The sequence below is a fragment of the Triticum urartu genome, chromosome 7, assembly GCF_003073215.2.
Source record: "Triticum urartu cultivar G1812 chromosome 7, Tu2.1, whole genome shotgun sequence".
Lineage (NCBI taxonomy): Eukaryota > Viridiplantae > Streptophyta > Magnoliopsida > Poales > Poaceae > Triticum > Triticum urartu.
The window spans coordinates 191,472,803-191,544,891 of record NC_053028.1 but is presented as its reverse complement, the minus strand read 5'-3'; the positions used below and the strand labels follow the sequence as shown (position 1 = coordinate 191,544,891).

General features: G+C 46.1%; 2 protein-coding genes and 1 pseudogene across 2 annotated transcripts; 1 reads left to right on the top strand and 2 right to left on the bottom strand.

Annotated features, from left to right (window-relative positions):
• LOC125518661 overlaps nucleotides 1–645 on the bottom strand; it is a 991-nt pseudogene extending 346 nt beyond the window's left edge.
• Nucleotides 646–28,975: 28,330 nt separating this feature from the next.
• LOC125522222 (peroxidase 1-like) lies at nucleotides 28,976–30,214 on the top strand. The gene is made up of 2 exons (XM_048687308.1): nucleotides 28,976–29,242; nucleotides 29,362–30,214. Exons 1-2 carry the CDS (start codon nucleotides 29,036–29,038, stop codon nucleotides 30,127–30,129), a joined length of 975 nt encoding a protein of 324 aa, XP_048543265.1. The 5' UTR covers nucleotides 28,976–29,035; the 3' UTR covers nucleotides 30,130–30,214.
• A 2,294-nt stretch (nucleotides 30,215–32,508) lies between these two features.
• Nucleotides 32,509–34,756, bottom strand: LOC125518659 (aspartyl protease family protein At5g10770-like). Its single transcript, XM_048683483.1, has 4 exons — nucleotides 34,591–34,756; nucleotides 33,851–34,040; nucleotides 33,370–33,757; nucleotides 32,509–33,255 (listed from the first exon to the last, which is right to left on the bottom strand). Exons 1-4 carry the CDS (start codon nucleotides 34,754–34,756, stop codon nucleotides 32,509–32,511), a joined length of 1,491 nt encoding a protein of 496 aa, XP_048539440.1.
• Nucleotides 34,757–72,089: the final 37,333 nt, after the last annotated feature.

The following is a 72,089-nucleotide window of genomic DNA, read 5'->3' as shown; positions in this document are numbered from 1 at the left end:
GGCCGTTGTCGGTGGTGTTGTAGAGCCGGTCGGCGAACGACGGGGAGTGCGCCGTGCTGAGCCTGTGGGCGCCGGAGAGGACGACGAGGTCCTTGAGGCCGAGACCCTTGGATGCGAAAATCCGGGTGAGCAGAGGGACGTCGCTCGCCTCCGTGGTACTGGACACGCTGCCGTCTCTCCTGCCGAGCGCCACGGGCCAGGAGGGGCCCTTGGCCAGGACGACGGCGTCGCGGGCCATGAGTGTGAGCACGTCGGCGCAGGAGACGATGCCCGGGCATGCGGCCTCGAGCCTGGCCTTCACCCGCTCCACGGAGCCGAATTCTCGCAGGCTCTTGTTGGGCTTGGCGTCCCTCTCTGCCAGGTTGCCCTTGGTGGAATCCAGCAGCACAGACGCGTCACAGCCCTGCATTTTGCGTTGCATCCCCGTACGCACATGTCCATAAGTTTCTGTAAGTGCACAAAGCCATTATGATCAATGGAACACTGAGTGTGGAGAGATGTGCTTACCCTAACAAAGCAGTCGTGGAAATGAAGCCAGAGGAACGGTCCGGCGAGGCTGGGCGCGGCGGAGATGATCTTCACCATCTCTGAGCTAGCTGCGAGAACCAGTAGGGACGAAGGGAGCAGGAAAGACCCGCTCGCCATGGACCTTGACTAGCTATGCAAGTAAATGAAGCTTCGGTCTTTTTAACACAGTACAGACTGAGCCGGCATATCATCTTGAGATTTACGAAGTCACCGTAGGCGCCTCGTCGTCGACGGGAACATCTCCTCCCACTGAAAGCGCATCGCCAAAAATCCTGAAATGAATCCAGAAATAATGCGACCACCAAAACTTGAACCCTGATGGACTGAGGATACCACTATCCCTTTAACCATCCAACCTGTGCAACCTGTGGTTGGTTCGCGATTGTCTGCTTGTTCTTGTTCTTCCTTACGTGACGTAGGATCGGTTGAATGGGAATGTTCTCGGAGTTCCCTCTATTTATAGATGTGCCAGCTACGTAGACTTTGGTGCGACACATGCATGTGCTAACTTCCTCTCTGATACAACCGCCTCAATTAACAAATGCACAGACATATATGAACCGCCGGTGCGCGTCTACAACGGGAGAAAAATGGGCGGCGCGAGGCCAGTTCATTTTTTGTGAAACAATTGGAGGCCAGTTCATGAGCGAGTCGGTACATGCATAGTCCGAGCACAACCGTCACAATTATTGGCTTTTGTCTAAATCATACGCAAGAATGGGTTTTAGCTAAACATTGTACTTGGATGGCGGTGGATGATACCATGTATTGAGTGTATATAGTTAGCAATTAAAATCTTGAATCTTGAGCCAACATTTCATTGCTCATCCTAGCAACAGGCGCAGTCGGGACAGACGTACAAGGGCTTGTACAATACAAGGTGCTTAAAGGGTTGTTAGTAAAATAAACCATGTTTTAAAGCATGGATGCTTATCTCTATAGGCAGGGTATCTAATTAAGCGTATACCATTCACGAATAGATACGGATGCTTAAGAAAAAAATGATTTATTTTTGTAAGCACCTCTACTAACCACCCTGCATTGTACAAGGCCTAATAACCATTCCTTGGACGCCAATACATATTTCTAGCAGAGTCGCTAGGTAGCGGACTTCCGCTCGCCTAAAGAGGTTGCCACATTCTAAACATGGCAGGCATGTTGTAATATATTCCTTTCCTATATGCATTTGATTTTCAGCATTTGATATACCTGAAACCTAAATAATATGATGATATTTTTTAAAATAAAATAAACAAACATTTTTACAAAATCAAAATTAATTTTCAGCGAGTATTTCAAAATATTATTTCAGTGACTATTTTTAAAAGCCCACAAAGCAACAAATTATTTTAATAAGAAACCATATAAATTATTTTTATTCAAAAATAGAAACAAATTTAAATTATTTATTAAAATTTCAATAATTCAAAAACATAGAACAATATTTTTGCTAATTTTCAAAAAATTGAGAATCATAAATTCCAATTACTGAAAAATTTCTAGACACAAATTTCAATCACTTAAAAAAGTTAAAAATATTTCAATACTTTTAGTAATATTTAAATGTTTGCAGAACACCTATTTCAATGATTTAAAAAGTCATAAACATATTTTTCGGTATTTTAAGTCATATTTCAAAAAATCATTAACATAAAATTTGAATAACATTTCAACAAGGTTAAAACTTTTAGAGCACAAATTTAATAATTCCATAATTTTTAATAATTCACAATTTCAAAAACAGGTATTTATATAATTTTACAATTTAGTAGCAAATTTCAACAATTCCACTAATTTTGAAAAAAATTCGCAATACAAATTTCAACAATTTCACTAATTTTACAAGTTTCAACAACACAATTTTCAATAATTCCACTAATTTCAGAAAAAAAACATAACACTCCACTAATCCCACTACCAGACCACAAATTAACTAATCCATTAATTGATAACCATAACTCAAATAATTTCACAACCTTGTTTTATAAAATAATGAATAGTGTTTCTAGTATGTACGAATATAAACAAAAAATGTGGTTGACCATGGGCTCGGTAAAACGGTGAGGGGGGACGGGGCTCAAGGAGGAGCTTGTCACGACATGGAACATGTGGGAGAATAGGAAGGTGGCCAACAACGGGTAACTTGAGGAGGAGCACGCGATGCCCTAAAGCACCTTGGCATAGGGGAAGGTGGTCAGCAATGGGGAGCTTGAGAAGGAGGATGGATCGGCTTGGAGAAAGTGGGCAGGGGGTGGCTGGTGACATGGCGGTTGTTGGGAGATCAGGGAGAAGGATGATCACGTGATAGTGTTTTTTTGCACTTCTACATTGTTGTAGCGAAACATAACGAGGTGGGATATAAAACTTTGTGTCCATGTTGAATGATTCTAACTTTTGGGGAACGTAGTAATTTCAAAAAAAAAAATTCCTACGTACACGCAAGATCATGGTGATGCATAGCAACGAGAGGGGAGAGTGTGATCTACGTACCCTCGTAGACCGACAGCGGAAGCGTTATGACAACGCGGTTGATGTAGTCGTACGTCTTCACGGCCCGACCGATCAAGCACCGAAACTACGACACCTCCGAGTTCTAGCACACGTTCAGTTCGATGACGATCCCGGGACTCCGATCCAGCAAAGTGTCGGGGAAGAGTTCCGTCAGCACGACGGCGTGGTGACGATCTTGATGTTCTACTGTTGCAGGGCTTCGCCTAAGCACCACTACAATATTATCGAGGACTATGGTGGAAGGGGGCACCGCACACGGCTAAGAGAACGATCTTAGAGATCAACTTGTGTGTCTAGGGGTGCCCCCTGCCCCCGTATATAAAGGAGCCAAGGGGGGGGTGCGGCCGGCCCTAGGAGGAGGCGCGCAGGAGGAGTCCTACTCCTACCGGGAGTAGGACCCCCCTTTCCCTAGTTGGATTAGGACTTGGGGAAGAAGGAAGAGAGGGAAGAAAGGAAAGGGGGGGCGCCGCCCCCCCCTCCTTGTCCAATTCGGACTTGGTGGGAGGGGCGCGCGGCAGCCCCTAGGCCTCCTCTCCTCTTTCTCCACTAGCCCATTAAGGCCCATTAGGTTACCGGGGGGTTCCGGTAACCTCCCGGTACTCCAGTAAAATGTCGATTTCACCCGAAACACTTTCGATGTCCAAACATAGGCTTCCAGTATATCAATCTTTATGTCTCGACCATTTCAAGACTCCTCGTCATGTCCGTGATCACATCCGGGACTCCGAACTAACTTCGGTACATCAAAATATATAAACTCATAATGAAACTGTCATCGTAACGTTAAGCGTGCGGACCCTACGGGTTCGAGAACAATGTAGACATGACCGAGACATGTCTCCGGTCAATAACCAATAGCAGAACCTGGATGCTCATATTGGCTCCCACATATTCTACAAAGATCTTTTATCGGTCAGACCGCATAACAACATACTTTGTTCCCTTTGTCATCGGTATGTTACTTGCCCGAGATTCGATCGTCGGTATCTTAATACCTAGTTCAATCTCGTTACCGGCAAGTCCCTTTACTCGTTTCGTAATACATCATCTCACAACTAACTCATTAGTTGCAATGCTTGCAAGTCTTATGTGATGTGCATTACCGAGAGGCCCATAGATACCTCTCCGACAATCGGAGTGACAAATCCTAATCTCGAAATACGCCAACCCAACATGTACCTTTGGAGACACCTGTAGAGCTCCTTTATAATCACCCAGTTACGTTGTGACGTTTGGTAGCACACAAAGTGTTCCTCCGGCAAACGGGAGTTGCATAATCTCATAGTCATAGGAACATGTATAAGTCATGAAGGAAGCAATAGCAACATACTAAACGATCGGGTGCTAAGCTAATGGAATGGAATGGGTCATGTCAATCACATCATTCTCCTAATGATGTGATCCCGTTAATCTAATGACAACACATGTCTATGGTTAGGAAACATAACCATCTTTGATCAACGAGCTAGTCAAGTAGAGGCATACTAGTGACACTATGTTTGTCTATGTATTCACACATGTATTATGTTTCTGGTTAATACAATTCTAGCATGAATAATAAACATTTATCATGATATAAGGAAATAAATAATAACTTTATTATTGCCTCTAGGGCATATTTCCTTCAGTCTCCCACTTGCACTAGAGTCAATAATCTAGATCACATCGCCATGTGATTAACATCAATAGTCCACATCATTATGTGATTAACACCCATAGTTCACATCGCCATGTGACCAACACCCAAAGGGTTTACTAGATTCAGTAATCTAGTTCACATAGCTATGCGATTAACACCCAAAGAGTACTAAGGTGTGATCATGTTTTTGCTTGTAAGAGAAGTTTAGTCAACGGGTCTACCACATTCAGATCCGTATGTATTTTGCAAATTTCTATGTCAACAATGCTCTGCACGGAGCTACTCTAGCTAATTGCTCCCACTTTCAATATGTATCCAGATTGAGACTTAGAGTCATCTGGATTAGTGTCAAAACTTGCATCGACGTAACCCTTTACGACGAACCCTTTTTGTCACCTCCATAATCGAGAAACATATCCTTATTCCACTAAGGATAATTTTGATTGTTGTCCAGTGATCTACTTCCTAGATCACTATTGTATTCCCTCGCTTAACACAGTGTAGGGTATACAACAGATCTGGTACACAACATGGCATACTTTATAGAATCTATGGCTGAGGCATAGGGAATGACTTTCATTCTCTTTCTATCTTCTGCCGTGGTTGGTCTTTGAGTCTTACTCAATTTCACACCTTGCAACACAGGCAAGAACTCTTTCTTTGACTGTTCCATTTTGAACTACTTCAAAATCTTGTCAAGGTATGTACTCATTGAAAAAACTTATCAAGCGTCTTGATCTATCTCTATAGATCTTGATGCTCAATATGTAAGCAGCTTCACCGAGGTCTTTCTTTAAAAAAACTCCTTTATGCTTTGCGGAATAATTCTACATTATTTCCGATCAACAATATGTCATTCACATATACTTATCAGAAATGTTGTAGTGCTCCCACTCACTTTCTTGTAAATACAGGCTTCATCGAAGTCTGTATAAAACTATATGCTTTGATCAACTTATCAAAGCGTATATTCCAACTCCGAGATGCTTGCACCAGTCCATAGATGGATCGGTGGAGCTTGCATATTTTGTTAGCACCTTTAGGATTGACAAAACCTTCTGGTTGCATCATATACAACTCTTCTTCAATAATTCCATTAAGGAATGCAGTTTTGTTTATCCATTTGCCAGATTTCATAAAATGCGGCAATTACTAACATGATTCGGACAGACTTAAGCATAGATATGAGTTAGAAACTCTCATCGTAGTCAACACCTTGAACTTGTCGAAAACCTTTTGCGACAATTCTACCTTTGTAGATAGTAACACTACTATTAGCGTTCGTCTTCCTCTTGAAGATCCATTTATTCTCAATTGCTTGCCAATCATTGGGCAAGTCAACCAAAGTCCACACTTTGTTCTCATACATGGATCCCATCTCAGATTTCATGGCTTCAAGCCATTTTGCGGAATCTGGGCTCACCATCGCTTCTTCATAGTTCGTAGGTTCATCATGATCTAGTAGCATGACTTCCAGAACAGGATTACCGTACCACTCTGGTGCGGATCTTAGTCTGGTTAACCTACGAGATTTGGTAGTAACTTGATCTGAAGTTACATGATCATCATCATTAGCTTCCTCACTAATTGGTATAGTAGTCACAGGAACAGATTTCTGTGATGAACTACTTTCCAATAAGGGAGAAGGTACAATTACCTTATCAAGTTCTACTTTCCTCCCACTCACTTCTTTCAAGAGAAACTCCTTCTCTAGAAAGGATCCATTCTTAGCAACGAATGTCTTGCCTTCGGATCTGTGATAGAAGGTGTACCCAACAGTCTTCTTTGGGTATCCTATGAAGACATATTTCTCCGATTTGGGTTTGAGCTTATCAGGATGAAACTTTTTCATATAAGCATCACAATCCCAAACTTTAAGAAACGACAACTTTGGTTTCTTGCCAAACCACAGTTCAGATTGTGTCGTCTCAACGGACTTAGATGGTGCCCCTTTTTAGTGTGAATGCAGCTGTCTCTAATGCATGATCCCAAAACGATATTGGTAAATCGGTAAGAAACATCATAGATTGTACACTATATCCAATAAAGTACGGTTATGACGTTCAGACACACCATTATGCTGTGGTGTTCCAGGTGGCATGAGTTTATGAAACTATTCCACATTGTTTTAATTGAAGACCAAACTCGTAACTCAAATATTCGTCTCTGCGATCAGATCGTAGAAACTTTATTTTCTTGTCACGATGATTTTACACTTCACTCTGAAATACTTTGAACTTTTCAGACTTATGTTTCATCAAGTAGATATACTCATATCTGCTTAAATCATCTGTGAAGGTCAGAAAATAATGATACTTGTCGCGAGCTTTAATATTCATCGGACCACACACATCAGTATGTATGATTTCCAACAAATCTGTTGCTCGCTCCATTGTTCCGGAGAACGGAGTCTTTAGTCATCTTGCCCATAAGGCATGGTTCGCAAGCACCAAGTGATTCATAATCAGGTGATTCCAAAATCCCATCAGCATGGAGTTTCTTCATGCGCTTTACACCAATATGACCTAAACGGCAGTGCCACAAATAAGTTGCACTATCATTATTAACTTTGCATCTTTTGGTTTCAATATTATGAATATGTGTATCACTACGATCGAGATCCAATGAACCATTTTCATTGGGTGTGTAACCATATAAGGTTTTATTCATGTAAACAGAACAACAATTTATTCTCTTACTTAAATGAATAACCGTATTACAATAAACATGATCAAATCATATTCATGCTCAACGCAAACACCAAATAACACTTATTTAGGTTCAACACTAATCCCGAAAGTATAGGGAGTGTGCGATGATGATCATATCAATCTTGGAACCACTTCCAACACACATCATCACTTCACCCTTAACTAGTCTCTGTTTATTCTGCAACTCCCGTTTCGAGTTACTAATCTTAGCAACTGAACTAGTATCTAATACTGAGGGGTTGCTATAAACACTAGTAAAGTACACATCAATAACATGTATATCAAATATACTTATGTTCACTTTGCCATCCTTCTTATCCGCCAATCACTTGGGGTAGTTCCGCTTCCAGTGACCAGTCCCTTTGCAGTAGAAGCACTTAGTCTCAGGCTTAGGACCAGACTTGGGCTTCTTCACTTGAGCAGCAACTTGCTTGCTGTTTTTCTTGAAGTTCCCCTTTTTCCCTTTGCCCTTTTCTTGAAACTAGTGATCTTGTCAACCATCAACATTTTATGCTCTTTCTTGATTTCTACCTTCATCGATTTCATCATCATGAAAAGCTCGGGAGTCATTTTCGTCATCCCTTGCATACTATAGTTCATCACGAAGTTTTACTAACTTGGTGATGGTGACTAGAGAATTCTGTCAATCACTATCTTATCTGGAAGATTAACTCCCACTTGATTCAAGCGATTGTAGTACCCAGACAATCTGAGCACATGCTCACTAGTTAAGCGATTCTGCTCCATGTTTTAGCTATAGAACTTGTTGGAGACTTCATATCTCTCAACTCGGGTATTTGCTTGAAATATTAACTTCAACTCCTGGAACATCTCATATGGTCCATGACGTTAAAAACGTCTTTGAAGTCCCGATTCTAAGCCGTTAAGCATGGTGCACTAAACTATCAAGTAGTCATCATATTTAGCTAGCCAAACATTCATAACGTCTGCATCTGCTCCTGCAATAGGTCTGTCACCTAGCGGTGCATCAAGGACATAATTCTTCTGTGCAGCAATGAGGATAAACCTCAGATCACGGATCCAATCCGCATCATTTCTACTAACATCTTTCAACACAATTTTCTCTAGGAACATATCAAAATAAATACAGGGAAGCAACAATGTGAGCTATTGATCTACAACATGATTTGCAAAATACTACCAGGACTAAGTTCATGATAAATTTAAGTTCAATTAATCATATTACTAAAGAACTCCCACTTAGATAGACATCCCTCTAATCCTCTAAGTGATCACGTGATCCAAATCAACTAAACCATGTCCGATCATCGCGTGAGATGGAGTAGCTTCATTGGTGAACATCACTATGTTGATCATATCTACTATATGATTCACGCTCGACCTTTCGGTCTCCGTGTTCCGAGGCCATATCTGTATATGCTTGGCTCGTCAAGTCTAACTTGAGTATTCCGCGTGTGCAACTGTTTTGCACCTGTTGTATTTGAACGTAGAGCCTATCACACCCGATCATCACGTGGTGTCTCAGCACGAAGAACTTTTGCAACGGTGCATACTAAAGGAGAACACTTCTTGATAATTAGTGAGAGATCATCTTAAAATGCTACCGTCAAACTAAGCAAAATAAGATGTATAAAAGATAAACATCATATGCAATCAAAATATGTGACATGATATGGCCATCATCATCTTGCGCCTTTGATTTCCATCTCCAAAGTACTATCATGATCTCTATCATCACCGGCATGACACCATGATCTCCATCATCTTGATCTATATCAATGTGTCATCACGTGGTCGTCTCGCCAACAATTGCTCTTGCAACTATTTCTATCGCATAGCGATAAAGTAAAGCAATTATTGGGTGCTTGCATCTTATGCAATAGAGAGACAACCATAAGGATTTTGCCAGTTGCCGATAACTTCAACAAAACATGATCATCTCATACAACAACTTATATCTCATCACGTCTTGACCATATCACATCACAACATGCCCTGCAAAAACAAGTTAGACGTCCTCTACTTTGTTGTTGCAAGTTTTACGTGGCTGCTACGGGCTTAGCAAGAACCGTTCTTACCTACGCATCAAAAACCACAATGATAGTTTGTCAAGTTTGTGCTGTTTTAACCTTCGCAAGGACCGGGTGTAGCCACACTCGGTTCAACTAAAGTTGGAGAAACTGACACCCGCCAGCCACCTGTGTGCAAAGCACGTCGGTAGTACCAGTCTCGCGTAAGCGTACGCGTAATGTCGGTCCGGGCTGCTTCATCCAACAATACCGCCGAACCAAAGTATGACATGCTGGTAAGCAGTATGACTTATATCGCCCACAACTCACTTGTGTTCTACTCGTGCATATGACATCTACGCATAAAACCTGGGCTCGGATGCCACTTTTGGGGAATGTAGTAATTTCAAAAATATTTCCTACGTACACGCAAGATCATGGTGATGCATAGCAACGAGAGGGGAGAGTGTGATCTACGTACCCTCGTAGACCGACAGCGGAAGCGTTATGACAACGCGGTTGATGTAGTCGTACGTCTTCACGGCCCGACCGATCAAGCACCGAAACTACGGCACCTCCTAGTTCTAGCACACGTTCAGCTCGATGACGATCCCCGGACTCCGATCCAGCAAAGTGTCGGGGAAGAGTTCCGTCAGCATGATGGCGTGGTGACGATCTTGATGTTCTACTATTGCAGGGCTTCGCCTAAGCACCACTACAATATTATCGAGGACTATGGTGGAAGGGGGCACCGCACACGGCTAAGAGAACGATCTTAGAGATCAACTTGTGTGTCTAGAGGTGCCCCTGCCCCCGTATATAAAGGAGCCAAGGGGGGGTGCGGCCGGCCCTAGGAGGAGGCGCGCAGGAGGAGTCCTACTCCCGGTAGGAGTAGGACTCCCCCCTTTCCCTAGTTGGATTAGGACTTGGGGAAGAAGGAAGAGAGGGAAGAAAGGAAGGGGGGGGCGCCGCCCCCTCCTTGTCCAGTTCGGACTTGGGGGGGGAGGGGCGCGCGGCAGCCCCTAGGCCTCCTCTCCTATTTCTCCACTAGGCCCATTAGGTTACCGGGGGGTTCCGGTAACCTCCCGGTACTCCAGTAAAATGCCGATTTCACCCGGAACACTTCCGATGTCCAAACTGTTGGGGAACGTAGCAGAAATTCAAAATTTTCTACGCATCACCAAGATCAATCTATGAAGAAGTCTACCAACGAGGGAAGGAGAGTGCATCTACATACCCTTGTAGATCGCTACGCGGAAGCGTTCAAAAGAATGGGGTTGATGGAGTCGTACTCGTCGTGATCCAAATCACCGATGATCCTAGTGCCGAACGGACGGCACCTCCGTGTTCAACACACGTACAGCCCGGTGACGTCTCCTACGCCTTGATCCAGCAAGGGGAGAAGGAGAGGTTGGGGAAGACTCCATCCAGCAGCAGCACGACGGCGTGGTGGTGGTGGAGGAGCGTGGTACTCCAGCAGGGCTTCGCCAAGCACCGTAAGAGACGAGGAGGGAGAGGGGTAGGGCTGCGCCAAGAAGGAGAGGAACTCATCTGTTGGCAGCCCCAAGTCCTAAAGTATATATAGGGGAGAGGGAGGGGTGCGCCCCACCTAGGGTTCCACCATAGGGGCGGCGGCCAGCCCCAATCCCATCTAGGGTGGCGGCCAAGTGGAGGGGGAGAGGGAGGCGCACCAGGCATGGGCCTTAAGGCCCATCTGCCCCTAGGGTTTGCCCCCTCTTCCCCTTAGGCGCATGGGCCTTGGTGGGGAGGCGCCCCAGCCCACTTAGGGGCTGGTCTCTTCCCACTATTGGCCCATGTAGGCCTCCGGGGCTGGTGGCCCCACATGGTGGACCCCCGGACCCCTCCGGTGGTCCCGGTACACTACCGGTGATGCCCGGAACACTTCCGGTGGCCAAAACCATACTTCCTATATATTAATCTTTACCTCCGGACCATTCCGGAACTCCTCGTGACGTCCGGGATCTCATCCAGGACTCCGAACAACATTCGATAACCACGTATATCTATTCCCTATAACCCTAGCGTCATCGAACCTTAAGGGTGTAGACCCTACGGGTTCGGGAGTCATGCAGACATGGTCGAGATAACTCTCCGGCCAATAACCAACAGCGGGATCTGGATACCCATGTTGGCTCCCACATGTTCCACGATGATCTCATCGGATGAACCACGATGTCGAGGATTCAATCAATCCCGTATACAATTCCCTTTGTCTAGTGGTACGATACTTGCCCGAGATTCGATCGTCGGTATCCCGATACCTTGTTCAATCTCGTTACCGGCAAGTCTCTTTACTTGTTCCGTAACACATCATCCCGTGATCAACTCCTTGGTCACATTGTGCACATTATGATGATGTCCTACCGAGTGGGCCCAAAGATACCTCTCCGTTTACACGGAGTGACAAATCCCAGTCTCGATTCGTTTCGTGCCAACCCAACAGACACTTTCGGAGATACATGTAGTGTACCTTTATAGCCACCCAGTTACGTTGTGACGTTTGGCACACCCAAAGTATTCCTACGGTATTTTGGAGTTGCACAATCTCATGGTCTAAGGAAATGATACTTGACATTAGAAAAGCTTTAGCATACGAACTACACGATCTTTGTGCTAGGCTTAGGATTGGGTCTTGTCCATCACATCATTCTCCTAATGATGTGATCCCGTTATCAACGACATCCAATGTCCATGGTCAGGAAACCATAACCATCTATTGATCAACGAGCCAGTCAACTAGAGGCTTACTAGGGACATGGTGTTGTCTATGTATCCACACATGTATCTGAGTTTCCTATCAATACAATTCTAGCATGGATAATAAACGATTATCATGAACAAGGAAATACAATAATAACCAATTTATTATTGCCTCCATATTTCCAACAGTCTCCCACTTGCACTAGAGTCAATAATCCAGTTCACATCGATATGTGATTAACACTCAAGGTCACATCCCCATGTGACTAACACCCAAAGAGTTCTGGGTTTGATCATGTTATGCTTGTGAGAGAGGTTTCAGTCAACGGGTCTGCAACATTCAGATCCGTATGTACTTCGCAAATTTCTATGTCATCTTGTAGATGCAACTACTACGCTACATTTGGAGCCATTTCAAATAACTGTTCTACTTGGAGCTATTCTAAATTGTTGCTCCATTATATGTATCCGGTATCTCTACTCAGAGCTACCCGGATAGGTGTTAAGCTTGCATCGACGTAACTCTTTACGTCGAACTCTTTATCACCTCCATAACCGAGAAACATATCCTTATTCCTCTAAGGATAATTTAGACCGCTATCTGGTGATCTACTCCTAGATCACCTTTGTACCCTCTTGCCAAATATGTGGCAAGGCACACATCAGGTGTGGTACTCAGCATGGCATACCGTATGGAGCCTATGACAAAGCATAGGGGACGACCTTCGTCCTTCCTATTTCTTCTGCCGTGGTCGAGCTTTAAGTCTTAACTTCATACCTTACAACTCAGGCAAGAACTCCTTCTTTGACTGATCCATCTTGAACACCTTCAAGATCATGTCAAGGTATGTGCTCATTTGAAAGTACCATTAAGCATTTTGATCTAGCCATATAGATCTTGATGCTCAATGTTCAAGTAGCTTAATCCAGGCTTTCCATTGAAAAATACTTTCCAAATAACCCTATATGCTTTCCAGAAATTCTACGTCATTTCTGATCAACAATATGTCAACAACATATACTCATCAGAAATTCTATAGTTCTCCCACTCACTTCTTTGGAAATACAAGTTTCTCATAAACTTTGTATACACCCAGAAACTTTGATCATCTCATCAAAGCATACATTCCAACTCCGAGATGCTTACTCCAGTCCTTAGAAGGATTGCTGGAGCTTTGCATACTTGTTAGCATCTTTCAGGATTGACAAAACCTTCCGGTTGTATCACATACAACCTTTCCTCAAGAAAATCGTCGAGGAAACAATGTTTTGGCATCTTGTCTGCAAGATTTCATAAATAATGCAGTAATCGCTAATATAATTCTAACAGACTCTTAGCATCGCTACGAGTGAGAAAGTCTCATCGTAGTCAACTCCTTGAACTTGTCGGAAAACATCTTAACGACAAGTCGAGATTTCTTAATGGTGATACTTACCATCATTGTCCATCTTCCTTTTAAAATCCATATGTACCTAAAAGCCTTACGACCATCAAGTAGTTATTCCAAATTCTACACTTTGTTTTCATATATGGATCATCTCTCGGATTATATGGCCTCGAGCCATTTTGGAATCCAGGCCCACCATCGCTTCTCCATAGCTCGTAGGTTCATTGTTGTCTAGAAACATGACTTCCAAGACAGGATTACGTACCACTCTGAATTAGTACGCATCCTTGTCATCCCACGAGGTTTGGTAGTGACTTGATCTGAAGTTTCATGATCACTATCATAAGCTTCCACTTCAATTGGTGTAGGTGCCATAGGAACAACTCCCTGTGCCCTGCCACACACTAGTTGAAGAGACGGTTTAATAACCTCATCAAGTCTCCACCATCCTCCCACTCAATTCTTTCGAGAGAAACTTTTCCTCGAGAAAGGACCCGATTCTAGAAACAACCCCTTATTGCTTTCGGATCTGAGACAGGAGGTATACCCAACTGTTTTGGGTGTCCTATGAAGATGCATTTATCCGCTTTGGGTTCTAGCTTATCAGCCTGAAACTTTTTCACATAAGCGTTGCAGCCCCAAACTTTTAAGAAATGACAGCTTAGGTTTCTCTAAATCCATAGTTCATACGGTGTCATCTCATTGGAATTACGTGGTGCCCTATTTAAAGTGAATGTGGTTGTCTCTAATGCCTAAACCATAAAATATCGTGGTAATTCGATAAGAGACATCATGGTATGCATCATATCCAATAGGGTGCAGTTATGATGTTCGGACACACCATCACACTATGGTGTTCCAGGCTGTATTAGTTGTGAAACAATTTCCACAATGTCTTAATTCTGTGCCAAACTCGTAATTCAGATATTCATCTCTATGATCATATCATAGATATTTTATCCTCTTGTCACGATGATCTTTCAACTTCACCCTAAAATTACTTGAACCTTTCAATAATTCAGACTCATGATTCATCAAGTAAATATACTCAACATCTACTCAAATCATTTGTGAAGTAAGAACATAACGATATCCACTACACGCCTCAGCACTCATTGGACTGCACACATCAAAATGTATTACTTCCAACAAGTTGCTTTCTAGTTCCATTTTAGTGAAAACGAGGCTTTCAGTTATCTTGCCCATGTGGTATGATTTGCATGTCTCAAGTGATTCAAAATCAAGTGAGTCCAAACGGTCCATTTGCATGGAGTTTCTTCATGCATATACACCAATAGACATGGTTTGCATGTCTCAAACTTTTCAAAAACGAGTGAGCCCAAAGATCCATCAACATGGAGCTTCTTCATGCGTTTTATACCGATATGACTTACGTGGCAGTGCCACAAGTAGGTGGTACTATCATTACTATCTTATATCTTTTGGCATGAACATGTGTATCACTACGATCGAGATTCAATAAACCATTCATTTTAGGTGCAAGACCATTGAAGGTATTATTCAAATAAATAGAGTAACCATTATTCTCCTTAAATGAATAACCGTATTGCGATAGACATAATCCAATCATGTCTACGCTCAACGCAAACACCAATCTCGATGGTGGAGGGAGCGTGCGATGCTTGATCACATCAATCTTGGAAAAAACTTCCAACACATATTGCCAGCTCACCTTTAGCTAGTCTCCGTTTACTTCGCAGCCTTTTATTTCGAGTTTACTAACATTTAGCAACCGAACCGGTATCTAATACCATGGTGCTACTAGGAGTACTAGTAAAGTACACATTAACACAATGTATATCCAATATACTTCTATTGACCTTGCCAGCCTTCTCATCTACCAAGTATCTAGGGTAATTCTGCTCCAATGGCTGTTCCCCTTATTACAAAAGCACTTAGTCTCGGGTTTGGGTTCAACCTTGGGTTTCTTCACTAGAGCAGCAGCTGATTTGCCGTTTCATGAAGTATCCCCTTTTTGCCCTTCTTGAAACTAGTGGTTTCACCAACCATCAACAATTGATGCTCCTTCTTGATTTCTACTTTTGTGGTGTCAAACATTGCGAATATCTCAAGGATCATCATATATGTCCCTGATATATTATAGTTCATCATGAAGCTCTAGTAGCTTGGTGGTAATGACTTCGGAGAAACATCACTATCTCATCTGGAAGATCAACTCCCACTCGATTCAAATGATTGTTGTACTCAGACAATCTGAGCACAAGCTCAACAATTGAGCTTTTCTCCCTTAGTTTGCAGGCTAAGAAAATCGTCGGAGGTCTTATACCTCTTGACGTGGGCACGAGCCTGAAATCCCAATTTCAGCCCTCGAAACATCTCATATGTTTCGCGACGTTTTAAAACGTCTTCGGTGCCTCAACTCTAAACCGTTTAACTGAACTATCAGGTAGTTATCAAAATGTGTATGTCAGATGTTCGCAACATCCACAGACGACGTTCGAGGTTCAGCACACTGAGCGGTGCATTAAGGACATAAGACTTTTATGAAGCAATGAGGACAATCCTAAGTTTACGGACCTAGTCCGCATAATTGCTACTATCAACTTTCAACTAAATTTTCTCTAGGAACATATCTAAACAGTAGAACTGAAGCGCGAGCTATGACATAATTTGCGAAGACCTTTTGACTATGTTCAGGATAATTAAGTTCATCTTATGAACTCCCAATCAGATAGACATCCCTCTAGTCATCTAAGTGATTACATGATCCGAGTCAACTAGGCCGTGTCCGATCATCACGTGAGACGGACTAGTCATCATCGGTGAACATCTTCATGTTGATCGTATCTACCATACGACTCATGCTCGACCTTTTGGTCTCTTGTGTTCCGAGGCCATGTCTGTACATGCTAGGCTCGTCAAGTCAACCTAAGTGTTTTGCGTGTGTAAATCTGTCTTACACCCGTTGTATGTGAACGTTAGAATCTATCACACCCGATCATCACGTGGTGCTTCAAAACGACGAACTTTCGCAACGGTGCACAGTTAGGGGGAACACTTTCTTGAAATTATTATGAGGGATCATCTTATTTACTACCGTCGTTCTAAGTAAACAAGATGCAAAAACATGATAAACATCACATGCAATCAAATAATAGTGACATGATATGGCCAATATCATATAGCTCCTTTGATCTCCATCTTGGGGCTCCATGATCATCTTGTCACCAGCATGACACCATGATCTCCATCATCATGATCTCCATCATCGTGTCTCCATGAAGTTGCTCGCCAACTATTACTTCTACTACTATGGCTACCGGTTAGCAATAAAGTAAAGTAATTACATGGCGTTGTTCAATGACACGCAGGTCATACAATAAATAAAGACAACTCCTATGGCTCCTTCCGGTTGTCATACTCATCGACATGCAAGTCGTGATTCCTATTACAAGAACATGATCAATCTCATACATCACATATATCATTCATCACATCCTTTTGGCCATATCACATCACAAGGCATATGCTGCAAAAACAAGTTAGACGTCCTCTAATTGTTGTTGCAAGTTTTTTACGTGGCTGCTATAGGTTTCTAGCAAGAACGTTTCTTACCTACTTGAAAACACAACGTGATATGCCAATTTCTATTTACCCTTCATAAGGACCCTTTTCATCGAATCCGATCCGACTAGAGTGGGAGAGACATACACCCGCTATCCACCTTATGCAACTAGTGCATGTCAGTCGGTGGAACCAGTCTCATGTAAGAGTACGTGTAAGGTCGGTCCGGGCCGCTTCATCCCACGATGCCGCCGAATCAAGATAAGACTAGTAACGGCAAGCAAATTGACAAAATCGCCGCCCACAACAACTTGTGTTCTACTCGTGCATAGAAACTACGCATAGACCTGGCTCATGATGCCACTGTTGGGGAACGTAGCAGAAATTCAAAATTTTCTACGCATCACCAAGATCAATCTATGGAGAAGTCTACCAACGAGGGAAGGAGAGTGCATCTACATACCCTTGTAGATCGCTACGCAGAAGCATTCAAGAGAACGGGGTTGATGGAGTCGTACTCGTCGTGATCCAAATCACCGACGATCCTAGTGCCGAACGGACGGCACCTCCGTGTTCAACACACGTACAGCCCGGTGACGTCTCCTATGCCTTGATCCAGCAAGGGGAGAAGGAGAGGTTGGGGAAGACTCCATCCAGCAGCAGCACGATGTCGTGGTGGTGGTGGAGGAGCGTGGTACTCCAGTAGGGCTTCACCAAGCACTGCAAGAGACGAGGAGGGAGAGGGGTAGGGCTGCGCCAAGAAGGAGAGGAACTCATCTGTTGGCAGCCCCAAGTCCTCAAGTATATATAGGGGAGAGGGAGGGGTGTGCCCCACCAAGGGTTCCACCCTAGGGGCGGCGGCCAGCCCCAATCCCATCTAGGGTGGCGGCCAAGTGGAGGGGGAGAGGGAGGCGCACCAGGCATGGGCCTTAAGGCCCATCTGCCCCTAGGGTTTGCCCCCTCTTCCCCTTAGGCGCATGGGCCTTGGTGGGGAGGTGCCCCAGCCCACTTAGGGGCTGGTCTCTTCCCACTATTGGCCCATGTAGGCCTCCGGGGCTGGTGGCCTCACTTGGTGGACCCCCGGACCCCTCCGGTGGTCCCGGTACACTATCGGTGATGCCCGGAACACTTCCGGTGGCCAAAACCATACTTCCTATATATTAATCTTTACCTCCGGACCATTCCGGAACTCCTCGTGACGTCCGGGATCTCATCTGGGACTCCGAACAACATTCGGTAACCACGTATATCTATTCCCTATAACCCTAGCGTCATCGAACCTTAAGTGTGTAGACCCTACGGGTTCGGGAGTCATGCAGACATGGCCGAGATAACTCTCCGGCCAATAACCAACAGCGGGATCTGGATACCCATGTTGGCTCCCACATGTTCCACGATGATCTCATCGGATGAACAACGATGTCGAGGATTCAATCAATCCCATATACAATTCCCTTTGTCTAGTGGTACAATACTTGCCCGAGATTCGATCGTCGGTATCCCGATACCTTGTTCAATCTCGTTACCGGCAAGTCTCTTTACTCGTTCCGTAACACATCATCCCGTGATCAACTCCTTGGTCACATTGTGCACATTATGATGATGTCCTACCGAGTGGGCCCAGAGATACCTCTCCGTTTACACGGAGTGACAAATCCTAGTCTCGATTCGTGCCAACCCAGCAGACACTTTCAGAGATACCTGTAGTGTACCTTTATAGCCACCCAGTTACGTTGTGACGTTTGGCACACCCAAAGTATTCCTACGGTATCCAGGAGTTGCACAATCTCATGGTCTAAGGAAATGATACTTGACATTAGAAAAGCTTTAGCATACGAACTACACGATCTTGGTGCTAGGCTTAGGATTGGGTCTTGTCCATCACATCATTCTCCTAATGATGTGATCCCGTTATCAACGACATCCAATGTCCATGGTCAGGAAACCGTAACCACCTATTGATCAACGAGCCAGTCAACTAGAGGCTTACTAGGGACATGGTGTTGTCTATGTATCCACACATGTATCTGAGTTTCCTATCAATACAATTCTAGCATGGATAATAAACGATTATCATGAACAAGGAAATACAATAATAACCAATTTATTATTGCCTCTAGGGCATATTTCCAACACAAACATTGGCTTCCAATATATCAATCTTTATGTCTCGACCATTTCGAGACTCCTCGTCATGTCCGTGATCACATCCGGAACTCCGAACTAACTTCGGTACATCAAAATATATAAACTCATAATGAAACTGTCATCGTAACGTTAAGCGTGTGGACCCTACGGGTTCGAGAAAAATGTAGACATGACCGAGACATGTCTCCGGTCAATAACCAATAGCGGAACCTGGATGCTCATATTGGCTCCCACATATTCTACGAAGATCTTTTATCGGTCAGACCGCATAACAACATACTTTGTTCCCTTTGTCATCGGTATGTTACTTGCCCGAGATTCGATCGTCGGTATCTCAATACCTAGTTCAATCTCGTTACTGGCAAGTCTCTTTACTCGTTTCGTAATACATCATCTCACAACTAACTCATTAGTTGCAATGCTTGCAAGGCTTATGTGATGTGCATTACCGAGAGGGCCCAGAGATACCTCTCCGACAATCAGAGTGACAAATCCTAATCTCAAAATACACCAACCCGACATGTACCTTTGGAGACACCTGTAGAGCTCCTTTATAATCACCCAGTTACGTTGTGACATTTGGTAGCACACAAAGTGTTCCTCCGACAAACGGGAGTTGCATAATCTCATAGTCATAGGAACATGTATAAGTCATGAAGGAAGCAATAGCAACATACTAAACGATCGGGTGCTAAGCTAATGGAATGGGTCATGTCAATCACATCATTCTCCTAATGATGTGATCCCGTTAATCAAATGACAACACATGTCTATGGTTAGGAAACATAACCATCTTTGATCAACGAGCTAGTCAAGTAGAGGCATACTAGTGACACTATGTTTCTCTATGTATTCACACATGTATTATGTTTCCGGTTAATATAATTCTAGCATGAATAATAAACATTTATCGTGATATAAGGAAATAAATAATAACTTTATTATTTCCTCTAGGGCATATTTCCTTCACTAACACCATTTGGCTTGAGGACATTTCATTCTATCTAACGAATGATAGCCAAGAAATGTGAAATAGTAGTCCACAACGTTGGACATTGAGCCACATCTCATAAAGAATAAGCAAACAAGGTTGTGAAACTACATGCCCAAGCAGGATGTGGATTTGCGCTATGCTTGGATGTTCGTCTCTCTTGATGTCATGGTTAGCACCGATCCAACCAATGAAACTGTTGGGAAATGTTGCATGGAAAACAAAAACAAAATCTAAGCACACACAAGATCTATCTATGGAGATGCATAGCAACAAGAGGGGAGAGTGTGTCTACGTACCCTCGTAGACCGTAAGCGGAAGCGTTTAGTAACGCGGTTGATGTAGTCGAATTTCTTCGCGATCCAACCAATCAAGTACCGAACATACGACACCTCCATGTTTAGCACATGTTCAGCTCGGCGACGTCCTCCTTCTTGATCCAACAAGACAGGAGAAGTAGTGGATGAGTTCCGACAGCACGACAGCGTGGTGATGGTGGTGGTGATGCTATCTCCGCAGGGCTTCGCCTATGAACTCCAAAAAATGACCGAGGGACGAAACTGTGGAGAGGGGCGCCGCACACGGCTAAGAGATTGTCGTGGTGTTGTGTGGTGCCCCTCCCTCGTATATATAGGTGGGGAGATGGGAGGCAGCCAGGAGGCACCCCCAAAGAGGCTGAATCCTCCTTGGGCTCCTGCCCTAGCCGCGCCCCCTTCCTTGTTTGTGTGCGGGAGGAAGGCAGGGGGAGGTGCCCCCCTTTCCTTTCTCTCATGAGGAGGGAAGGGCATGAGGGGCCAACTGTCGGTGTCAAAACCGGCGGATCTCAGGTAGGGGGTCCCGAACTATGCGTCTAAGGCTGATGGTAACAGGAGGCGGGGGACACAATGTTTACCCAGATTCGGGCCCTCTCGATGGAGGTAATACCCTACTTCCTGCTTGATTGATCTTGATAATATGAGTATTACAAGAGTTGATCTACCACGAGATCATAGAGGCTAAACCCTAGAAGCTAGCCTATGATTATGATTGTTGTTGTCTGTAACGCCGTCGATGCGGCTATATCTCCTACGTGTCGAAGCACGACTTAGAGGCATAACCGCATTGAAAGCAATGTCGCAAGTAAGGCAATCTCCACAACATCCCATGTAAATAGACAATAAAAGGGGAAGGTACATAGTTGGCTTACACTCGCCACGTCAAACAAAGTACATAAATAGCATTACATCATCCAATCACTCATGGCCCGACTACGGCGCCAAAATAAAAGATCAACCCAACATGCGACACGGTCCCGATCGCCCCAACTGGGCACCACTACTGATCATCAGGGAAAGACACATAGTAACGACGCGAGTCCTCGTCGAACTCCCACTTGAGCTCAAGCGCGTCATCTAGAACGGAGTCATCAGGCCCTGCATCTGGTTTGGAAGTAATCTGTGAGCCACAGGGACTCAGCAACATCGCACCCTCGCGATCAAGACTATTTAAGCTTATAGGTAAGGCAAGGTAAATATGTGGAGCTGCAGCAAGCGACTAGCATATATGGTGGCTAACATGTTCGCACAAGAGAGCGAGAAGAGAAGGCAAAGCGCGAACGAATAGCTAGATAAAAACCTGCGGCAAGCATTACTCCAACACCGTGTTCACTTCCCGGACTCCGCCGAGAAGAGACCATCACGGTAACTCACACAGTTGATTCATTTTAATTAAGTTAAGGTTCAAGTTATCTACAACCGGACATTAACAAATTCCCATATGCCAATAACCGCGGGCACGGCTTTCGAAAGTTTAAATCCCTGCAGGGGAGTCCCAACTTAGCCCATGACAAGCTCTCACGGTCAACGAAGGAATATACCTTCTCCCGAGACATTCCGATCAGACTCGGTATCCCGGTTCTACAAGACACTTCGATAAGTTAAAACAAAACCAGCAACACCGCCCGAATGTGCCGACAAATCTCGATAGGAGCTGCACATATCTCGTTCTCAGGGCACACTCAGATTGTCTTAGGTACGGGTAGGCCAGCCCAGAGTTGCCCCTGGTGGCCACCGGCAGCTGATAGGTGGACCAACACTCAGAGGAGCACTGGCCCGGGGGGGTTTAAAAAGATGACCCTCGGGCTCCGGAAACCCAAGGGAAAAGAGGCTAGGTGGCAAATGGTAAAACCAAGGTTGGGCATTGCTGGAAAAGCTTTATTCAAGGCGAACTATCAAGGGGTTCTCATTATCACCCAACCGCGTAAGGAACGCAAAATCCGGGAACATAACACCGATATGACGGAAAACTAGGGCGGCAAAAGTGGAACAAAACACTAGGAAAAAGGCCGAGCCTTCCACCCTTTACCAAGTATAATAGATGCATTAAGATAACAAGGTAATATAATGATATCCCAACAAGTAAATAATGTTCTAACAAGGAACGATCTCCAATCTTCACCTGCAACTAGCAACGCTATAAGAGGGGCTGAGCAAAGCGGTAACATAGCCAATCAACGGTTTGCTAGGACATGGTGGGTTAGAGGTTTGACATGAAAATTTGGGAGGCATGATAAGCAAGTGGTAGGCATCATAGCATAGGCATAGCAAAAGAGCGAGCATCTAGCAAAGCAAAGATAGAAGTGATTTCGGGGGTATGATCATCTTGCCTGCAAAGTTGTCAGAGTTGACTGGATCCTCGAAAGCAAACTCAACGGGCTCCTCATTAGAGAACTCGTCTCCTGGCTCTACCCAAACAAGACAAGCAAGCAAAAGGAACGCAATCAACCACGTGCATACTCAAACAACATGATGCAAACATGGTATGCTATGCGGGATGCGATATGCGATGCATATGCAAGATTTGACAATGAATGAATGAACCTGGCCTCAACTTGGAAAACCAAGTGTTCCACTGGAAAGGTGAGATGATTTCGCTTGAAAACGATATAAAGATCACCGGAATCGGAGACACGGTTTGGAAATGGCAAGCAATTCAAATATGGCACCGGTCTACGATATACAGCAAGTAGCCATCTAAATGCAACAAGTTAAACATGCTACAACACTCAAACATGGCAACAAAATACATGGCAGGGATCCATTCATGATGCTTAACAAAAGATGAACACTGAGCTACGGCCAATTCATCCATTAACAGGTTTAAACAAGCATGGCAAAAGTGCATTTGGTAAACAGATCTCAGACTTAGTGAAATTAACACTTGTCTGAAATTTCAGATCAGGTAGCACACTTTGGAGCATGAAAACTATATGCTACAGGACCTGAACATGGCAAAGTAAAGCATGGCATGGAGCTACTCAAATAGCTTAACAAAAGTCCCTTAATGACCTTGACCCAAAAGGGATCAGAAAATACAATTGCAAGCATGTGAACATGGCAAAAACATAAACATATCACAGACTTAGTGAAAAACTGGAGCATGCAAAATCAGATATCAAGTAGGCATGTTTACGAGCTCGATGCACTCACTACAGAGCATGTCATGACAATCTAAGCATACAACCATCAATAATACACATTATACAAGCTAGACATGGCAAGAACAACAACATAGCATGCACGGATCAAGTACAGCATCCTCGGCAAAATTGCTAACAAGTAGACAATCTGCCCAGATTCACGAAATAGCAAAAGTATAGCTCGATTGACTCAAGCTAGGGTGCTCCATAATTGCAAACAAAGACATGGATGGATATAGCACTACAAGATTAACAAATCATCCTTGCTGATCATCCTCAAAAGAGGCACAGATCACTAGGAAACAACAAGAACATATGGCATATTGATATAAACAGATCAAGGACTTAGTGAAAATTGCTAAGTCTCTAAAATCAGCATTAACGAATGCACCACTTTGCAAGCTTGTGCTAGTCACCACACACATCACAAAAAACATGGGTTGCATCTCTGGAAAGATGGTAAAGCATATAACAAAACATATGTAGATCTCAGGGGCATATCATGCACACATTAATCATGGCAAAAATGACAAATGACTATTTGGAGCAGCAGATCTGACAATTATCTCAAATAGCACTCTTCCAACAGCATTTCGGGCATCAAGATGAACTCCAATGAAAATGATGCAATGAGAAGAAATGATCTACTCTCTGAGACGAACATTTTGATATGCTATATGCCCAAAACAGATCTACGGATGCAAAGTTACGGCACGATGAATATTGCAAAAAAAATCTGGGACTTGGAGAAAAAAATAAGTCAACCCTAGGGTTTGTCCGGATCAGATCTGGATCGCCGGCGCGCGGATCGAGGATCGCCGGGGTCGGCGCCGGAGCTCGACGGAGAGGCCGCCGGGGAAGAGGGCCGGCGAGGTTGGGGCGCCGGATCCTGCCGGATCCGAACCGGAGGGGCGGCGGGGAGGTGCGGCTGCGGCGGAGGAGAAGGCGGTGGTGGTGCGGTGCCGGCCGGAGGGAGTGCCGGAGCTCGCCGGCGATGGCGTCTGTGGCAGCCGGACGCGAGGGAGGGCCGGGCGGCTCACCGCGCGGGAGGAAGAAGGGAGGCGGCGGGCGGCGCGCCTCTTCGGGCCGGGAGGGCCGGACGCGGGCCCTGGCGGCGGCGGCGAAGTGGGCACCTGGGCGGGCGAATCAGGCGGCGACAAGTGGCGGCGGCGGGGTGGAAATGGACATGTCCGTCGGTGGCGTTTTTGTCCGGTCGCGAGGAGAGGGAGAGGGTTAGGGTTTCACCCGTGAATTTCGGAGGGGGTTCTTTATATAGGCATAGAGGGAGCTAGGAGAGTCCAAATGAGGTGCGGTTTTCGGCCACGCGATCGTGATCGAACGCTCTAGATGATGGAGAGGGTTTAGGTGTGTTTTGGGCCAAATTGGAGGGGTGTTGGGCTGCAACACACACGAGGCCTTTTAGGTCCCTCGGTTAACCGTTGGAGCATCAAACGAAGTCCAAATGGTACGAAACTTAACAGGCAGTCTACCGGTAGTAAACCAAGGCCGCTTGGTAAGTCTCGGTCCAATCCGGAAATGTTTAACTCCCACACACGAAATAAAGGTAGAAATGACCACCGGAGGAGAACAGAGCGCCGGAAAGCAAAACGGACAACGGGAAAAATGCTTGGATGCATGAGACGAACACATATGCAAATGCAATGCACATGATGACATGATATGAGATGCATGACAATGACAACAACACACGGAGACAAAAACCCGAACCCGAGAAAATAAAATAACTTAACGCCGGAAACGGCAAGAATTGGATTACATATTAGGTAAATCATATCCGGGGTGTTACATTGTCCTACAGACTAATCCCTCCGGTTTATATAGACACCGGAGGGGGCTAGGGTTACACAGAGTTGGTTACAAGGGAGGAGATCTACATATCCGAATTGCCAAACTTGCTTTCCACGCAAAGGAGAGTCCCACCCGGACACGGGACGAAGTCTTCAATCTTGTATCTTCTTAGTCCAACAGTCCGGCCAAAGTATATAGTCCGGTTGTCCGAGGACCCCCTAATCCAGGACTCCTTCACGAACCCTCTCCCTTTTCTTCCCCTAGGGCCGGCGGCCAGGGAGAGGGGCGCACCAGCCCCTTGTGGGATGGTGTGTTCCCCCTTTGGCCCATTAAGCCCATATAACTTCCCGGGGATTCCGGGAACCCCTTTCCGTAATCCGTTAACTAACCAGTACCTCACGAAACACTTCCGGTGTTCAAATATCATCGTCCTATATATCAATCTTTACCCCTAGACCATTCTGGAGCTCCTTGTCATGTCCGTGATATCATCCGGGACTCCTAACAACATTCGATCACCAAATCACATAACTCATATAACACTATATCGTCAATGAACGTTAAGCATGCGGACCCTACGGATTCGAGAACTATGTAGACATGACCGAGACACCTCTCCGGTCAATAACCAATAGTGGAACCTGGATGCCCATATTGGTTCCTACATATTCTACGAAGATCTTTATCGGTCGAACCTTATGACAACATACGTAATTCCCTTTGTCTATCGGTATGTTACTTGCCTGAGATTCGATCGTCGGTATCTTCATACCTAGTTCAATCTCGTTACCTGCAAGTCTCTTTACTCATTCCGTAATACATCATCTCGTAACTAACACCTTAGTCACTTTGCTTGCAAGCTTCTTGTGATGTGTATTACCGAGAGGGCCCAGATATACCTCTCCAATACACAGATTGACAAATTCTAATGTTGATCCATGCCAACTCAATATACACCTTCAGAGATACCTGTAGAGCATCTTTATGATCACCCAGTTACGCTATGACGTTTGATAGCACATAAGGTATTCCTCCGGTATCCATGAGTTGCATGATCTCGTAGTCAAAGGATTATGTATTTAATATTAAGAAAACAATAGCAATAAACTGAACGATCATATGCTAAGCTAACTGATGGGTCTTGTCCATCACATGATTCTCTTAATGATGTGCTCCCGTTATCAAGTGACAACACATGTCTATGGTTAGGAAACCTTAACCATCTTTGATCAACGAACTAGTCTAGTAGAGGCTCACTAGGGACACGGTATTTGTTTATGTATACACCCATGCATTTAAGTTTTGAATCAATACAATTCTAGCATGAATAATAAACCTTTATCATGAATAAGGAAATATAAAATAACAACTTTATTATTCCCTCTAGGGAATATTTCCTTTAGAAACATTTTGAAAGAGGATCGACGAATAGTATGCAACCAACGTCAAGGTTCTCTCCAACCACACGCAAAGTTCTCTCGCACACTGCTGGAGTGTAATTCAAGGTGGTTGCAACCGGTGCTCGGGATGTGTTGATCAAGTGAAGATCACACCTTCTATTGGAGCGACAATTGATGAGTATGGCATCTACAACCAAGAGCTGTGTAGGAACAATTCAATATGAATGGGAACAAGTCATTTACTTTGTTGCATTGTTACAATCCTCTTAAAGGAAATGTGAAGTGGGCGAGGAGAAATTATGAAACAATAACACCGAGCACGTCAAGATTGAGTGTATCATCTTCCATTGATCTCGAGGAGGATGACGAGGGTGAGGATGATGAGGGGAGAAGCCCCACTCCAAGCTCTCGGCTAGATGGGAGAAAAAAAGAGAAAGAGGCTAAATAGGATGGTAGAGTGGGTGGATACAAAGAAGAACTCAATTCGTGGATCAATAGGAGGAAGGGGTTGCGGTAGCCCAACGCCCAACACAAGCAATAGAAGATGGTTGGGTGGTTGGAGCTCAAACATATTTTACTGAGGCACACACGCTTGATGAAGATTTTAGGAGATGACGCCCATGACGAAGGAACATATGGTTGCTACCAAGGAGAAGTGGTTGATGATCATGGCAAAGAAGGAGATGAACAAGAGGAAGGAGCAAGAGTAGAGAGGATCATGCTCATGGACGCGAGAGGGGTTGATGACATGTCAAGATATTATTGAGGGCTCACTCGTGGAGAGAACTTGGCTTCCAAAACACCAAGATCGATATTCCATGATCAGGATAGTGGAAATGGGAGTGTGTGATTTATGTTGCATGTGGTCGCTTTTTAAGAACTGTGTTGGATGTGTTAGGTTTTGACCTTTGTTAAATATGTTGGCTTTTGGATGCTCTTAGTTATTGTTTTTGGTTGAATTCTTATGTGATTTAAATTTCAAATGTTGGGAGGAAGGTGTCCCGGTGCGTGTGTGTGCGCGCGCGCGCGTGAGGGGGGGGAGAAGAAGAGATGGAATGAGATGACATGTGGGACCCAGATCCACCTCAAGCATTTGTCCACATATGCATGCCACATCAGCTTGACAGACGGGTCCCACTCGTCCGTTGTCAAAACATGGTAAGCCCAAGACCAGTGCAATTTGTAACCAATAGGCCTATAAAATAGTGGTTTTTTGAAGAAGAAAAAAAGGTGTGGTAGCAAACTTACACCGTAGCCCAAAATATGGTGGGTTTTTTCTTGTAATTTGCTTGATCCTTCCTCATCTCTTCTCAGTTCTCGCTCGGTCACCCCTTCGTCCTTCCTCTCGTCTCCTCTAGACACTTATCCTGCCGATAGATATCCTCAACTGAAATTTGTGGTTTCATAACTGGCTTTGCGGTAAAGCTCGATGCAATGACGTTGTAACGCCTGTTTTATCAGGCAGCGAATTATAACCCTGTCTGTCAAATAACCAGTGTACATGCATATCGGTCTGCAGGTTGTTCCAAATCCTCCATGTTGGCGCGCAAAAGGCCAAACGGGCATGGTCAACCTACCTGCCAATGCTGCGGAGAACGTGCATCTTTCGTAACCTTCACGTACGTTACGGGACGTGCCATTGAAATCCGCCGCATCACCCAAGAATTCCTCCTCGTCACAGAGCTATACTACTATTCCCTTGGCGACGAACGGCCCAAATCATTGGCCAGCCACATGGAGGTTTATTCCCTTCGTCTATTACTGTACTCTGATGTTCCTTTTTTAAGTCGAAGATAATTGCCTTCCCGTCCGCTCAAGCTAGCTAGCTCGGGCAAGATGACATAGGTACATGTCATCCTGCTGTGATGGACGCGGTCACGAACTGGCCGGCGTCTCTGCGGCGTCTAATTTGTTTCGCGTCAATGCTTCGTTGCATAATTTCTTAACCACGTACATAGCTGGTGGTAGCTAATTGAGGTGGAACCGTGGAAGTTAGCACATGCGTGTATACGCAGAAACAGGGTGTCCGTCGCACAGATGCATATCCACCCAAGTACGTCTACTACGTAATCAGCGGTCCTCCTAACACATCTATAAATACTGGGAACTGCAAGGACATATCAATCCGTCCACATTTCATCGAGCTTAGATCACTTACCAATCTACTTAGTAGACATCCTTGCTTCTGAAGATTCATGGCGATGGGGTCTTTCCTGATCCCTATATCCCTGCTGGTTCTCGCCGCGAGCTCGGCCGTGGCCCAGCTGGAGATGGGATACTACCGCAAGTCATGCCCGGACGTGGAGGCGATAGTCCGCGAGGAGATGGTGAAGATCATCTCCGCCGCGCCCAGCCTCGCCGGCCCGCTCCTCCGCCTTCATTTCCACGACTGCTTTGTCAGGGTAAGCACATCTCTCCACACTTTGCGTTCCATTGATCATGATGGCTTTGCGCACTTGCACAAGCATGCATGTCCGTGTACTGATGGATGATGTACGCAAACGCGGAACGCCACATGCAGGGCTGTGACGCGTCTGTGCTGCTGGACTCCACCAAGGGCAACCTGGCAGAGAGGGACGCCAAGCCCAACAAAAGCCTGCGGGGATTCGGCTCCGTGGAGCGGGTGAAGGCCAAGCTCGAGGCCGCATGCCCGGGCGTTGTGTCCTGCGCCGACGTGCTCACGCTCATGGCCCGCGACGCCGTCGTCCTGGCCAAGGGACCCTCCTGGCCCGTGGCACTCGGCAGGAGAGACGGCAGCGTGTCCACTGCCACGGAGGCGAGCGACGAGCTGCCACCCTCCTTCGGCGACGTCCCTCTGCTCACCCGGATCTTCGCCTCCAAGGGGCTCGACCTCAAGGACCTCGTCGTCCTCTCCGGCGCGCACACGCTCGGGACGGCGCACTGCCCGTCGTTCGCCGACCGGCTCTACAACACCACCGGAAACGGCCTCGTCGACCCGTCGCTGGACAGCGAGTATGCCGACAAGCTGAGGCTCAAGTGCAAGAGCGTCGACGACAAGAGCATGCTGTCGGAGATGGATCCCGGCAGCTACAGGACCTTCGACACCAGCTACTACCGTCACGTCGCCAAGCGCAGGGGGCTCTTCCGCTCCGACGCTGCCCTGCTCACTGACGCCACCACCGAGGAATACGTCCGGCACGTCGCTACCGGCAAGTTCGACGACGCGTTCTTCAGGGATTTCAGCGAGTCCATGATCAAGATGGGCAACATCGGCGTGCTTACCGGCCGTGATGGAGACATAAGGAAGAAATGCTACGTCCTCAACTAGAGAAGCTAGTAGCGGATTAATGCCGTGGAACAAGTGTCTGTTGAAAATTGGGACCAGATGGTGTATCTTAATTTGTCTATTGTTACTGCTCGTGTTCAGAAATATACTAGTATATATGACACAAAAAAAAGAAATATACTAGTATATATGACACAATCTTAGAGAATTAAACATGGTATTTATACAAGGGAAATTATGTAGTAACAGAAATTAATTTGGAAACGGCAACATTTTTTAAAGTTTTGAACAATTAATGAAAAACTCAAAATAAAATAAAAATTCTAAACATTTTTCAAGAAATTCAAATATTTTTTAAAATCTTGAAAAAGAAAACAGAAAACCAAAAAGGAAAGAAAAGAAACAGAAAACATAAAGAGAAGAAAAGAAAAACAATAAAAAACCAAAAGTAGGACGGCCCATCTTGTTTAGCTCCTTGTGCGAATCCCCGACTATGCGGCAAATAGAATTTTCATACAAAAGAAAAAGAACCCGTGAAAAGTGAACTACGGGACAACCATGCGATCTGGACTATTGCTAAGCACGATCCAACGTCTAGCAAGATGAAATCGTTGTAAGAGGTCGTAGATAACTCCCTTTTACTTTTTTAATGAAAAATGGCAGAGCTTTTACCATTGTTTTGGAAGAAAAAAAATTAATAGTACATGCCATCAACACTTAGCTGTGAACAAAGAAAAATGTGGACTGGAATCAGCTATGACTTCCCGCAAAAAAGAAAAAGGACCATACACGTGCAGAGGAAAACAAGCGTGAGACAGTGTTGTATCATCATGAGGTATTTACGAAAAACTATCACATTTAGGGCTAGAGTAACAACCTAGCACTACTTTCTGGTCAGAGCACGAGGAATTGCGCTTAACGACTGATGGAGAGTATTGATGGTCAGATTTGCTCGTAAAAATAGGGAAACCGACAGGTTGGGCCCACCTATCAGGATGGCATGGCTTGTTTACATGTACATTTTGCTGAGGCGGAGATGGGTCCAACCTCTTATTCCGTCAATGACTCGGCCTTTATATTCTTCCTAGGTTTATTTTTTACTTTTCCTCTGTTTCTTCATGGCATTTTATCAAGCAAGTCGTGTGCGGGGGTGTCGGCAGTGTGCTGGAGCTTAAGTTTGGCAATGGTGGAGCTGAGTGGAGGAGTCGTCTGCAGAGAAATTCCACGCGTAAGCGGAAGCGGCTGGCTGAGGAGTGATGGCAGCACATGAGGGTGGGCGACCTGCTCGATCTGGAAGCCCAAGCTCCGGATCCACTCCTTGGAGCGTCGTCGCTCCGGGCTCCGATCTTGAGGAAGTAAGACAGTTAGTGGGCGTTGCGCTGAGCCATGGTAGACAGCGAAGCCTTGGAAGTCGCACCTATCTGTGATCAGGACAGGGAGGCTCTGGAGGTCCACGTCACTGGCAAACAGAAGAAGGCGCTGGCTTGCACCGCAGAGCTCGCGCACTCGGAGTTCGTGCTCGCTCTCAACCTTGCCAGATAACTCCACTAGGCCACGGTCTTCATGGCGTGGAACGACAGCCCCCCGACAATGGAGCGGCCCGAGGCGGAGAGAGGAGTTACGGGCATTCTGTTCCCAGCGGATGAACCATTGAGGTTGCTCATGGCAGGCAAGACGCGGTAGTGCGGGAGCTACTGCTGCATGACATGGTGTGGGAAGCCACGCTTACGAGAAAAACTACCCGCTAGCACTCCATGGAGAGGCAGACGAGCTGCCGCTGCACTCTTTCCACCGAGAGGAAAAGTATTAGCGCCCAAAAGTTGTTCGATGAAATGCCTCAGAGAGAGAGAGAGAGAGATGTGAAGAAGATGACCATCTAGTTCTTGATAGGTGGGGTCACGTCTCATTTGACACATCAGTTGGTCAAAAGTTTTTAATATTCTTCATGTCAGCCTGACAAGTGGGGCCTACTTGTCAGTTCCCCTCTTTCCATGAGCAAATCATACAATCATTGCTCTCCGTTAGGTGCAAAGATGGTGTGGTTCCTCATGCCTTGACGAGAAAGTGGTACTAAGTTCCTTAAATATGACGATTTTCAATAAATACCCAAATTGCGATCAGACGAAGTAGACACACGCTCATAAAAGAGCGTGAGATACGAGCAGCTCTTCAAATACGATGCATGCATGCATGCATGCATGCACGACACATGATAAGACGGGACACGTGGTCGGCTGTGTAGGTGACCGAGAATTCTGCTCAAATCAGCCGGGTGAACACGAATGTTTTCGATATGCAAAGGAAGCAGCCACCGCTTCAACCCCTTTATTCGTAGTTGGAAATCAAAAACAAAGTAAAGGATACCGACACCCGCGGGCACATTGGGTGGCGATATGCATCGCTCACTTTTCTACCACGAAATCAGCAACTCAGCGGAACAAAACCAATCTTCTCGGCTACGACATCGTAGATCACCTCAGCAGAACGCTGCTGAGTGTTGCCGATGATGGAGAACTGATCCGTGGGATCGCTCGACGCGAACGCGAAGCAACCGATGGCCGGGTGGTCCACATAAGGGTATATCATGACCCCGAAGATGTCGATATCGAACACGGCTCCATCGCTGAACTTGAAGGACATCCCTGGTTGGAAGATCACGCTCTGGCCAGAGAAGTCATAGCACGTGTCGAGGTCTTGGAAGGGTGGCGCCGGCTTGTACCCCTTCATGGTGAACTTGAACCGGTCGCGGAGCAAGTTGTAGGCCTGCGCAGGGATGTACGTGAACGTGGTGCCGGAGTCGAGCAGGGTGCCCTTGCTGGTGAACACGGATGGCGGCACCGGCAGGACGTAGCCACCAATGTCGATGGACACGAGCTCCACGAAGTAGAAGGATGGGTACTGCGGCTTCTTTATCATCGCCGTGTACTGGACCTTGCCGATGTCTGGGGCGGCGCCAATGCTGAGGAACCCGGGCCTCGTCATGTTGTGAGACGGCAGACAATAGGAGAAGGTGCCATCGAACGAGGAGGCCGTCTGCGAGGCCAGCGAGAGCTGGCCACGGCCAAGGCCAAGCAGCCCGTTGACGCTGCCAAAGTCACCCAGGTTGGTCGTGCCGCATCCGAACGGGAAGCTGGAGAACTTGCGCGACGAGGAGAACGTCAGCGTCTCCTGTGAGAGTGCGCCAGACGTGGATGAACCGTCACCATAGTTCACGTTGTAGAGGCAGGTGGTGCCATTGCACATGCCACCGGCTGCCGAGCACTCTGGCGTACCGCAACGCACGACGTCGTAGGTCGAAGACTTGGTCGGGTCGAAGAGCGGGTCGTTTTGCTGGTAACAGTGGCCCGTGCACGGCTGGCACTGGACCCACGAGAGGTCGCTGCCGGTGTCGAACAACAAGGCAGATGGCTGAGATGGCGTGCCAAAGCCAACGACGACGACAAACTCCGTTATATTGAAGCCGCTGGTCCCCGGAACATCCGGGATGGTGACCGACGGCCCCTCCGATGGTGCAGCGGCCGGCGGGAAGTATATCGGAGGGAAGGCGATGGCTGGTGATGGAGGCATCCCCTCTGATGGTGCTGGATTTGGCGGGAAGAACATAGGAGGGAAGGCGACGACTGGTAACATCGGAGGCATGCCATCTGCTGGTACTGAACCTGGCGCGGGGCTTGGCGGGAAATAGGTGCCCGGGTGGTCTGGGATGCTGATAGGAGGCAGGTCCGCTGATGCTGGAAGCGGTGTGGGGCTTGGTGGAAAAAACAGTGGAGGGAAGACGGTGGTTGGTGCGGGGGTCGGCGGGAAATACATGGGAGGCATGGCCGAAGGGTAAGACCTTTGGTGGATGGTGCTCAGCCGGGCTCTGTGGTGGCTAAGGATGCCGCGCTTGCGTCCCACTTGCTCGCCCGCGCCACAAGATGGATGGATGGTGAACTTGTTGCGAGAAGTCTCGTCTGTCAATCATTTACATATCACATGTTACAAAAACGTATACGTATTGCTCTTTCTGTAATAACGGTAAAAAATGCATTTGAAAAAGTAAATGTCTCTTATTTTTAGAACATTCTAAAACCTATATGTGCCTATATTAAAACGTTGGCATGTTCAGAAAATTATAATACATGTTGTGATCCACTGGATGGACATATATAGTTGCATAGATATGGTACACGTACTCTAGATACAACTTCTTTTCTGTGGTCAAGCAAATTTGTTTTTTTTCATAGTGTTACATAATGTTTCATTAGTTTTCTGGTTTCAAAGTGTGTATCATAATAATGCATTGTTTACCACCAATAAGAGTGCCTTGTTTCATAGCAGATTTGCTGGTACACAATAAAACACCAAAATACACTCTGAAAAAAGAAAAAAAAACTTGGAATATTTTCAAACAAGACAAATTGTATCAAAAATCAGAAAACGCAGCACACTTGTTTTTAAAACAAAGCATCGGCACTTTGTACGGTACTTTCACACCTGGACGTAGTACACCCCGAGCCATACCTGAAAACGAGGAGGGATCATAGCACTGGGCTCGTGCCTTGGAGCCGACCACCTGGTCGAGGCTGACGGAGAGGTAGCGGGTCGGCCCAGCCGCCAGAGCGCCGCCGCAGAGGAGGGCCAGCACCAGCAGACCGCCGTAGAGCGACGGCAGTCGGGGCGACGCCATTGCAAGCACAGCTCAAGGTATTTGTCTCGCGCCGGTGAATGAATGGAGCGGCAGTGATCCGAATCCTTATATAGGCGGACGCGGGGCATCGTGTCAGGTCCGACATGATCACGGAAAACAAAAACAGGCGTGGCCGTTGCCAAGGCCTGCGCCTCGAACGAGCTGAGCAGGAGCTTGGCTGCGGCCTCGGCGCGATGGATCCGATGAGGATGATGCAACCCATTCCGTCCAATAGGTCGGCTGATGCAACCGATCCCGTCGGATGGGTCGGCTGATGCTTTTTTTCGCTTGTAAAACTATTACCAGAGCAGCTTGCCGCACGGCTGGCTAGCGAAAACACACTGTGGATTAGGTTCTCGGACACCCTTTTATATATCCATCCAATTCTGCATCGCGATTCATGCAAGTAATTTTCTCTTTTTTTTCGCTCTCATGTGAAACAACATATGAGTTTCAAACTTTGCAGCACAACAAAACACTCTAACTAGAATGTGGGAAAAAGAAATTCAGGTTTTTTCCTGCATCATAAATACTAAAAATAAGATTTTTTTAATCAACATATCTCATTTTGTATATATTTATGTTGGACAAAAAACTGAAAGTTTTATAATTATAGTAAGATTTTTTTTGTTGTCGTGCAAAGTTTGATGTTCATATATTGTTTTGTTTTGAAGAAACAAAAAAAAATTTCATGTACTAAGTTAGTTGTGTAGCACGGATCTCAAAGCAACATTGAAGGGTAAGGATAAGAGGAGTTCAGAAACCCGAGCTCAAAAAATTCACGATCGGCTATGATGCGTGGTGCCCTCCTTTCCTTCCTTTCCGCTTTGCCTTTTGTTTTAGAGTGTATCATTTAGGGGAATACAAAGATGATCTGGTGGATCCATGAGCTACATATGTCGTCGAATGTCTAGGGTATTGACCATTCTAGCTAGTCTATGTGCCTCACCGTTACTTCACTACTGGAATCAGCTTCTTTGCCGTCCGCCATGGCGGACGACAAAGGCATGGATCACGGATGGCAAACTTCTTTGCCGTCCGCCAGTAGACGGCAAACTGTCCGTCTGAACACGTGCCAACAAAGGCCTTCTTTGCCGTCCGCTTCCTGGAAACGGACGGCAAAGGATTGTGCCGTCCGCTGTTGGTGGCCAGCAAACGGCAAAGATCATGGACGGCAGTGAGGTGGGGTCAGAGCCGTTAGGGGTTAACGGCGTGCTTTGCCGTCAGCCAGCAGACGGCAAAGAGCACTACCAGGAAAATGACTATAGCTAATATGAACATTAATGACGCACCATGTATGTGGTGCGCCACTGCTATATAGAAGTGGCGCACCAGATACAGGTGCGCCATTAGTGTCCTCATCACTAATGGCGCACCACACACACGGTGCGTTATTACTAACAATTTTTTTCAAAACTAGTAATGTCGCACCAGGGTACAGTGCGCCATTACTAGTTCAAACTAGTAATGGCGCACCACAGCCACGGTGCGCCACTACTAACAATTTTTCTTTTGCAAAAGTAGTAATGGCGCACCACGTAACAGGTGCGCCATTAGTAACCAGGGTGGGGGGCGCGCCCAACCCCTGGGCACGTCCCTGTGCCTTATGGTCATCCCATGGGGCCCCCCTGACCTGTTCTCGACGCCAACCTCTCCTATAAATGCCAACCTCCAGAAAATAACCTAGATCGGAAATTCCGTCGACGGAAGCCTCTGTAGCCATGAGAAATCAATCTAGGCCCTCTCTGGCACCCTGCCGGAGGGGGCCATCATCACCGGAGGGCATGGAGGAGGATCCTGGAGGGGCCATCATCGTCATGAATGCCAAGGACCAGAGGAAGAACCTCTCCCCATCCATGGAGGAGGCCATGGAGGAGGAAGCACATGGGGAGAACCTCTCCTCCTCTCTCTCGGTGGCGCCGGAGTGCCATCGGGAGGGGAATCATCGCCGCGGTGATCGTCTTCATCATCGCCATGGTGATCGTCTTCATCATCATCACCATCCTCATCTCTTTTACGCGGTCCACTCTCCCGCACCCTGCTGTAATCCCTACTTGAACATGGTGCTTTATGCCACATATTATGATCCAATGATGTGTTTCTATCCTATAATGTTTTGAGTAGATATCCTTTGTCTTTGGGTTAATTGATGATCTAGATTGGTATGGGTTGTATGTTTTATTTTGGTGCTGTCCTATTGTGCCCTCTGTGTCGCACAAGCGTGAGGGATTCCCGCTGTAGGGTGTTGCAATACGTTCATGATTCACTTATAGTGGGTTGCTTGAGTGACAGAAGCATAAACCCGAGTAAGGGGGTTGTTGTGTATGGGATAAAGGGGACTTGATGCTTTAATGCTATGGTTGGGTTTTACCTTAATGATCTTTAGTATTTGCGGATGCTTGATAGAGTTCCAATCATAAGTGCATATGATCCAAGAAGAGAAAGTATGTTAGCTTATGCCTCTCCCTCATATGAAATTGCAATGAAGACTATCGGTCTTGTTAACAATTGCCTAAGACAATTCCGCACACCGATCCACCATTATTCCACACTTGCTATTTATAATATTTAGTAATATATTCTAACTTTATGATAACAACACTTACTTTTATGTTTTAGCTCTCCGATATCATGTAAAGTTATCCTCTTCATACCCAGAACGTAGTTTTATTTTTCGTTTCTAGTTGTAAGCAAACGTTCGGTGTACGTAGAGACGTATCAGTGGTAGATAGGGCTTGAGAGAATATTGATCTTACCTTGAGATCCTTGTGGGTTCGACACTCCATACTTATCACTTCCACCTTTGGGAATTGCTACGATGATTCCCTACACTTGGGAATTATCAAGCTCTTTTCTGGCGCCGTTGCCGGGGAGCAATAGCGTGGGGTTGATATTCTCGTGTGTGCTTGTTTGCTTTCTTCACTAAGTAGATTTTGTTTTTCCTTTTTTGTTTCTATTTAGTTATGGGTGAAACATACAAAAAAATTAAAATAATGAAAATACAAAAAATTTACTTGCCTCTCATACCTAAAAAGTTTTTCAATAAGAGAAGTGATTGGAAGGTTATGCATTGGAGAAATGAGGGTCGACCTTGAACACTTGTGTTCATGATCATGGAAAAAATGTAAAAAATTTCATGGAAGCTTCTCTGAAAATAATTATCCCCTTGTATATATCCATTGTATTATAAAAATAATGTGACAAGACTTGGTTTTAGGATGATTAGATTGCTTGTTTACTTTGTGCAGTACAAAAACAGAAACTTTGGCTGTAGTGCGTGATTTTACATTTTTACTAGAAAGTCAAATGGGTATGAAACTTTTTGCACATTACTTCTGTACAAATTTTTCAAATTTTCATATTTTTTAGAATTTTTTGGAGTTACAGAAGTTTACTAAAATTCCAGATTACTCCAGTCTGTGCTGTTTCTGACATATTTTGTTTTCTATGAGTTGCTCGCTTATTTTGATGAATCTATGGGTAGTATCGGGGGGGGGGGGGTATGAACCATGGTGAAGTTGAAATACAGTAGATATAGTTCTAATATGAAATTGGAATGAGTTTGCAACAGTACCTAAAGGTAGTGATTTGCTTTATTATACTAACGTATCTCACAAAGTTTTTGTTAAAGTTTTGTGTGGATGAAGTGTTCAAAGAACGAGGAGTTACCGATGTGAGAAGAATAAAGAGAGGCAAGATCTCAAGCTTGGGGATGCTCAAGGCACCCCAAGTAAATATTCTAAGGATACTCAAGCATCTAAGCTTGAGGATGTCCCAGTTGGCATCCCATCTTTTTTCTTCAACAATTATCGGTATACCTTAGTTTTTGTTTTGTTCACATGATTTGTGTCCTTTGGCATCCCATCTCTTTATGTTTCAATTCTTATCTTTTATGTGAGCATCATTGAAATTATCATGCCTAGCTAAAAGACATTAAAGAAAAGCGCTTGTTGGGAGACAACCCAATATTTACCCTTACTGTTTTTGTGTGTTCTAAAGATTAAGCCACTGTATTAATCATGTATTATAGCTTTTGTTTCAATAAAGTGCCAAGAAAGACCTTTGGGAAGACTTGGGTGAAAGTTAATGTGATCTTGCTGTAAAAAAACAGAAACTTTGCGTTCACGAGATTAGCTGTCATTTTTTTTAAAGAAGAGTGCGATTGAGTTGATTATTTTTTCAGAAGATTAATAGACAAATTCCTCACGTCCACCAATTTATTTCATAATTTTTGGAGTAGCAGAAGTATGGTTGGTGTTCAGATCATTACAGATTGTTCTGTTTCTGATAGATTCTGTTTTCATTGCATAGTTTGCTTGTTTTCTAGTTTCTATGGCTTATATTTCTCAATATAAATTGTAGAAATGATATGTTACAGTAGGCATTGTGTGAGAACAATTATGAACCTTGTCTTTGACAGTACCAAAGTGAATGGTTTACTCTTTATCATTCTAACCTATCTCATGAAGTTCCGTTAAGTTTTGTGTGATTGGAGTTTTCAAGCTTTGGGAGAGATATCGATATGAGGAGAATAAGGAGTGGAAAGACCCAAAGCTTGGGGATGTTGGGCAACGCGGTAATTTCAAAAAATTTCCTATGCACACGCAAGATCATGGTGATGCATAGCAACGAGAGGGGAGAGTATCGTCTACGTACCTCGTAGACCGTAAGCGGAAGCGTTATGACAACGCGGTTCATGTAGTCGTACGTCTTCACGATCGACCGATCTAGCATCGAAGGTACGTCACCTTCGCGATCTGCACACGTTCGACTCGGTGACATCCCGCAAACTCGCGATCCAGTAGAGCTTCGAGGGAGAGCTTCGTCAGCACGACGGCATGATGACGATGATGATATTGCTACCAGAATAGGGCTTCGCCTAAGCACCGCTACGATATAACCGAGGTGGATTATGATGGAGGGGGGAACCGCACACGGCTAAAAGATCAATGATCAACTTGTGTGTCTATGGGGTGCCCCCTCCCCCGTATATAAAGGAGTGGAGGAGGGGGAGGGGGCCGGCCTCCTAGGCGCGCCCCAAGGGGAGTCCTACTCCCACCGGGAGTAGGATTCCCCCCTTTGCCTTGTTGGTTTTAGGAGAGAAGGAAGGAGAGGGAAGAAGGAAGGAAAGGGGGCCTGTCCCCCTTCCCAATTCGGATTGGGCTTGGGGGGGGGCGTGCCCCCTCCTTTGCTTCTTTCCCCTCTCTTCCACTAAGGCCCAATAAGGCCCATATACCTCCTGAGGTGTTCCGGTAACCTCCCGGTGCTCCGGTATAGTCCCGTTTTCACCCGGAACCATTCCAATGTCCAAAGATAGGCTTCCAATATATCGATCTTTACATCTCGACCATTTCAAGACTCCTGGTCATGTCCGTGATCAAATCCGGGACTCCGAACTACCTTCGGTACATCAAAACACATAAACTCGTAATACCGATCATCACCGAACGTTAAGCGTGAGGACCCTACGGGTTCGAGAACTATGTAGAAATGACCGAGACATGTCCCCGGTCAATAACCAATAGCGGAACCTGGATGCTCATATTGGTTCGTACATATTCTATGAAGATCTTTATCGGTCAAACCGCATAATGATATACGTTGTTCCCTTTGTCATCGGTATGTTACTTGCCCGAGATTCGATCGTCGGTATCTCAATACCTAGTTCAATCTTGTTACCGGCAAGTCTCTTTACTCGTTCCGTAATGCTACATCCCGTAACTATCTCATTATCTACATTGCTTGCAAGGCTCATAGTGATGTACATTACCGAGAGGGCCCAGAGATACCTCTTCGACAATCGGAGTGACAAATCCTAATCTTGATCCATGCCAACTCAACAAACACCATTGGAGACACCTGTAGAGCACCTTTATAATCACCCAGTTACGTTGTGACATTTGGTAGCACACAAAGTGTTCCTCCGGTATTCGGGAGTTGCATGATCTCATAATCATAGGAACATGTATAGTTATGGAGAAAGCAATAGCAACAAACTAAACGATCGTCGTGCTAAGCTAACAGATGGGTCAAGTCAATCACATCATTCTCTAATGATGTGATCCCGTTAATCAAATGACAACTCATGTCTATGGTTAGGAAACATAACCATCATTGTTTCAACGAGCTAGTAAAGTAGAGGCAAACTAGTGACACTCTGTTTGTCTATGTATTCACACATGTACTAAGTTTCTGGTTAATACAATTCTAGCATGAATAATAAAAATTTATCATGATATAAGGAAATATAAATAACAAATTTATTATTACCTCTTGGGCATATTTCCTTCAGGGGATGCCCAAGGCACCCCAAGGTAATATTCAAGGAAGACTCAAGCACGTAAGCTTGGGGATGCCCCGGAAGGCATCCCCTCTTTCGTCTTCAAAACTATCGGTATACCTTACTCGGAGCTATATTTTTATTCGTCACATGATATGTGTATTGCTTGGAGCGTATTTTCAATTTTACTTGTTGTTTGAATAAAATCATTGGATCTGAAATCTTGAATGAATAAGAACCCTCCCATGGCTATTTAATTATTCGACTACTCAATATTCTTCACTTATATCTTTTTGGAGTAGTTTGTCATATACTCACGTGCTTCACATATATCCTATGAGTAAAAGGTTGAATGAATTGAATATCATAAATCTGAATTTATATACGTTTCATATGCTTATAACATGGGGAGTAATGACTTCACACATAATAAGTATAGGTAGTAAACTTATTGAAAGTTAGCAAACACAGAATTGGTCACTTGAACAATTCATGAAAGAATATTGAAGGAAGAGAGATTTCACATATAAATATACTATCTTGGACATCTTTTGCAATTGTGAGCACTCATCAAAATATGACATGCTAAATGGTTGATCTTGGATAAGGAAGACAACTTAATGGTTTATGTTTTCCTATATCCGAAACGTTATATTGTCTTGGATCATCCAACATGTTGAGCTTGCCTTTCCCTATCATGCTAGCCAAATTCTTTGCACCAAGTAGAGATACTACTTGTGCTTCCAAACATTCCTTAAACTAGTTTTTCCATGAGAGTCCACCATACCTACCTATGGATTGTGTAAGATCCTTCAAGTAAGTTGTCATCGGTGCATGCAATAAAAATTGCTCTCTAAATATGTATGATCTATTAGTGCAAAGAAAATAAGCTTTATACGAACTTGTGATAGGGAAGAAATAAAAGCGACGGACTGCATTATAAAGGTCTTTATCACAAGAGGCAATATAAAGTGACGTTCTTTTGCATTAAGATTTTGTGCATTCAACCATAAAAGCGCATGACAACCTCTGCTTCCCTCTGTGAAGGGCCTATCTTTAACTTTTACCTTCTACCCTTATACAAGAGTCACGGTGATCATCACCTTTCCTTTTTTACACTTTTTCCTTTGGCAAGCACTTTGTGTTGGCGCGATCTGGATATATATATATATATATCCACTTGGATGTAGGTTTTCATAAATTATTATTGTTGACATTACCCTTGAGGTAAAAGGTTGGGAGGCGAAACTATAAGCCCCTATCTTTCTCTGTATCCGATTAAAACTTTGAACCCATTAATATCACATGAGTATTAGCATTTGTGAAAGATTAAATGATAGTTGAGTATGTGGAGTTTGCTGAATCAAAGCTCTTACATAGACTCTTCCTGAAAATAAGATGAATTGCCATTGTTTGATGACTAAGAGCACGGTTTGTTAGTTCTCAAGAAAGTTTATGATCTATACTTTAACATGTGAATAGCTTGTTACTTGATCATGAGAAGTTTTATGAGTTGAGCTATGGTTATGATATATAATGATGCTATAAAAAGTGATTGGAACTATCATTGATCAAATTTATGCACTTGCTAGCATTCACACTTCATAAATTATTTCTTTTATCATTTACCTACTCGAGGATGAGCATGAATTAAGCTTGGGGATGCTGATACATCTCCAACGTATCTATAATTTATGAAGTATTCATGCCATGTTTACGATAGTTTTATATGATTTTGGTATGACTTGATTAGAACTAACCCGGACTGACGCTGTTTTCAGCAGAACTACCGTGGTGTTGTTTTTGTGCAGAAATAAAAGTTCTCGGAATGCGATGAAAATCAACGGAGAATTTTTCTGGAATATATAAAAAATACTGGAACAAAAATCTACCGGAGGGGAGTCCCGTGGGCCCCACGAGGGTGGGGGCATGCCCTTGTGCCTCGTGGTCTTCCCGTGGGGCCCATGACTTGTTCTCGACGCCAACCTCTCCTATAAATGCCAAAACCTCCAGAAAATAACCTAGATCGGAAGTTCTGCCGCCGCAAGCCTCTGTAGCCACGAGAAATCAATCTAGGCCCTCTCTGGCACCCTGTCGGAGGGGGCCATCATCACCTGAGGGCATGGAGGAGGATCCTGGAGGGGCCATCATTGTCATGAAGGCCAATGACCAGAGGGAGAACCTCTCCCCATCCAGGGGGAGGCCATGGAGGAGGAAGCACAAGGGGGAGAACCTCTCCTCCTTTCTCTCGGTGGCGCCGGAGTGCCATCGGGAGGGGAATCATCGCCACGGTGATCGTCTTCATCAACATCACCATCATCATCACCATCCTCATCTCTTTTATGCGGTCCACTCTCCCGCACCCCGTTGTAATCCCTACTTGAACATGGTGCTTTATGCCACATATTATGATCCAATGTTGTGTTGCCATCCTATGATGTTTTGAGTAGATATCCTTTGCCTTTGGGTTGATTGATGATCTACATTGGTATGAGTTGTTGTTTTATTTTGGCGCTGTCCTACTGCGCCCTCCGTGTCTCGCAAGCGTGAGGGATTCCCGCTGGGTGTTGCAATACATTGATGATTCGCTGATAGTGGGTTGCTTGAGTGATAGAAGCATAAACCCGAGTAAGGGGGTTGTTGCGTATGGGATAAATGGGACTTGATGCTTTAATGCTATGGTTGTGTTTCACCTTAATGATCTTTAGTAGTTGCAGATGCTTGCTAGAGTTCCAACCATAAGTGCATATGATCCAAGAAGAGAAAGTATGTTAGCTTATTCCTCTCCCTCCTATGAAATTGCAATGAAGACTATCAGTCTTGTTAACAATTGCCTAAGACAATTCCGCACACCGATCCACCATTATTCCACACTCGCTATTTATAATATTTAGTAATTTATTCTAACTTTATGATAACAACACCTACTTTTATGTTTTAGCTCTTCGATATCATGCAAAGTTATCCTCTTCATACCCACAACGTAGTTTTATTTCTCGTTTCTAGTTGGAAGCAAACGTTCGGTGTACGTAGAGTTATATTAGTGGCAAATAGGGCTTGAGAGAATATTGATCTTACCTTTAGCTCCTTGTGGGTTCGACACTCCATACTTATCACTTCCACCTTTGGTAAAGAATTGCTACGATGATTACCTGCACTTGGGGATTATCAGACACCTCTCCGGTCAATAACCAATAGCGGAACCTGGATTCCCATATTGGCTCCTACATATTCTATGAAGATCTTTATCGGTTGAACCTTTATGACAACATACATAATTCCCTTTGTCCATCGATATGTTACTTGCCCGAGATTCGATCATCAGTATCTTCGTACCTAGTTCAATCTTGTTACCGGAAAGTATCTTTACTCGTTCCATAATACATCACCTCATGACTAACTCCTTAGTCGTTTGCTTGCAAGCTTATGATGTGTATTACTGAGAGGGCCCAGAGATACCTCTCCGATACTCGGAGTGACAAATTCTAATCTCGATCTATGCCAACTCAACAAACACCTTTGGAGATACCTGTAGAACATATTTATGATCACCTAGTTACGTTGTGACATTTGATAGCACACTAGGTATTCCTCCGGTATCTGGGACTTGCATAATCTCATAGTCGAAGGAATAAGTATTTGACATGAAGAAAGCAATAGCAATAAACTAAACGATCATTATGCTAAGCTAATGGGTCGGTCTTGTCCATCACATCATTCTCTTAATGATGTGATCCCATTATCAAATGAAAACTCATATCCATGGTTAGGAAACCTTAACCATCTTTGAACAATGAGCTTGTCTAGTAGAGGCATACTAGGGACACGGTGCTTGTTTATGTATTCACACATGTATTTAAGTTTCCGATCAATACCATTCTTGCATGAATAATAAACCTTTATCATGAATAAGGAATTTAAAATAACAACTTTATTATTGCCTCTAGGACATATTTCCTTCAGTCTCCCACTTGCACTAGAGTCAATAATCTAGTTCACATCGCCGTGCGATTAACACCAATAGTTCACATCGCCATGTGATTAACACCCAAAGAGTTTACTAGAGTCAATAATCTAGTTCACATCGCCATTTGATTAACTCCCAAAGAGTACTAAGGTGTGAACATGTTTTGCTTGTGAGAGAGGTTTAGTCAACGGGTCTGTCACATTTAGATCCATATGTATTTTGCAAATTTCTATGTCTACAATGCTCTATATGTTCGTACTCTAGCTAATTGCTCCTACTTTCAATATGTATATAGATTGAGACTCAGAGTTATCCGAATCAGTGTTAAAGCTTACATCGACGTAACCGTTTACGACGAACTCTTTATCACCTCCATAACCGAGAAATATCTCCTTAGCCTCTTAGGTAACTAAGGAAAATTTTGACCGCTGTCCAGTGATCTACTCCCGGATCACTATTGTACCCCCTTGCCAAACTCATGGCAAGGTACACAACAGGTTTGGTACACAGCATGGCATACTTGATAGAACCTAAGGTTGAGGCATAGGGAATGACTTTCATTCTCTATCTATTTTCTGTCGTGGTCGGGTTTTGAGTCTTACTCAACTTCACACCTTTCAACACAGGCAAGAACCCTTTATTTGACTGATCCATTTTGAACTTCTTCAAAATCTTGTCAAGGTATGTTCTTTGTGAAAGTCCTATTAAGCGTCTCGATGTATCCCTATAGATCTTGATGCCCAATATATAAGTATCTTCATTGAGGTCTTCCATTAAAAAATTCTTATTCAAGTATCCTTTTATGCTATCCAGAAATTCTATATCATTTCGAATCAACAATATGTCATCCACATATAATATCAGAAATGCTACAGAGTTCCCACTCACTTTCTTATAAATACAGGCTTCACCGAAAGTATGTATAAAACCATATGCTTTGATCACCTCATCAAAGCGTATACTCCAACTCCGAGATGCTTTCACTAGTCCATAGATGGATCACCGGAGCTTGCACACTTTGTTAGCACCTTTACGATCGACAAAACCTTCTGGTTGCATCATATACAACTCTTCTTTAAGAAATCCATTGAGGAATGCAGTTTTGACGTCCATTTGCCAGATTTCATAATCATAAAATGCAGCAATTGCTATAATGATTCAGACAGAGTTAAGCATCACTACGAGTGAGAAAGTCTCATCATAGTCAACTCCTTGAACTTGTCAAAAACCTTTTGCGACAAGTCGAGCTTTGTAGATGGTGACATTACGATAAACATCCGTCTTCTTCTTGAAGATCCATTTATTTTCAATGGCTTGCCGACCATCAGGCAAGTCCACTGAGGGAGTCCTGGATTAGGGGGTGTTCGGGCAGCCGGACTATACCTTCAGCCGGACTCCTGGACTATGAAGATACAAGATTGAAGACTTCGTCCCGTGTCCGGATGGGACTTTCCTTGGCGTGGAAGGCAAGCTTGGAGATGCGGATATTCAAGATCTCCTACCATTGTAACCGACTCTATGTAACCCTAACCCTATCCGGTGTCTATATAAACCAGAGGGTTGTAGTCCGTAGGCAATCAACTCCATATACAACAATCATACCATAGTCTAGCTTCTAGGGTTTAGCCTCCTTGATCTCGTGGTAGATCTACTCTTGTACTACCCATATCATCAATATTGATCAAGCAGGACGTAGGGTTTTACCTCCATCAAGAGGGCCCGAACCTGGGTAAAACATCGTGTTCCCTGCCTCCTGTTACCATCCGGCCTAGACGCACAGTTCGGGACCCCCTACCCGAGATCCACCGGTTTTGACACCGACATTGGTGCTTTCATTGAGAGTTCCTCTGTGTCGTTGCCTTTAGGCCCAATGGCTCCTTTGATCATCAACAACGATATGGTCCAGGGTGATACTTTTCTCCTCGGACAGATCTTCGTCTTCGGCGGCTTCGCTCTGCGGGCCAATTCGCTCGGCCACCTGGAGCAGATCGAAAGCTACGCCCCTGGCCATCAAGTCAGGTTTGGAAGCTTAAACTACACGGCTGACATCCGCGGAGACTTGATCTTCGACGGGTTCGAGCCACGGCCAAGCGCGCCGCACTATCTCGAGGGGCATGATCTATCTCTGCCTCCGGACAGTGTCCTGGAGGCCGCACACGCATCGGTTCCGACCCCTAACTCGGAGCCTATTGCGCCAATCGAGGATGAGCGGTTGGACGTCACCTCGGGGGCTTCGATCTCAAAGGCGATCGAGCCGAACGCTAGCCCCGCACTCTGCATGATCCGTGACTCCGAGGATCAAGACTCCTTTTCGAACTCCGAACCCCCCGCGCCCCTGCCGATCGAATCCGATTGGGCGCCGATAATAGAGTTCACCGCCGCAGACATCTTTCAGCACTCGCCTTGTGGCGATATCCTGAACTCTCTCAAGTCTCTCTCCTTATCAGGAGAGCCCTGGCCGAACTACGGTCAGCGAGGATGGGATACGGACGATGAAGAAATTCAAAGCCCACCCACCACCCACTTGGTAGCCACTGTCGACAATTTAAACGACGTGCTCAACTTCGAATCCGGAGACATCGACAGCATGGATGACGATGCAGGAGATACCGACGAACCAACGCCCATAGGGCATTGGACAGCCACCTCATCTCACGATGTGTACATGGTGGATACCCCTAAAGGAAGCGACAACGAGGAAAAAGGGGATGGGACGGGAGATCGACCCCCCGAAAAGCAATCAAAGCGTCGGCGTAAACGCCGACCCAAGCCCCGCCTCGACAAAAACCCAGCCATAGAGCAGGACGAGCCGGTAGACGACGAGCAGGCCTTAGAGCAACCGTCCGAACAGGGCAACACGGATAGAGAAACGGAACATCCCTCCTCCGGCGAAAACGGCATTCCGGACGACCTCACGCCGAATAAACCTATGGAGCAGAAGAATCTCCACGAGAGGCTCGTTGCAACTGCACGCAGCCTAAAAAAGCTGAAGCGGAAGCTAAAAACAGCGGAAGATGCACTCCGGATTAGATGGAGCAAAGTAATCAATACCACAGATAAGTACGGCGACAGTCGCCGCACTAAAAGCTATCCGAAAAGAAAGCTACTGCCTGAATTCGACAAAGAGGCCCTAGAGCCCTCGCATTCAAAAAAATGAAAAAGCCACACGGTCGGATAGATGACCCCATAAAGCGGCAAGCGGCGCCGCACCTAAATCGGCATGCGACCCACTTAAGGATTCGCATCATGGCCCAGTCAGGTCCATTTATGGGCCAAGAAAGCAAGCTCTCGTAAGCAACGCTATGAAGCCATCATCAGAATCCGACACACCCAAATACAGGGGCGCCGCACACCCCCTATGTTTCACCGATGAGGTCCTGGACTATGAATTCCCAGAGGGATTCAAACCCGTAAACATAGAGGCATATGATGGAACAACAGACCCTGGAGTTTGGATCGAGGATTATATCCTCCACATACACATGGCTAGAGGAGATGATCTCCACGCCATAAAATATCTACCCCTTAAGCTTAAAGGGCCAGCCCGGCATTGGCTTAAAAGCCTTCCCAAAAACACAATTGGAAGCTGGGAAGAGCTCGAGGATGCTTTCCGAGCAAACTTTCAAGGGACCTATGTCCGCCCTCCGGATGCAGATGATCTCAGTCACATAACTCAACAACCCGGAGAATCAGCTCGGCAGTTCTGGAATAGATTCCTCACTAAAAAGAATCAGATAGTCGACTGTCCGGACGCTGAAGCCTTAGCAGCTTTCAGGCATAACGTCCGAGACGAATGGCTCGCCAGACACCTCGGTCAAGAAAAGCCAAGAACAATGGCCGCACTAACAAGCCTCATGACCCGCTTTTGTGCAGGGGAGGACAGCTGGTTGGCAAGGTGTAGCCCCAGCGACCCAAGTACATCCGAAACTAGGGATGGAAACGGAAAACCGCGACGCAACAAGGACCATCGCTGGACTAAGGACAAAAGTCCGAAGAGCACGGCAGTCAATGCCGGATTCAAAGGCTCACGACAAAAATCAGGAAAAATCGCCCCCCCTCCCGAGGATAACAGGGACGATCCATCCAACCTAAATAAAATCCTAGACATGATATGTTAGATACACAGTACTCCAGGGAAGCCTGCTAACCATACCCACAGAGACTGTTGGGTTTTCAAACAATCCGGCAGACTCAATGCCGAACACAAGGGGCTCGACACACCAAGAGAAGACGAGGACGAACCCCAAAAGCAGAGCACCAGGAAACAAAAGAACTTCCCACAAGAAGTAAAAACAGTGAACTCACTTCACATAACAAAACGTGCGGCGCCCGTAAAGGTACGCACCACACGGCCCATCCCCAAAGGGTCCTGCCACTGGTTGTCAAAACCGATCATCTTCGATCAGCTAGATTATTCTAGGAATATCAAGAATGTAGGCTAGACTGCCTTGATACTCGATCCAATAATTGGCGGACTCCAGTTTTCAAATGTCCTTATGGACGGCGGCAGTGGACTAAACCTGATATATCAGGATACAATCCAGCACATGGGGATAAACCCAGCAAGAATCCGCCGCAGCAAAACCTCCTTTCAAGGGGTAATACCTGGTCCGGACACCCATTGTATGGGTTTTCTCCGGCTCGAAGTCATATTCGGCTCTGCCGATAACCTCCGCCGCGAAAAGCTAACCTTCCATATCGTCCCGTTCTCAAGTCGGTATCAAGCACTACTGGGACGCGAAGCTTTCGCTCGCTTTAACGCAGTACCGCATTATGCATCTCTTATGCTTAAGATGCCCGGTCCATGAGGCATCATCTCTTTGAAGGGGAAGCACTAAAGTGTGCCTCCCCAAGCGGAGGACTGTGCGGCCGCTTTGACAGCCCCACAGCAAAATGGCCTCACCGGCCAAAAAACTTCAAAATAGGTCATTCAAGACCACAAACGCGGATAGACGAGTTCGGTGCAAAATCATCATTGATGCAGGCCTAGAAGCCATATACCCCCGCACTAGGGGCTCCACGCATATACAGTAAGAGACAATAAAGCTCAATCTTATATATCTTACTTTATACTTTGCTTATTTTAAAATTTTTCGGCACGACCCGTTTTCAACTCAGTTCCTCTCTTTTACAGATGAACGTCGTGCGGCGCCCGTCCAGGATACGGCACAACGGAGACACATGCGAAGATGTGCAGTAGGGACCCGTCCTAAAGGATTCTTTTTAGATTAAGACCCTGCGTAAACCTTTTTTACTGTCTCTTGTTGCTACACATCCCCTGGTTTTTTTCTTTCCGATATAACCAAGGAGGAGGCTGGCGTCTTGGCATGTGGCCACGTCAGAATTTTTGCACGTATCTGGACACTAGGGGCTTTTTTTAATAAAGAGTGTTGTTTCGCCCGCACTCATAAAGACCGAACACCTTAGGGAGTGTTCGGCGTCGCGAGTTTTGGCATTATATGCATCAGCTCCGAATCATGTCTTTGGTCAAATGTTGGGTTGCCCGGCTCCTGAGTTCGGCTACCTTACGTTCTGCTCTATCAGCTATGGTAGCACCAGGAGAACTACTGCGATTGTGCCCCGGTTTGGCCGGGCGAGCACCTCAATAGAGAAAGTCGAAAACTGACTGTCATGATGTAGCATGAGACTGGTCAGCCACTCGATGACCTTTCGGAATCTATCGGATTCCTTCGCTTTAACGAAGGGCCGCTTCCCGGTCAGGCACATACGCGCCCCGAACTCGGACGAGCGCAGTTGCCACCAAGGGGCTACCTAAATAGTCTCACTGTCAAACTCCTATGGCTAAGGGGAAGTGTTAAAGCATTATAGTCCGGTTGCCTGGCCCGCTGCGCTATCACCTCCTTTGTAGGACCAAGACGTTGGGTTAAGTGTGAAAATGCGTCTACTGCGAGCACCCCCGCACTATGTGCATGGGGGCTGAAGCCAACGACTGCCATCTTTCAGATTCTATATATATATATATATATATATATCTTAAAACGGCCGCACAGGAGGTGTTCCCAATACTTGGAGGCACAAGTATAAAAAAGGCCACTACAGTTTATCAAAATATTACTTTATAATTACATATGCTATCATAACATAGCATCTTTCGGGCACTGCGTCTCTATTACACGAGCGCCTTCAAGAACTTCCTAAAAATAGTGCTCGGAGGGTACTCGGCTTTTGTCCGAATCTCGGGACGCAACAACGGTGGTCTCCATCTCTGCCCAGTATGTCTTAACACGGGCAAGAGCCATCCTAGCGCCCTCTATGCATGTTGACCTCTTCATTGCATTTATACGCGGCACCGCGTCAAGGAATTGCTGCACCAAGCTGAAATAACTCTTTGGCTCTGATCTCCCCGGCCACAGGTGACCCATGACGTACTTCATGGCGAGTCCAGACAACCTATTAAGTTCGGCCCATTGAGCCAAACGATCATCCACTGCCAGTGGACGCTCTGGATTGTGAAACTGTGACCAGAAAAGCTTTTCCACTTCGCGATCTTTCTGATCTCGAAAGTGTTCGGTCGCATCAGCAGCACTCGCTGCCAAGTCCAGATAGGTATCCTCCACACTCCACATCCGGTCCAACGGAACAAACTTTGGATCACAAAATTTCCTTCACAGCATAAAGGGCTTTCCAGCCGCAATCTGGTCAGCATGACGCAGCTCCTCCTCCGCAGCTCTCATCGCAGAGCGCGCGTCCTTGGCATTGGCAATGGCCTTCTCTAAGTCCGTCTGTTTCGCCTGGTCTTTTTTTCAAGAAGTCTACAACGGTCTGTAGCGCTTTTTAACTTTTTGGCCATCTTGGCCATCTCTTCCTTGCTTCGGCAATGAGCAGCCTGTTCGGCTCTCAGCTCTTCAAGGGCTTTCATGGTGGCCGCATCACTTTCGCTGGCTTGTTCTTTAGCTCGGGCAAGTTCTGCCCTTAGACTCACCACGGCGGCCACACCATCTGCGTCAAGCACACACATCGTAAGACATAGGCATAAAACTGTTCTTACCTGATGCCGCCCGAGGAATTACATACCTTGAGCCTCATCAAGCCGCTTATTGACAAGCATGATGTCAGCATCTGCCACGTCCAGTTGCCGCTTTAGTTCGGCAAAATCATCAGTTCGGCTCGATTCCGGACACCCTGCTGCCTACATTTAAAGGCGACATCTTAGACCTGGGATTATGATCCTCCGTGTGCCGTCATTTCTTGACGACGCGCAGAGTCTCAGGGGCTACTATCTACACAGGGCGCATCTTACTCATGCGCAACTGACAAAAGTATACATTATCTAATGTACCTCGAAACCCATCAGTAAACTTTTGACGGCCTCATACTGTAACACCCTCGATGCGACTATATCTCCCACGTGTCGAGGCACGACTTAGAGGCATAATCGCATTGAAGGCATATGTCGCAAGTTAGGCAATCTTCACAACATCCCATGTATTATAGATAATAAAAGGGGAGATAACATAGTTGGCTTACACTCGCCACATCAATCAAGTACATAAATAACATTACATCAACCAAACACTCATGGCCCGACTACGGCGCCAAAATAAAAGATAACCCAACATGCGACACGGTCCCAATCACCCCCAACTGGGCACCACTACTGATCATCAGGCAAGGAAACATAGTAATGTTGAGAGTCTTCATCGAACTCCCACTTGAGCTCAAGCGCGTTTCCTAGAGCAGAATCATCAGGCCCTGCATCTGGTGTAATAGTAATATGTGAGCCACAGGGACTCAGCAATCTCGCAACCTCGCGATCAAGACTATTTAAGCTTATAGGTAAGGCAAGGTAAATATATGTGGAGTTGTAGCAAGCGACTAGCAAATATGGTGGCTAAGTTATTCGCAAACGAGAGCGAGAAGAGGAGGCAAAGCGCGAGCGAGAAACTAAAGAGCAACCTGCGCAAACATTACTCCAACACCGTGTCCACTTCCTGGACTCCGCCGAGAAGAGGCCATCACGGTAACACACTCAGTTGATTCATTTTAATTAATTTGAGGTTCAAGTTATCTACAACCAGACATTAACAAATTCCCATCTGCCCATAACCGCAGGTACGGCTTTCAAAAGTTCAAATCCCTGCAGGGGAGTCCCAACTTAGCCCATGACAAGCTCTCAAGGTCAACGAAGGAATAGACCTCCTCCCAAGACGTTCCGATCAGACTCGGTATCTCGGTTCTTCAAGACACTTCGACAGGTTAAAACAAGACCAGCAACACCGCCCGAATGTGCCGACAAATCCCGATAGGAGCTGCACATATTTCGTTCTCAGGGCACACTCAGATGAGCCAGACGTCGGGTAGGCCAGCCCAGAGTTGCCCCTGGTAGCCCCGGACATCGCTCGGTGGGACCAACACTCAGAGGAGCACTGGCCCGGGGGGGGGGGGTTAAAATAAGATGACCCTCGGGCTCCGGAAACCCAAGGGAAAAAGAGGCTAGGTGGCAAATGGTAAAACCAAGGTTGGGCATTGCTAGAAAAGCTTTAATCAAGGCGAACTATCAAGGGGTTCCCATTATAACCCAACCGCGTAAGGAACGCAAAATCCGGGAACATAACACCGATATGACGGAAACTAGGGAGGCAAGAGTGGAACAAAACACTAGGCGAGAGGCCGAGCCTTCCACCCTTTACCAAGTATATAGATGCATTAAGATAACAAGATAATGTAATGATATCCCAACAAGTAAATAAATGTCCCAACAAGGAACGGCCTCCAATCTTCACCTGCAACTAGCAACTCTATAAGAGGGGCTGAGCAAAGCGATAACATAGCCAATCAATGGTTTGCTAGGACAAGGTGGGTTAGAGGTTTGAAATGGCAATTTGGGAGGAATGAAAGCAAGTGCTAGTCATCGTAGCATTGGCATAGCAAAAGAGCGAGCAAACTAGCATAACAAAGATAGTAGTGATTTCGAGGGTATGATCATCTTGCCTGCACAGTTGTCAGAGTTGACTGGATCCTTGAAAGCAAACTCAACGAGCTCCTTGTTAGCGAACTCGTCTCCCGGCTATACCCAAACAAGACAAACAAGCAACAAGGACACAATCAACCACGTGCAAGGAACAAACAAAATGATGCAAAGATGATATGCTATGCGGGATGCGATGCGGGATGCATATACAAGATAGGACAGGAAATGCAAGAACCTGGCCTCAACTTGGGAATCCAAGTGTGCCAATGGAAAGATGAGATGAAATCGCTTGAAAACGATATAAATAACTCCGGAATCGGAGTTACGGTTTGGAAATGGCAAGCGATTCAAAATTGACACCGGTCTGCGATTTACAGCAAGTAGGCATCTAAATGCAATGAGATGACCATGCTACAGCACCCAAACATGAAAACAAAATACATGGCAGGGATGCATTCAAGATGCTTAACAAAAGTCTAGCACTGAGATACGGCCAATTCATCCATTAACAGGTTCAAACAAGCATGGCAAAAATGCATATGGTAAACAGATCTCAGACTTAGTGAAATTAACACTTGTCTGGAATTTCAGATCAAGTAGCACTCCTTGGAGCAACAAAACTACATGCTACAGGACCTGAACATGGCAAAGTAAAGCATGGCATGGTGCTACTCAAAGAGCTTAACAAAAGTCCCTTAGTGACCTTGAGCCAAAAGGGATCAGAAAATACAATTGCAAGCATGTGAACATAGCAAAAACATAATCAGATCACAGACTTAGTGAAAACTGGAGCATGCTGAAAACAGATATCAAGTAGGCATGTTTACGAGCTCGATGCACTCAATACGGAGCAAGTCATGATAATCTAAGCATACATCCATCAAGAATACACAAAATTCAAGCTAGACATGGCAAGAACAATAGCATAGCATGCACGGATCAACTACAACATCATCGGCAAAATTGCAAACAAGTTGACAATCTGCCCAGATTCACAAAGTAGCAAAAGTAGAGCTCGATTGACTCAAGCTAGGGTGCTCCATAATTGCAAACAAAGACATGTATGGATAGAGCACTACAAGATTAACAAAACATCCTTACTAATCATCCTCAAAAGAGGCACGGATCACTAGGAAACAACATGAACATATGGCAACAGGAGATAAACAGATCAAGGACTTAGTGGAATTGCTAAGTCCCTGAAAACAGAATTACCAAGTGCACCAGTTTGCAAGCTTGTGCTAGTCACCACACACATCACAAAAATACATGGGTTGCACCTCTGGAAAGACGACAAAACCCTTAACAAAACATATGTAGAGCATCAGGGCATATCATGCATACAATAATCATGGAAAAAATGACAAAAAGCTAAATGGAGCAGCAGATCTGACAATTATCTCAAGTAGCCCTCTTCTAACAGCATTTCGGGCATCAAGATGAGCTCAAATGAAAATGATGCAATAGAATGAAATGATGTACTCTCTGAGATGAACATTTTGATATGCTATATGTATGAATCGGAGCTACGGATGCAAAGTTACGAGGTCATGAACATGAGCACTTGGATCTGAGAAGTTGGGGACTTAGAAGAAATTCGACCTAGGGTTCACTGTTCATCCAGATCGGGATCTGGCGCGAAATCCGAGGTTGACCGGATCCTTCGCCGGAGTTGGAGCTCGAGGAGGACGGGGAGGACGCCGGCGACAAGGGGGAGGCCGGAGCGGCGCGGCCTGGGGCCTGCGATGGCCGGGGTCGACGGGACGGGCGACGGTGGCGTGCGGCCCGCGGCGGCCGAGGTGGAGAGGCGGCGGCGTGCGGCGGCTGAGGCGGAGAGGCGGCGGCGGCGGCTCGTCGGCGTCCGGTGGCGCGGGCGCCGGCAAGAGGAGAGGCGGCGGCGGCGGGCGGGGTCCTCCCGCGGGCGGCGGCGGCGAGGAGACGGGCCGCGGGGGCCCGGATCGGGCTTCCCGGCCCGCGGCGGCGGCGAGCGGTGGGCGCCACGTGGCGGGATGCCACTGGTGCGGGGGCGGCGGCGCGGAGTGTCCGGCGCGGTGCAGACAATGTCTGGCCGCGCGGAGACGATTTTAGGGTTTCGGACGAGGGGGGATCCAAGATTTTCGAGGAGCACCTATTTATAGGCATAGAGGGAGCTAGGAGAGTCCAAATGAGGTGCGGTTTTCAGCCACGCGATCGTGATCAAACGCTCTAGATGATGGAGCAGGTTTTGGGCCAAATTGGAGGGGTGTTGGGCTGCAACACACACAAGGCCTCTTCGGTCCCTCGGTTAACCGTTGGAGTATGAAACGAAGTCCAAATGATACGAAACTTGACAGGCGGCCTACCGGTAGTGAACCAAGGCCGCTTGGCAAGTCTCGGTCCAATCCGGAAATGTTTAATACCCACACACGAAAGAAAGGTAGAAATGACCACCGGAGGAGAACGAAGCGCCGAAATGCAAAACGGACAACGGGGAAAATGCTCGAATGCATGAGATGAACATGTATGCAAATGCAATGCACATGATGACATGATATGAGATGCATGATGACGACAACAACACACGGAGACAAAGACCCGAACCCGAGAAAATAAAATAACCTAACGCCAGAAACGGCAAGAGTTGGAGTACAAATTGGGAAAGTTACATCCGGGGTGTTACACATACAATCCGCTCTCTACGGATGAAATCCTTTCAATCACCGTGCCCATCAATGCCGGTGCTCCTCTGAGATAGAAGCTCGCCCCAGCAGAATCTTTAGCTCCTCCGGCCGAGCACCAGACGATGCCGGGCTCGTCCCATGACCTCTTTTGAAGGCCGAACGCGGAGAACCTCGGGGGGCCGCATAGCCACCTTCCGCCCCTGCCGGATTTGGAGAAACCCTCCGCGACGACACCTCAGGGTCGCCCGCCTCGCTAGGCCGCACGGCAGGGTGAGGCGTCCCGCTCTCCATCATCTCCGGAAGGAGATCCCCCGAAGACGAGCTTTGCTGAGAAGGGCTGAGGTCCGAGCTACAAGATAAAGGTTTGGTTAATCTTCTCAGATATAAATCAAGGACTTCCCTCATCCCTCAAAAGGAAAATCTTTTCTCCACTTACGGCTCGCTGGAGGGCTGATCCCCTTGAGGGCGTAGTCCGGCCGAGGAACTCCCCAGCATCGGACCCTCTGACGAGGATTTTCTCCCCCGTTTCGAGGCCATGGTTTCCGGGTCGTCAGAGGCGGCTCTCTTCTTCCCCTTAGGAGAGGAATTGTCGGTTCCTCCCTTTTAAGCAGCCTCCTTCGAGGAGGCCATAGCTTCCTTGTCCTCCCCCTCCAAAGGCATTATCTCCAGCATCCTGACCAGTACGGGATCCGGCCTGGTTTCAGGAAGGGGAGCTGGACACCTGATCAGCTTTGCCTTCGCTATCCACTCCTGTTTAAAAGGACGACTCTTTTAGGGGAAAGTTTATGACAATTATACGGATAGAAGGTCCGGGCACAAGGTTGCTTACTTGAGTATCCGGGCGATTGCAGCTTAGGCCTGCGTCCTCGGTTAAATCCGGACACATCTCTTGTGATCCGAAGAACAGTCTATACATCTCCGCGGGCGTTGCACCCATAAAGTTCTGGAGAGCTCGCGGTCCCTCTGGATTAAACTCCCACAGGCGAAGGGGGCGACGTTTGCCGGGCAATATTCGGCGAATCAGCATGACCTGCGTCACCTTGACCAAGCTGAGGTCTCCTTCCAAGAGATCCTTAATTCGGCCCTGTAACAGGGGCACGTCTTTGGGCAAACCCCAATCTAACCCTCTGTTAACCCATGACGCTAGCCATGGTGGGGACCCGAGCGAAAGGCAGGAAGCTCCACCCACTTGGTGCTCCGGGAAGCGGTGATATAAAACCACTCTCGTTGCCACAAGCCTAGCTCCTCTTGAAAAGAGCCCTCGGGCCATGGAGCATCAGCATTTTTGCTTATAACAGCGCCTCCGCACTCTGCGTGCCGTCCATTGATCATCTTCGGCTCCACTTTGAAAGTCTTGAGCCATAATCCGAAGTGAGGGGTAACACGGAGGAACGCTTCGCATACAACGATAAACGAGGAGATATGGAGGATGGACTCCGGAGCTAAGTCATGGAATTCCAGCCCGTAATAAAATAGCAGTCCCCTCACAAAGGGGTCCATCGGGAAGCCTAACCCCCGAAGGAAGTGAGACACGAACACTACGCTCTCACCGGGCTGGGGACTGGGGATAGCCTGCCTTTGAGCAGGCAACCTGTGCGAAATTTCAGCGGTCAAGAACTTAGCCTCTCTCAACTTTAGCACGTCCTCCTCCGTGACGGAGGAGGGCGTCCATCGGCCTTGAAGGTCGGAACCGGACATTATCGAAGGTCTGAGGCGCCCGGAATCTGGAGCCTAGAGTGTTGGAACTCGAGGCGACGGGCGAACTTGTTTTGGGATTGGAGAAAAGGAGTAAGGCCCTGGTCTCTTTATAAGAGGTTGAATACCAGGAGCCCTCCCCGTAACCGTTTGGGACTCGCCTTTAATCAAGAAAACATTCTAACGGGCACGATTGGGTTACCCACGTCCGTATTGATGAGAATCCCGTAAAAGGGGGGCACACGATCTCTGCTTTGACAAGACGTGCCAAGGAAACCGCCTCGCAAAACACGCTAAGGTGGAAAAGTGAAAACGATTCGAGTGAAGGACTTGGCTATAGTGTGATGACGCACTGCGGAATACGTCAGCAGATTTGATTTGTGTTAATATTATTCTCTCTATGGCAATATGTGGAAGCTTATTTTGCAGAGCCGGACACTACTCTTGGTGTTTACAATCTTCTATGAAGGACTTGGAGGAGGAACCCGCCTTGCAATGCCGAAGACAATTTGTGCGCCGGACTCGTCGTCATTGAAGCCTAGTTCAGGGGCTACTGAGGGAGTCCTGGATTAGGGGGTGTTCGGGCAGCCGGACTATACCTTCAGCCAGACTCCTGGACTATGAAGATACAAGATTGAAGACTTTGTCCCGTGTCCGGATGGGACTTTCCTTGGCGTGGAAGGCAAGCTTGGCGATGCGGATATTCAAGATCTCCTACCATTGTAACCGACTCTATGTAACCCTAACCCTATCCGGTGTCTGTATAAACCGGAGGGTTGTAGTCCGTAGGCAATCAACTCCATATACAACAATCATACCATAGGCTAGCTTCTAGGGTTTAGCCTCCTTGATCTCGTGGTAGATCTATTCTTGTACTACCCATATCATCAATATTAATCAAGCAGGACGTAGGGTTTTACCTCCATCAAGAGGGCCCGAACCTGGGTAAAACATCGTGTTCCCTGCCTCCTGTTACCATCCGGCCTAGACGCATAGTTCGGGACCCCCTACCCAAGATCCGCCGGTTTTGACACCGACATCCACCAAAGTCCACAGTTTGTTCTCTGATACGTCTCCAACGTATCTATAATTTTTGATTGTTCCATGCTATTATATTATCTATCTTGGATGTTTTATATGCATTTATATGCTATTTTATATGATTTTTGGGACTAACCTATTAACCTAGAGCCAAGTGCCAGTTTCTGTTTTTTTCCTTGTTTTCGAGTTTTAAAGAAAAGGAATATCAAACGGAGTCCAAATGATCTGAAAATTTACGGTGATTTTTTATGGACCAGAAGAAGCCTCCGAAGCAAAAGAGTTGGGCCAAAAGAGTCCCGAGCCAACCACAAGGGTTGAGGGCGTGCCCTACCCCCCTTCCGTTGGCGCGTCCTCTGTCCTTGTCGTTGACTCGTGGAACCCCCCTGACTTGTTCTCGACGCCAAAAATTCCTATAAATATAGAAACCCCTAGAAATAAACCTAGATCGGGAGTTCTGCCGCCGCAAGCCTCTGTATCCATGAAAAACCAATCGGGAGCCCGTTCCGGCACCCTGCCGGAGGGGGAAACCATCACCAGTGGCCATCTTCATCATCTTGGAGCTCTTCAACACGAGGAGGGAGTAGTTCACCCTTGGGGCTGAGGGTATGTACTAGTAGCTATGTGTTTGACCTCTCTCTCTCTCTCTCTCTCGTGTTCTTGATTTGGCACGATCTTGATGTACCGCGAGCTTTGCTATTATAGTTGGATCTTATGATGTTTCTCCCCCTCTACCTTCTTGTAATGGATTGAGTTTTCCCTTATAAGTAATCTTATCAGATTAAGTCTGTAAGGATTTGAGAACACTTGATGTATCACTGGTACGCTCGGTGCTATACAAACGGTTTTTAACCCCTTTCTGCAACGACATTTGGAACCATCGCCAAGTGAGTGTGGACGATAGGGGGTCCTTCCCTCATGGCCCAGAAACCGTCGGGGATAGGGAGCCAAGATCCACGTACATTACTCCTATTCGTTTGTGCTTGCATTGCCATCGCAGTCAGTATTCTGTGGTGCTACGTTTACGATGCACAGCCCATCACAAACGGTTCACTATTATAGAACGTGTATGATAAGCATACAATCACACACATTCACTTTTCCCAAACCGTATGTCATAACTAATTAAGAAGATTAGCTAATCATCGTACGAGTGTCAGACAGGATTACGAAACGTCGGATCATTCTAACATCATCGTACACGACAACTATCGCACACGCTATTCTGTGGTGCAACATTTACGATGCGTACTTCATCAAAAACAGTTCGTGGCTGCGAATCGTGTACGATAAGGCAACTAACACAAACATTTAGTTTGCCCGCACCGTTTGTGATATTGTTTGACATCGCACACGCTTTGCAAATGGCAACTATGTGCATGCTTGCACATGTTTCCACTCTGTGAACCATGTCGGATTATGGTGTATATCGCAAACGTTTATGTTTTACCAACCTTTTGTGCCGTAACGACCTGGAGGGCGTAATTTCACCGTAATTTAATTGCTGCTATTTCAAATTGTACCGGATTTGGATCTGAATTTGAATTTGAATGTATGCTGTAGCTTTATTCATATCCTCCAGGTTCAAACAACCAACACATTATTCGATTCATAGGTACATATGTTCAAGAATTACATAAGAACCAAATAAAGAATGATGGACCACTGTTGTATACTTGTACTATTAAAGACGGTAAAGAAAGAGGCGAAATACATTCTGGTTGCTGAACAAGGTGAAGCGGAATGCCCATATTGTGCCCTCCTCCATGAAGAAGGCACGCACGACTCTAGTCCAACCCCTTGTGTTGTCCGACCACCCATCCTTCACCTTCTTTATGAAAACATCTAGATAATCATCATGTTCTGGCAGAAATACTTCAACCTTTGCATGCCCACGAATCATGTAGTTTGAGAGGTAATCTTGAGTAAACTACTTTGGAAACCACTACAAAGGAAAAAGATTCAGACATTGTGATCTAACACAACTCATTATGGGCAGAAAAAAGAAGGCTGCAGAGTTCTTACTTACCATCCTATAGTTCGCTGTTGTCTTGGATAAAGTGTAAACAAATAGTTTAATTGCCATCTTTTGACCCATTTTACTAGCAATCTTTATCAGCTTCCTCACTTGATGCTGGTTCATCGATATCTCATTGCCCCATACGCAGAAAGGGTCGATGACATATGTACCTAAAAGCACCAAGTTAATATTAGAAGCTAAACAACAATTGCACAATGATGTAGTACAACACTCTTTTATAATATCGTATAACATCCAATATACTCACATATTAGATGAATTAACACCTTATATTATGGGCGGGAAGGAGTTTATTGCATCATTACAAATTATCGGCTGATTAACTGTTATTGTATCCATGGGTTAGAGTTAGTTTGAGCTAGTTCGGGCTCAAATAGCCCTAAATATCCAAACATGAGGGCTAGTTTGAGCTAGTTGCATCTAACCAACCCAAAAAATATCCAACCCAAGAGGTGCTAATTGGAGCTAGTTCTCCTAGTGCATTTATTGTCAATCTAACCATGTTATCCAAACACCTCTTTGGATGGAGTTAGTTCAGGGTTAGTCATGAGCTAGAAACTAACTCTAACATCTAGCTACGTTGAGTATCCAAACAGGGCTGTGTTGTTGTTGTTGTTTGTTGCTGCTCTTCTACGTATATCTAGACATCATCAGAACATTAAGGTAATACTCTTCCTTGTTGCTATGTAGCCTAGGATTGCATATTTAGACATTAAGTACAGTGCATGTTGCTATGTAGCCTCAGATATATTACATATGGCCCTAGTTAACCTAATGATAAATGACTTACAGATATATTCAGTTAAAAGTCTAATTCTCCGATTAGTCCCTTATCAGCCCCCGACCTATATGGTACCATCTACCGATATCTTGAATAGTGAGTATATATAAGCCATGGGATGAAACTAACCTTGATGGAAAACAACAGTCGTTCCCAAAATTGTCCTGTGTAGGTACATCGAGAGGCATGTTAAGCACAACAGGCTAAATATCAACCAAAATTATCCATGACAGACAAAATAATCTCCAAAAGATAGCTTCAGTGTGCAGGTTTAAGCACGCTTATAAAGCAAAACAAGTGGAAATTTGTGTTAACTGCAACATGCCTAACATTTAACAACAAGCAAACATAGTTATTCAAACTAGTATTGTGCCAGTTTAAGTACAATGGTTATTGTTAAATAAAGATGGAAAGGCGTGTTAACTACAAGATGCAACAACCAAATCTAGTCATTCATAGTGGTATTGTTGAAACTGGTGCTGATGAAATTGAACTGCACAGTTCATACTTGCACATATAGAACATCACTTTGTGAATAACTGGAATAAACAAGGCATACTACGAACAACCAAAGATAGCATTTGAAACTGGACATATGCTAACTACAAACAACCGAACAATCAAAAAACTTTAAAAGAGGCATGTGCTAGCTATAACAGGCTTAACAACAAGCAAATATACATTCCTATCGGTATGTTTAAAACTAGATTGATGAAATGTACTACACAGTAAATAATTGCACATATAGAGCATCACATTGTGAACAACTAAAATAAACAAGGCATACTACAAACAACCAAATATAGCAATTAAAACTGAACATATTCTCACTACACTACAAAAGGGACTTGACAAAACAAATCATGGGTTTCCCCATGTGAAGAGGCACGGCAAAACAAATCATGGGTTTCCTCACTTGTCACAGATGGGCTCGTTCCCGTGGGAAGAGCACGGACCCTGGATGCGCTCCATGTTGTCGCAGATGGGCTCCTTCCCCTTGGAAGAGCACGACTGTAGGGTGCCCTCCTCGTGGTCGCCGTCGATGAGGTCTGACTTGGAAGCTGCAGATCCCAAGCCAGCGTCACAGAACGTGTCCTTCAGAAATGACAAAATGGGCTCGACGGTGATGTAGGATGGCAAATTGTTGACAACGAGCCAGAGGAGATCAGCGGCAGGGCCATGCATGAGATCGACAGCGGTTGAACCCAAGGGGTTGGGGGTGGGCCACTTAACCTATGACATAGCCCTCCTCAGGCCATCGCCGTCGATGACCTCGATGTCGTAGCGAGCGCCCGAGACATACCTGCATACTCGAGCCTGCTGCTTGAGTGCCTGCCGCCAGTAATGGTCGTCAGCTTCCTCGGCGACGTCGGGCGAAGAGACTGTGATACACCTCTTTTGGGCAAGTTGCTCCTCGAGCTCCAAGGGAAGCGTAGCCGGGCTTAGGCTGTGACGCTCTGGAGTGGGGGATGGGGATCTATGGGAAAGGGGGCGTTTGGCAGGAGTCATCTAAGAAACCCAGGGCGGCCTGGTTATGGAGATCAGTGGGTAGGCTGCACGGGCAAACCGGCAGATGTTGACAATGGAGGCCTTGCCACGACGGCGGCGGGGACCTTGCTAGGATTTAGAGTGAGGGAGGGTGTGTGTGTGTGCACGCACCCGAGGAGGTTTTGGTGTGTGTGTGTGTGTGGAGGGGGGGATGTGTTTGAGGAAATGACGCGGGTACTGAAAATTTTACTACGCGGGAGTGAAATGCCGAGGCTATTGAAATTTTGATGACGGTGCATCGCACACGGTCTGGAGATAACAAGTGTGTGTTATGAAACAGAAAAACCCTCGAGGTGGGAAAATATTTTCGAGGGATGCAGGCGGGATTGGGAATAAGAATCATCACACACGGTCGAAACACAATATCCGTGTGCTATCAAAAAAAAAGTTGCATGCGGGTAGATATTTTTGAGAGGGGAGGCCCCATGCCCTCGTGGAGCCCAATGTACTGTGCGGATGTGTGCATGACAGGGGCACCGGCTTGGCACACAGTTAGTTTGAGTGAACCATGTCTGTTGCATCATCCGACTTGTCTAATGTTCATAAATTTGGCGAAAAATGACGTGGGAGATGGGCAGAACACGAACACGCTTGCATGTGGACCAAATGTATGTATGAAAAGGGTGGTTTGATGTTCAAATACCAAATGCAACTTCGATGTGGCACCTATCTCGCAAAGCGCACGGTATTGCTTGCCCCCCCTCATGTCAGCATGAAGGGAATCCTAAGCTATGAATGCATGCCCCCCACCGAGGTTCACCTAGCAAAGTGCGAAGTAGCTAGCAGGCCCCCTCGTGTCGGCACGAAGGGAATACTAAGCTATGAATGCATGCCCCCTCGTGTCGGCACGAAGGGAATCCTAAGCTATGAATGCATGCCCCCTCATGTCGACACGAAGGGAATGCTAAGCTATGAATGCATGCCCCCTAACCGAGGTTCACCTAGCAAAGTGCGAAGTAGCCAGAAGCCCCCCTCGTGTCGGCATGAAGGGAATCCTAAGCTATGAATGCACTCCCCCAACTAAGGTTCACCTAGCAAAGTGCGAAGTAGCAGCCCCCCCACACACTTTCAGTCGGCGAGCTAAAGAGGCATCTCACCAAGATGGGTCGTAAAACGGACCAAGAATAATCCACCTTGGCCGTACAACCTCTCTCTTGTTGTTGGTCAAAGTGATGGCCATCCATGCGACCCCGGAGATGGGCTAGCTCGCCAATAATCATGCAAGTAGCTAGTCCCCGAAGACAACCATTGCACGCATGTGGCCCAAACATATATATGTATGGAGAGGTGTGTTTTTAAATACACAATGGAACAACTTTGATGTGGCACCATGATTTTGAACTAGAAATCCCCACACTGAGTGAGGGTTATTAGGTTGACGATGCATATGTATGTTACACCACACTTCAAGCCGATGACGGGGATTCATGCATGCGTGCATAGTATATGCGCTCAAACTTAATTAGGTCTGAATCTCACCATGACCTATACTACGATAACACGGACCAAAGGAAGAATCCGCCATGGTAACCAATCTTGTTGTCGGTCAAGGTGATCATGGATTTCCATGCGGGCCCACGAATATATAGGCTTGTCGTCGATAACCACGCGAGGGAGTGTACCATTCGAAGACAACCACTACATGCATATGTATGGAGGTGATGCGTGCATGCATGTTTGAATACCATTTCACAACATTGCAGTGGCGCGTGCATCGAAAATTGTACTGTCCCCACACAGAGCAAGATCGGTTCATGACGTGTCGTTGTACTAGCCAGTTCGACTTGATGGGAGGGATTCATGCGTACACATGCATGTGTGTGTGCTCAAACTGTATCATGTCATTGATATATCTCCATCGTAACTATAATTTTTTATTGTTCCATGCCAATATTATACAACTTTCATATACTTTTGGCAACTTTTTATATTATTTTTGGGACTAACATATTGATCCAGTGCCTAGCGCCAGTTCCTATTTGCTGCATGTTTTTTGTTTCTCAGAAAATCCATATCAAATGGAGTCCAAAACGGGATAAAAACTGACAGAGATTTTTTTGGAATATATGTGAATTTTGGGAAGTGGAATCAACGTGAGATGATGCCAGAGGGGCCCACGAGGGTGAGGGGCGCGCCCCAGGGGGTCAGGCGTGCCCTGGGACCTCGTGGCCACTCCGTAAGGCGGTTGGTTCCCTTCTTTCGCCACAAGAAAGCCAATATCCAGTTTGAAATCGTGTTAAAATTTCAACCCAATCGGAGTTACGGATCTCCGGAAATATAAGAAACGGTGAAAGGCCAGAATCTAAAACGCAGAAACAGAGAGAGACAGAGAGACAGATCCAATCTCGGAGGGGCTCTCGCCCCTCCTGTTGGGGATATTACTACTAAGTATAAACCGGCCATGAGGAGCCGGGTTATGCCCATAATGAGTTAGTCATATTTGAAGCCCATGAAGATAAGGAGTATGGCGCTTTATGGAGGAGATCTAACATGAAGGCCCAGGGCCCAAAGGCGGATTAGGGCTTGTAGACATAAATCGCCATATGATATGTAACGTATATTGTAAGGCAAGAAAAGGTAGAAACCGAGCCGGGCACGTTTATGAGCCGACCTCGGGATTCTGTAAACCGCCGGGCATTAACCTGTGTATATAAAGGGACGACCTGGCGGCGGTTTAGGGACAACAAACAACAACTCCAGAGCCAGGCATAGCGGATTCGCTCCCTGGTCATCGAAACCCTAGCAATTCCACATCAACTGGATTAGGATTTTACCTTCACCGCAAGGGGCCGAACCAGTATAAACTCCCTGTGTCCCTTTGGTTCCGCTTTAACCCCTTTAAGCTAACCCGTCGCGATGGCTCCACAACTAAGTCCTTTCACTAGGACATCTGCCGTGACAAAACCATGACAGTTGGTGCCCACCATGGGGCTATCGCACGATGGTTTCGAGTTCTTAGAGGTCAGCTTCGAAGGAATCAAGGGATATGCTGTGGGCCGTATGACCAAGAGTCGTCGTGGTAAGCTCTACATCAACGACGCAGGCTGGGGCCCCGAGGCCGGCTCAATTGAGTCCGGGTACTGGGTCCCCTTTGGCGGAATACACGTCTTCATCGGCAAGATCGGCGAACCAGGCCCTGAGCCGGACATCTGCACCGACATCATCGAGACGGCTCGGCATGCAAGACCTACCCGAGTTCAGCCTGCCGTAAAGCGTGCTTTCATGGGAGTCGTCCACGAAGCAGAGTCTGAGGATAGATCGGTATCTGGTGGCGAAACCGTCATTTACTCTGATGACGAGTCTTCAACCGGAGAGACCGAGTCACTGTATCAGCCGCATGATGGACGGATTAGTGGCGGTTCCGATGGCGACAGTATTCCGGACCTCTCTGTTCCGCCGAGCCGAGTTGCGATTTTATGGCAGGTTCGCAGTCGGTGCATCATTCTTCTACCGCAGCGTCATGATTTCCGGTTCAGTAGCTGCAACACCCGCTGGGGCAGGAGGCCCCGCGCTAGCACCACTTCAGGTTTTGTCCGATTTATTCAACACTTTGGCAGCATTGCTGGCAGCTGAGGTTAATCCAGCAGATCAGGATCAGCATAACGCAGAAATTGCAAAGGTGAAGGATCAGATAGCTCAAGCTAAGGTAGATCTGGCAGCAGAGAACACCAGGATGGCCGTAGAGCGGGCCGAGTTAGAGGCACAGGCTTATCGGCTTATGCTGGATCAAAGCGCATCAAATGATGTCATGAGGAGAAGGTACCGGTCTCACCTGCCTCCGGTTTACGAGGGAAGGAATCTATTTAACACGCTGGGAGCAGGGACCATCAACCAGCCAGTGGTAGACCGGGTGGAGGCACCTGGAATGGGGGCGCCGGTTCAGCCGCGCGCGATGGATCCGCCTTGTCAGAACAATGTCCCGTCATAGCGCGTCTCAACCCCTCCGGGTCATTACTCTAACCCGTTGGATAACATCGTTGCCGCCGCTTCACGATTGGCAGCTCCCCCAATCGATGGCGAGTCTCCAGTAGCAGTTGAAACACGACGGGCTAGGGAGATCCTTCAGACAACTTTGACCCAATAGCAGGCTTATTCGTACAGTCGCGAGATGATACATTCCACCCCCTGCCCAACTCGGAGCTACAGCAGGCACATTGATGAACCAGTCGTATCAAGCAATGCGCAAAACTGTAACCCGCCGCGAGGCCATAACCCGGCGGGCGGCGGTGCTAATGCCCAGGATGTGGTGGATCATGGTAGAGCGAGACGAGAAGCCGAGTTAGCAACGCAACACACGGCCCGTCAGCTTACTTCGGTTCGTCCAACCACCTCGGTGGAACCAGGTGTGGTTTTAAGTTCTTTGGGGGTGTCGTGTCTCACCCCGGCCTTACGTAACATGCGGCTGTCCAAGGATTTCAAGGGTCCTCGTAAGGTGCCCAATTACACTGCCGATTTACCCCCAGAATCATGGGTCGAGAGATATGAGATGGCGATGGAGATGCTGGACGTGGATGATGCGGCATGTGCTAAGTACTTCACCATGATGCTAGAAGGAATAGCTCGTACTTGGTTGAAAAGTTTACCAGCTAACTCCGTTGGGTCATGGGCTGAGTTAAAAAGTTGGTTTATCCAGAATTTCAAAGATACGTGCAAGCAGCCCATGTCAATTGTGGACTTAGCCGCCTATGTTCAAGAGGAAGGGGAGTCCACAACCCATTGGGTGAAGCGGGTATCAGCCATCCTGCATTCATCAGACCGCATCAATGCTGATACGGCAATCTTAACATTGGAAGGCAATTGCCGATTTATGCCTTTGAAGCTGAAGTTAGGAAGACTCAAGCGTCACTGCAATGACATGGCAATGCTTATGGCAGCTCTGGTTAAGTATGTCGATTCGGATAGCACCAAGGACCCTGAGTCTGATGATGAAAAGCCAGGGAAGGGGAAGAAGAATGGCAGTGCCAAGGGGCAGCAGCATAACCTGACGGTTCATGGGAACAACGGTAAGCGCAAGCCGGATAACACTTTGGATTTTGTGGCAAACACCAACACGCAGGACAATGGTCAGCGCCGTAAGGGTAAACCACCACCACGGGGTGGAGGGTCAGGTCCCAATCTTGAGTGCCTGTTTAACCAGCCTTGTCCAAAGCACGGGTCGTGAGAAAGACCAGCTACGCACCTTTGGAAGGATTGCTTTATTATGCGGGAGTTCAAAAATTCAAATCTTTTTGAATACGACCATGGACCGGCCGGCGGTTCAGGAGGCGGTTCTCATGGGCCGGGTTATGGTGGAGGCATCTTCGGTTCAGGATTTCAAGGCAATTAAACCGGACATGGCAATCAAGGCAGTCAGGGCAACTAGGGCGGTTATAATCATCAGGGGAGTCAGCAGCAGCAACAATCGGGTTACCAGAGTAATCCGAAGCAGTTGAATAGTGGGCAGTACCATGTCTTCACCACTAGCATGTGTAAGCGTGATTAGAAGCTGCATAAAAGGGCAGTAAACTCCAATGAACCGGCGGTGCCCCGTTATCTGCGCTGGTCTGAACAACCCATTTTGTGGAGTCGAGAGGATCATCCACCCCAGGTTGATAACCCGGGTCACCTGGCATTAGTGGTGGCACCTCAGGTTGGGGGTATAAGTTCACCAAGGTACTCATGGATGGAGGGAGCAGTATCAATATCCTTTATTATGAAACCTTCCGTCGCATGGGGTTGACAGATAAAAATCTTAAACCGTCGAACACCGTTTTTCATGGTGTGGTGCCTGGTAAATCGACGTACCCAGTTGGTAAGATAGCTCTAGAGGTTGCCTTTGGAGATGATCATGATTCAAGGTCAGAAACATTGACTTTTGAAGTGGTGAAAATCAAGAACCCATATCATGCCCTATTTGGACGGCCAGCTTATGCTAAGTTCATGGCAAGGCCCTGTTATGTTTATCTGCAGCTTAAGATGTCGGGTCATAAGGGGACCATCATAGTGCATGGGAGCCGGAAGATTGCTTTGGAATGTGAAGAAGGTGATGCGGCCTATGTTGAGTCGGTTTGTGCAAAAGAGGAGTTGAAGTTCTACAAAGACAATGTTGATCCGACAGATATGACTTCTCTGAAAAAGCCAACTACAGAGCATGATCCGGCTTTGAAGTTTAAATCACCGGAGGAGACTAAGCTGGTTGACTTTGTTCCTGGCGATTCATCAAGGCAGTTCAGCATCAGCGCTAACCTGTATCCGAAATAGGAAAGCGCGCCCATCGAGTTCATCCGTGAGAACCGAGACATCTTTGCATGGAAACCTTTTTATATGCCAGGTGTACCGAGGGAACTCGCTGAGCAAACTCTTAATATAGATCCTAAGTTTAAACCGGCCAGGCAGTTTGTCCGCCGCTTCAATGAAGAAAGGCGCAAGGCTATCGGTGAGGAGGTAGCCCGGCTTTTGGCAGCAGGGTTTGATGTGGAGGTCTTTCACCCTGAGTGGCTAGCTAATCCGGTGTTGGTACTTAAGAAGAACGGCACTTGGCGTATGTGTGTGGACTACACGGATTTGAACAAGAACTGTCCAGCTGATCCCTTTGCTCTGCCTCGTATCGATCAAATCATTGATGCTATGGCGGGTTGTGACCGCTTGTGTTTTCTGGACGCTTATTCTGGTTATCATCAGATCAAAATGGCAGTTAAGTACCAGGAGAAGACAACCTTTATAACTCCCTTTGGAGCCTTCTACTATGCATCTATGCCTTTTGGGCTCAAGAGTGCCCAGGCGACTTATCAGCGCTGTGTGCAGAATTGTCTTCATAATCAGATCAGGCGCAATGTTCATGCTTATGTGTATGATATTGTGGTGAAGTCTAGAAAGGAGTAAACATTGATAGATGACTTGAAGGAGACTTTTGATAACCTTCGGGTTTATAAGATGATGCTTAATCCTGCCAAATGTGTCTTTGGTGTACCGGCATGCAAGCTTTTGGGTTTTCTGGTATCTAACAGGGGCATTGAGGCTAATCCGGAGAAGATCAAAGCTATTACTTCGCTAGCCAAGCCAAAGTGTATAAATGATGTTCAATGCTTGGCAGGCTGGATTGCAGCCTTAAGCCGGTTTATCAGTCACCTTGGGGAGAAGGCCATCCCTTTGTATCAGATGTTGAAGAAGACAGATGACTTCGTCTGGAGTGATGCTGCTAATGAAGAATTTGAGAGTCTAAAGCAGCAGCTAGCTGAGCCGCCTATCCTTGCTACTCCTGTTGATAAAGAGCCCTTCTTGTTATATGTGGCTGCTAATGCCTGGGCTGTCAGTGTAGCTATTGTGGTGGAGCGCAAGGAGACCGGAAAGGAGTATCCGGTTCAACGGCTGGTTTATTATATCAGTGAGGTGCTTATTGAGTCCAAGCAGAGGTACCCACATTGGCAGAAACTGGTATATGGGGTTTTCATGGCAAGCTGGAAGCTCAAGCATTATTTTCAGGCTCATCCTATCACGGTGGTCAGTTCTGCCCCCTTGGGGGATATCATCCAAAACAGGGAAGCAACGGGCCGGGTCGCCAAGTGGACCATTGAGCTTGGACCTCACGGGTTAAAATATATGGCTCGCACAACGATTAAGTCCCAAGCACTGGTGGATTTCATCAATGACTGGACAGAGTTGCAGGCACCGGAGGAAAAGCCAGATAACACTTATTGGACTATTCATTTTGATGGATCCAGACAGTTGGAGGGCTCGGGGGCTGGAGTCGTGTTAACTTCCCCACGAGGTGATAAGTTTTGTTATGTTCTCCATTTAATGTTCCCTTGCACTAACAATGCAGCTGAATATGAGGCTTTACTCCATGGTCTTCGAATGGCTAAGGAAATGAATCTAAGCCGGGTTAAGTGCTTTGGTGACTCAGACCTAGTGGCTCAGCAAGTATCCGGTACTTGGGATTCCAAGGACCCACTCATGGCAGCATATCATCGAGAAGTAGATATTGTTGCAGGTCATTTCAAGGGTTATCAAGTTGACCATGTGGACCGGCGAAAGAATGAAGCAGTGGATGCTTTAAGCCGTTTGGGTTCCCAATGTAAACCGGTTCCACCCAATGTTTTCCTGAATGTTTTGGATAACCCGTCGGTCAAGCTACCTACGGAGGAGGATTTGGCTGTTCCTGACCCGGAGGCTCAGTTAGTGGCAGCTCTTCATGTTATCCCGGATTGGGCGGTCCCATATTTGGCATATATGAACCGGGGCGAGTTATCGTAGGATGAAACTTTGGCCCGGCAGATAATCCGGCGATCCAAGTCAATGACCATTATCAATGGGGAGTTTGATCATTGCAGTGTAACAGGGTCATTTCAGCGTTGTGTGTCTCCTAAAGAAGGCTGTGAGATTTTGCGTGAGATCCATGAAGGAGATTGTGGT

Excerpts from the sequence above, each read along its gene's own strand:
- LOC125522222 (XM_048687308.1), top strand. The coding sequence starts at position 29,036 with ATGGCGATGGGGTCTTTCCTGATCCCTATATCCCTGCTGGTTCTCGCC. Across the intron at positions 29,243-29,361 it reads TCCACGACTGCTTTGTCAGG|GGCTGTGACGCGTCTGTGCT; the intron begins GTAAGCACATCT and ends CGCCACATGCAG.
- LOC125518659 (XM_048683483.1), bottom strand. The coding sequence starts at position 34,756 with ATGGCGTCGCCCCGACTGCCGTCGCTCTACGGCGGTCTGCTGGTGCTG. Across the intron at positions 34,041-34,590 it reads TGATCCCTCCTCGTTTTCAG|ACGAGACTTCTCGCAACAAG; the intron begins GTATGGCTCGGG and ends AATGATTGACAG. Across the intron at positions 33,758-33,850 it reads ACCACCGTCTTCCCTCCACT|CCCCGCGCCAGGTTCAGTAC; the intron begins GTTTTTTCCACC and ends TTTCCCGCCAAG.